A 71,942-nucleotide genomic window follows, 5' to 3' on the forward strand; every position below is an offset into this window, starting at 1 on the left:
AGGACCATTGTCTGTCCTAACTACCTTAATGGTTTTTCCAGTTTGATTTTCAACAAGATTTTTCCAAGTTAAAAACTTTTCAAAGACTTCAGACTTTTATTTCAAAAGGAAACACCACACTTTTCTGGAAAAATCATCAATGACAGACAAAAAATACACAGACCCTAAATGAGTAGAAACAGAGGCTGGACCCCACACATCCATGTGGAGATACTCTAACACACTAGTACTAATATGTTCATTAGTAGGTGTAGGGAAGGAGACTCTATGTTGTTTGCCCAAAACACAAGTATCACAAAAATGGAGACTATTTTGAAACTCATTTTCAGGTAAAAGCTCATTTTTCTTCAAAATATTTAGACCATTTTCACTCATATGACCAAACCTATTATGCCACAACATGGTTTTATCAACCTTGACCACATTAGCAGAATTATCAGCACTGACCACAGACTGAGCAGAACACACATAAAGATTGCACTTTTTAACAGCTCTAAACATGCACATAACACCTTTACAGATCTTCATAACCCTTTGCCCCCACTTACCCTCAAACCCTCAGATTCAAGGCAAGAACAAGAAAACAAGTTATAACTCAGATCAGGCACATATCTCACGTTATTCAAAGTAAACACATAACCATTTTCAAACACACAATACCAATGCCAAGAATTTGACACTTCTTGTCATTTGCCATAGAAACAAAAGCATTTTCCACAGGTTTAAGATTTGAGAAAGCATCTTTGAAATGAGAGATATGAAAGGTGCATCCTGAATCAATTAGCCAATCATTTTGGATAAAGAAGCAATCAGAGGCAGTATTAACAGAAAGCAGATCATGGCTCATAAAACACACCCCATCAGAACCATTATCAGCAACCAGATTGGCAACAAACTAAATTTGGGTGTTATTGTTGTGGCCTTTACCTTTCTTTGGCCTTGTACATTCAGCTTTATAATGGCCAACTTCACCACAATTAAATTATTTTCTTTTAGCTATAAAGTCTTTGCTCTTAGATTTGGATCTGCCTCTTCCTTGCTTCTTACCATTCCCATTAGAGTTCTTCCCATCCCCCCTGGATTTAGATCTTCCTCTAACATTTAGAGCCTTAGTTTGTGAAGACTTAACATCCAGGTTTTCCTTATTTTCCAATTCCTTTGATTTTAAAGAATTGATTATAAGGTCTAGAGGGGCACTATCCCTACCATACTTAATAGCTGCCTTAACATCACTATAAGTATCGGGGATAGTATTCATGAGGGCAATGCTGGTACACTCATCAATAGTTTTGTCCCCAAACCTTTTAATGTCCTCGACAAGCTTTTGAAAACGGTTAATATTATCATCTATGTCTTTGGAAAGGTCCAGTTTGAATTTATAAAGTTTTTCAAGAAGATACATCCTGGAAGACATAGAGGTTTCAGTAAACAGAGTATCCAGCTTTGTCCGCATCTCAGAAGCAGACTCAATATTCCCAACCTTTCTAATCACAGAATCAGAAAGGTTGAGAATAATAGTAGACCTAGCTAACTCATCCATTTCAGCCACTTTCTCAGCAGAATCAGTAGTGGGAATAGTTCCATCTACTGCTTTAAAAACTTTCTGCTGAATTAGAACACACTTCATTTTTTGTTTCCAAATAACAAAATCATTTTTCCCGTTGAAGGGGACAATGCCAACTGGCTGAGACATTTTGAGGAAAATTTTTACACACACAAAAGAACCAACAACACAGAAGGCACAACAAGCAACCCTGCTATCAGAGAGTGGACTTAAAACACAACAGTCAAAGAGTCCACTTAGAACAGATTTGCAGGGATTTTTCATGCAAGAATCACAAAGGCAGCTTACAGCAAGGCACACATACACAGGAGAAAAATCAAAGTGATCCCAGACACAGGAATCAAGTCCAAAATGAGTTTCTCCCTAACTGTCACGTGTACCCCGACAAGAGGATTTCCAGTTCACAATCACCCAATGTATGGGGGCGCAGGGGGTCACTCAAGTCGGTTAAGGCACAAGGTGGATAGATAATTCACTCAAGACACAGAATCTAAGCTCTGGGATACACACTTTGAACACAAGCAGTCACACAGAAAGCAGCAACGAAAGCAAGAAAGGTGTAAACACCAAGAAACATGCAGATAACACAGAGCATAGAAATCTTAAGCCACGCCAATGGCAACTACCAGAAACAACTGCCAACACCTAAAACTAGAAAGCTGTAAAGGTTTTATGGTTTTAGCCAATTTACCAGAGCGAGTACCCTTCGTTAAGGCGTACTCATCTTACCTCAGGGCTTGTACCTGAGGCCGAGCATTACTCTGACGATCCCACCTCCTTAATTTGCGACCCGGCGTGCCCAAGTGATCCCCTCGTGGCTCTGATACTACTGTAGGGATCAGATCACTTGGAATTCACTAATTACCGGGACCTCTTTGTATTAGGTCAACACTGAGATGGCTAATCTCAGTAAGAAACAAGCCAAGTACAAAGATCAACTCAAGATTACAAGTACAGAACCACTTAATCGAAAACCCTAGCTATTCTCAAGTCTTCCACCAGACTTGAGGCTCCAGCTACATCGATTGCCTGCACACTAAGTAGAAGTATTAGTATAACAAAACAAGACTCAAAGGAGTCTAAAACCAAACTAAAGAATACAAAGAAATCAGAGATTTGCGGATATGGCTCAGGTCACAGCAGTGACTACACTAGGCCTTGGACATCCCCAAATCTCAACCGAATGTCACAAAGGAGAAACTGTTGAACGGATTAACCATCAGAGACCAGAAACCCTAGGTCTCACCGACTACCGCAAACCGACCTTCTCACACACGGATCAACACAAATCGCTTGAGTATCTACCTCACAACACTCGAACCCTCAAGAACATCCCCAATCACAACCAGATCCAACACCAAAGTAAGATCTAACCCTAGATCAGGGTAGGATACCGAAGGGGTAACCTAACTCAAAATCTAAACCGAAGGATCTCTTTAAAACCATGAATCATTGGTGGAAACATAAGATCGGAGAAGATGACCGGCAACAACCGTCGGAAAAGATGAGAGAGAGTAGAGAGAAGGCAGAGCGTATCACGAGAGAGAGAGAGTATTGGTTAGAATGAGAGAGAGAGAGAGAAAGGTGAGGAGTACATAACTCAGCAAACAAACACACTCCCCATCCAACGGCTCACATCCATGATCCGCGTGGAGGTGCACACATGGCGGCCATCGGTGAGGCCTGGTAATGGATTAAATGAGACGGGCCACAAACACATTTGGGCCTTATTTAATTCCAGAGGGCTTAAATTAATATTAGCCCAAGCAAATATTAAGTAACAGCCCAACACCAAATATGGAGTCCAATATTCAATAAATGTGAACTTAATGTATTTATAAATGTACAAAATTACTCCATAAGGTTTTTAGATTTTTCTAAAACGATATAATTGTAAAAGAGACAAGTGCGAGAGGTTAGAAGAAATGGTGATGATTGTGGGGTAGAATCGACGACCCCCTCAACCAGTCTCTATTGATTTTCTTTCTACTAAAACCTGCTAATAATAATACTATCATTTTACATATTTATGGATTTTGATACACTATATTTATGGTCATCGCTCCAAATTTAATGTCTCATACATAATTCAAGCTATTTTTAACTTGATAATTTCAAGTGAAAATAATGAAGATATGTAGGTAGCTATGGATAGGGAGAAGTAGGAGTGGTGAATAGGGCATGACATCTCGAAAGCAAAGGTTGGAAGTCTATAGTCTAGAGTATAATTTAAATTGAATAAAGGAGCACTCTCACTTGTGTACTTGTATTAATTGGTACCATCACAACCTTGTCCTACTCAAATGATTTGGAGAGATAAACTAGAATAGAATATCTATCTTGCGAGATCGTGCATTAGATTCATCTCAAACCTAAAATTTAAGTACACCCTCGAAAAAGTTCAGTGAAGAAGTACTTCCTACAAAGGGGAAAACATTGCAATCATCAAACCCAATGCCAACAACTTGTTCACTTTGAGACTTTGATACATTTACTAGCACAAATTAATAACATACTCCCTTTTGAATTGATGAGCCTTTTTGTATATATTTATTGCAAATAATCAACTATAATGATACAAATATGATCAGGTTTCATGAAAACTGTAGTATTCTGAACCGTACTAATTTGCCCCAGCAGTTTTACTTGAAAACCAACTCATTGGTTGATCTTCCATTCCCGTCGAGAGAGAGATTTGGTTATCGAGCGAGGTGATGTAAATCTACAAGGGAAAGGTGAATCTGAAGTTGTCACTGCTTATGGATCAAATCTATATCATGGGAAATTCTTTTTGCAGGATGTCGAGATTCCTTGAGTCGCAGGCTTCGAACATGTCATTCCGCGAGGCACAGCTGAAACGTGTAGTGTGTAAAGTTTATATTCTTCGCGATTAACTAATAGAATTATGTATAAGCTGCTTACCTCAGTGATATTCTCAAATATTGCCAGGCATTATCTGCCTTTGGGTTCATTGCCAGTGCTCGAACATAGTAACGGATAGAGTCCTCATACATACCCTGAGAAGATTATATTGCAAGCAAATCAAGTTTCAAATATTATTCATACTCTGGAAATTCATATAAATGACAACTAGACAAGTTTAAATGGATGTATGCATGTCTGTGTGTGAGAGAGATAGACAGAGAGGTTTTTGTTGGGAAAAGTTTGCATATCGAGGTTGGTAACAAATGCATGAAAATCCAAAAAGGAAGAATGAAGCATTATACTTAATGATTTTGCAGATCAGAACTCATCATCAAATATTATTTTCATACTGTATGATTCTGCTCATCAGAACTTATGATCAAATACATTTATATTGTTTAGAGAAGCATCAGAATTTTCAGTTTCAATTGCTTGTACATCTTATTCAGCTATTGCCGCTAACTGCCATAGACATTAACTCTCCAACCAATATTTCTTTACTGTAAACTACGAGCAATGTAATAAGTGAAGCTTAACCATTACCTGGTTGGCATAACTGATTCCCATGTTTGCCCATGCGCGGACATAATTAGGCTTTAGATTTAGAGCCTGAAAGCCAACAAATATAAAATATTAAAACATCTAATTAAAGAAGCGTTTTGCAGGATTATTTCGCAAGGATAGGAAACGTGAAAGATTATTACAATTGAAAGACATACATACAAGCACTTAAGCTAAATAATTGCTGCAATAAAATATACTCCCTCTGTCCAATTAAAAATAAAACGTTTCCTAAAATGGAAACAACACCATCTCTACTTTTCCCTCTCTCTTCACTCCTTTTCATTAACTCACAAAACAACAGTACATAAAATCTCGTGCCTAAAACCAAATGTTTCCTATTTATTGGGACAAATGGAGTTTTAAATGCTATTTTCAAATTTTATTGATCACTTCCGCCTTAGAGAACTCCATATCATGTGTGATCTTAGTCTAGTGGTAGTGGATGTCAAGCACCGGCTACAATTTTAAGCTTTATCTATATTTACTTCCATATGCTATATTACAGCCACATCCAGGTTATGTATGCCATCAATCACCAAGTTATCGGACATAAACTATCACCTGTTGATAAGCTAGAATTGCATCAGCACTCTGAACACTATTAGCTTGTGTTGCACCAAGTTTATTCCAGAGTGAATAATCTCGTGGTTTGAGTTTCAAAGATGTCTGAAAAGCTTCAATGGCTTTGTCATATTCTCTAGATAAGTTGTACAGCACCCCAAGAACTATATGTACATCAGCATCTTCAGGAGAGAGTTTAGCTGCATCATTAAATAACCTAGCCACCTATACATCCACAAGCAAACCATCAGAATGAATCTTACTCTGAAGATATATAACAAATATAGGCAACTAAGGATGCACCATGAACATGTATCCTAGTTTGTGCACATTCACGTGCATGTTGCAGTCCAGGTAGACACTTACATCAGCATAATACAAATTCTCGGGCTGATCTGGAGGGGCTATGGTGCTATATCTAGGATGATGACGTAGCCAACTATACAGGTACTTTAGTGCAGCTGCCTGCTCCAGCTCTGGATGTTTTATGAACAAAAGTGAAATTCATTAATTCACATTAATTATTGCTAGGGGACACAATATATTTTGGAGGTAAAACATAGTGTGAGCATAAAGTCCTATAGATTCATAAGAAGATAAGATTGCAGAATATGAGAGATCTATAATGACATCTGTGACCACAGTATGGCGATCACAATTAACAATCCCAAACAAACAAAGGAGAAGCTGTGACCTCTATTTTGAACTTCAAAGTTTTAGGTACTAACCATTTGTATGACTCACACCAAGGGCAAGAAGAACTTCCAAATTTGTTGGATCAACCTCATGTGCGCGCATCATGGCTGCAATTGCCTGAAATAAGGTGAATTGTATTAGTGATAATAACTGGAGGAAAACAATGCAATTAGATATTACACTATCAGAGTTTTAGTTATTTGCGGATTTCAGAATAGCTTCCTCATAAATTTTAACTGTTTAATGTAAGGATATTTCTCATCAATTTCACGAATATCTAGTGGTAAAATCATGAAAATATACAAGAAGAATTTCAAGCAGCACAAATTTATGTACAGTCCAGCGAAGGGAAAACAGAGGTAGCAAATCCAATATATCAACCTGCTGATCATCATCATTCTCTGCATGAGCTATACCAAGTAATCTCCAACCCTCAGCATTATCTGGGTTCTTCAGAACCTCAGCCTCCAAAGCAAGAACAGCTTCACTTAAAAGCCCCTTACGGAAAAGTTCCTGCCCTTCCTTCAAAGGATTAGGGCGGCCAACATAAGGATTTAAATCAGAGAACACATATACCCCTCTTGACGCATCTGATTTCTGCTTTAGTGCTGTTTGCTCATTAAGATAACTGCAGGTTGAACCAGATTTATATCCAATAAACTTAATACGCATAACTATAATAGAAATTCTTAGATCAAAGCTGACACAAGTCCCCATACATGACATGCTATTAAAAAAGAAAACAATTACATACAAGGACTTGCTGGCAATGAGATAACACGACATATTGTTCATGGTTGCGAGTATTTTTATTTCCTACTAACGCACAATGACAACCAACAAAGGTAAATCATGCCCTGCAATGCATTCCTGTCCATGGGTGAATTTGATACCACAATTTCCAGACAAAGAATAAGACACAGGCAAAAGTGCAGATTGCAAAAACAAGCACATTTCCAAGTTCATTCAAACATAATTATTCTGTATATATTCAGAGTATAAAGACCTCATACCTATAAAAGAAGTGAGTTGGAAGTCATTTTACAAGTTAGTTTACATGGAGAATTGGTCTAGAAGAATCAAATTAAATCCAACTATAATCTACAAAGAGAGGTTCCTACTTAGGCAAAAACTGATGCATTAAAAGGAAAAATATGTTCACAAGTTCACTTTTGTATTGAGATATAACGGCGATAATCATTGATATATATGTGCGGACAGACCAAGACAAAACAAAGGTAAAATAGTGCACATCAAACAAGCAACAGAAATGAAAATAAAAAATTTAACATCCCCCAAATTGTTTATGGTGGACTTACTCGTCATAAGCATTGGCCCAATTATCACCAGAAGAATCGCCAAGCACTCCATCAGCAACCTGGCGCTCAAATTCATCGGACCAGTCATTGACATTTAGCTTGGAAAATTCATTCGCCCACTCATCTTCTGTTGATCCTTGTTGCCCATGTTCAGTAGCAAACTCATTTGCCCAGCCATGTGGTCCTTGAGAAAGCTGAATGGTAAGAATCGTAAGATCAGAAAAGATTTTAGCTGACTGGAGAATGTCATCCCTTATCAGTACAAGGAAACGAAGCAGGAATGTTCTTAGCATACTAGTAAAACTCCTGAACATATTTGCCTTTTGCCATAAGCATGTGTTCATGGTGTCTTTAGGAAAGTCAGAACTTGCCTGTTCATTAGAAAACTGGTCAGCCCAGGATCTGCCCCCACTGTGCTGCTGTTCATATTCTGCAGCCCAATCTCCAGGTGCAGAAATTCCAGCAGGCTTGAATTGATTGTCCTCAATAGTGATTTCACCACGGCTCATCTTTGACACAAACTGGAGGAACTTCGAATTCTACACGTCCAAATCAGTACAGGAAAGAAAATCAGGAAAAATATGCGATGCAAGAAAACTGAATAATTAAGGACATTCATGTATGCAGATGTATACTGGACTAGACTTGTCATACGTTGAACTTGCAATTGAACCCCTTAAACCACCATAGATTAGTATTCAGTCATATATATTTCTCTTACAAGTTAGATCAGTAACTTGATTGTTGTCATTTCTCATATGGATCTACTTTTATTTTTAAAGGAGTGTATAAAGAAGTATTTACAGCTTGAACATACTAAAGATGGAACGTAACCTGAAACTTTGGATCATTATTTTGAGCAAGCGTATGAGCTAACATGCGAGTCTGCTCCATGGCAGCAAGGTTAGGGACACCAGTAGCTCTCATTTGATCAACTGAAGCAAGTTGCAAGTGCTCCTGAAATTTAGCAAGGAAAATTAAACAAGCATATTCATCAGCATCAATATGAACCCTGCTCTTTTCCAAGAAAAGCAAGTGCAAAGGGAGATACTGTATAAATGGAAACTTTACAAGGATTGTTACTTTCTATATGAAAATAAAGAAATGCAGCAAATCCACCAGATAAGTGGAGGGCAGAGATTCTCTCTCAAAGTCTTAGTAAAGAGTGTCAGAATAAGAAACGGCAGTCACTATAGCCAGTTCGGTACTAACAAAAAGTGGAGTAAGATAAGCTCAAGACTACTAAACGTTTATTGTTCTTCAGAACATACATTATGGTAGTTACACCATCCGGGGACTTTGATTCTGGTTTTACATATAAGTGTTCCTTCAGCGATATAAAATTAAAAACTAAGAATATGTTTCACCAAGTTGAACAGAAAAAACTGATGCATTAGACAGCACACTTGAAACCCTAATTTCATTATTTAGCAAGTGGAAAAATATTTGTCCAGACATGAATGTTGAAACTGGATAGATTGTAACACTCAATCTTCCCATAATTTCCTTTTTTTGAAGCATTACGGCAGAGCCGACTAGTCGCAAATAACCACCAAGTAAAATGCTGAAAATCAGCTTGAACAAATAACATACTGGATGATGGTAATACAAGAAGAGATAATTCCTTACATGCTCAAATTCAGATGCCCAACCATTTGCACCATGTTGTCTTTCAAATGACTGAGCCCACATATTTGGATTGTCATGAGGCACTAGCTGTTGTGAAAATTCAGAAGCCCATCCATCTGCACCACCAGACAAAGGTTTCATATGTTGTGACTCGGTCCAATATTCCTCTAGCTCCGGAAATCTCCCAGGTATTGGGCCTCTGGCCCGGATATCATTATCAATGTCTAAAGATGACAGAAGTGCATTAACCTGAAATGATGGTTAATCCAAAATTATCTGAAAATGCAATGCCAGATACCATCAAAATAGGAGCAATGAACTGTAAGGTTACACAGTCAAAATTTAGGCACTCCTAAAAGAATCATAAGAAAGGTGATCTTATCATGGGCTAAAAATACACATTAGCATATTTTGTAGAAGATTTCCTATGACCGATGCAGAGCATATTTGCTATGTTTAGAAGTAGGATACCAAAATCCCATGTTAATACAATAATTACTTTGTAAGAAGATTCACGTTTATAAAGATTAGAATATTCAAAATGATAGAGAGCAGTACACTTGCACATACTCTCATTTTTATAAAACTACCTGTGTGTGAATAAATTCTTCACTCTTGTCTGCAAAAAGATGGCGAGCCATAATACTGCTACGATCACGTATGCATTGCTTGTCACCTTCAGACAATCCTAAAACAGGAAGTGAAGCTGGACGGAAAGGTATGGTACCATGTCCGCTGTGAAGAAATGAGTGCAAAAAATTGGACAAAACTTTTTGAGGTGGCCCTGCAATCGACAAAATAAAATAGCTGGTTAAGAATACATAAGTCACTTCATAATGCTTTAGTCTGGCAGGCAGTATGAACCCACATGTGAGAGTGACTTAGTTGAAAAGAGAAAAATATCTTAGATCATGCCAAAAACACTCTCCGTTGGGCATCATACATTAAATTCAAAGAGAAACAATGTTTCACTCAACAGTGCAGTTTATGACTGTTAGTAAGCCTTGAATCTACATGGTTTGCCACTAGCCCGCACAACGTTGGTGAACCACGTAAATATGTGTCTCTTTACGTTTCTGTTTGTTTCTATTACTCAATTACCCTATTCCGTCACAACAACGACCCCATTTCTCACCAATATTTCAACCTAAGAGAGAACTTCATATGATGTTTTACCAACTCAACTACAACCATGACACCATGTGAAACTGGAACATTGTTTGCTACCAACTCCATTTTACTGAAACTTTTCAACCTATCAAGACTGAAGTTTCAACATTTCACATGATTATTACACCAACAACTCATATCAGAACACCCAAGTCACCACTCTAGCTATCCCCACAGTTGTGTAATACAACAACTAGAATGGCTTGGTCCAAGTCTAACTGCTGCTCAGAGAAGTCCCAATTAATCACTGATATATCGTATTAGAGAAAAAAAATAGATTGCAATATGCAAACATATCTCATCAAGTCAGTCCGGATTTACCAAAGCCAAATTAAATGGTTGTTTTCCATAATTCAGTTCATTTGCAACAGAAAACGTACAGTCAAAACACCAATTCCACCTTGGGCAGAAGACAGAAGTAACTGAAATGCTCCATGTTTTTGACAGTTCCTGCCCCATTTTTTTACTTAATTCATAACTCCTAACATTACTGGATGTTAAACGATGCATACAAAAGAATTTCGTTAGATCTTTTTTTTTCCTTAGGTTCCTTTGTGGTTGCATATATCTTCCATATTTGATTGGGGGTAACTCATGCATTCTTGAATTTTCACATTTGACTTTCATATATTTTCATCCACTGCATATTCCATTCCAGAGGTCTAATCTGAACTTCTCTAATTGTATGTTGACATTAGTGAAGCGGCTGGATGCATAAGGGAAGCTAGTGTATATGAGGCCCATGTCAGGATGTAACTTGTAAGTGAACAACATGAAGGGCGCATGCTCTCCTTGCATATGTTAGTTAGATAGTGCTTAAAAATTGATTGAATTTGACCAATTGTGTTTGAAGGAATCAGCTTTGTTCATTAAGTAGCATGTAATTTACCCGCATAAAGAAGACGAGTCAAAACAAAACATAACTTGAAGAGAAAAGATTTAATCATAATATGGATAAAAAAAATTACCATCAAAATCTTGTTGAAGCCGAGCATGCTCTAAAGGCAAGTTGGTTGGTCCAGTCCTTCCCTGAAAATGAGGAATCTGAGGCCTCTGAATGTCATCCCAAGCATCTGAAAACCTATTTTGATCCATTGAGTGAAAGCCTCGAAGGAATTCTGAACCCTGAAAATATAGCACATAATGAAATTTATCCAATAGATCCCACCAGCAATCAGTAAGAAAAAAGAAAAAGTAATACCAACCTGCGCATTAGGATGCATATATTCAAGCTCAGACCCCGGAAGCGCAGCATTAAAGGGTTCTCCCATCCCTGCATGCAAATTGCCATCTGATGCAGTAGCTGTTGCAGTTGGTATCTCTTGAAGCCTTTCCTGCTTGATGATAAAGAGAGCTCTTGTGAGCTATTATGCATGAGACATATGTATACGATCTCTAGTGAGCACCCAATATTAGGTAACTCCACATCCATTTTTGTCTGAATCTCCTATCCGTAGCCTACCAAAATATTGTAATAGCTAGAACCTAGGGGTTGACCTAATGCCATTTTTTTATGGATAAGTGAGATCAAGATAATACAATGATCATACTCCCCTCAATCAGTCTAATCTCTCAACAGTTAACAGAGGCAATAAACCTAGTTGTCTCAACCAAATAGCAAGAATCATTACAACGAAAGATAAGTGGTAGGTGAACATATAAAACCCCAAGTACTACAGCCCCAATTTGCACTGTCCGCCCTAATCATAACATAATCTTCTACAATAGCACGTGTCAGCTAACCCACACCGAGCTATGCAGCAATTGCTCGAAAAGAAATGCTCTATTGCTCGATCAATTAATCTTAACCTGAAAATCGTGCTTCCCCTACTTGCGCGATAACATGACAAAAAAACTGCTACCAATCCAATAGAGAGAGGCGTAGTCATGAGCCATAAAATCATTACAAACGGCAAATTGAAGCGAAAAAAAGAATATTATTGATTGGAGAACCTGGGTTTTGGAGGATGAACCAATAAGGGCGTTGGCGAGAGCTCCGAGGGGGTTAGATGAAGAAGAAGACCCCGGCACCGCGCAGGCGGCGCCACCGCTCACCAGGTCTCGCATCGCCATAGTAAGAGAATTCCGGTAAGGCTTCCTACGGCAGCACGGCGCCGCTTATTTTCTTCCCAATTTCAGTAGCTAGCTGTGTGAGAGAGAGAGAGAATCTTACAGCCGGAAATGGAATTATCGAAATAAAAGTTTTAATTTTGAGGCAGAGAAAACGTTTGAGGTGAGGAAGTAAACAGCATAAATAATTCTCAGTTTTTTCAATTCTATATATATTTAATTAGTTATTTAGCGAAGATATAGTTTAGATAATTTATTGGGATGTGGGAACTTATCGTTAGGGCACCCGAAACGCGTCCTGCGGGTGTCTCTTATCTCGTCCCTCCGAGGCGAGACGGACGCGAGACGCCGGTCTCACCGAGACGGCTGGCGCGCCAGCTCGCCACGCGCCCGCGCCACGCGTGACGCCCACTCGCCGGCCCGCGAGTGGGCTTCGTCACGCCGACGTAATAAATCTTTTTTTAAAAAAAATAGAATTTAATAAAATAAATAAATAAATAAAATTAAAAAATGGTAATATGACCGTTCAACTATTATTTTTAAAAAATTTATTTATTTTTCTTTTTTTATTCTATAAATACTCATCTTTCACACACACAAACACACATCTATTCTTCTCAAATCATCTCTCTTTGCTCTCCAATTTTCATCTCAAATTATCTCTTTTATTCTTCTCCCAAATTTAATCCATTCATGGATCCATTTGAGCAAATGCGTTGAATAATGGAAGGATCGCTTGAAGAAGATCGACGTAGGGAGGCGGAGGAAGCTTCGCCGCCCCAACAACGATCCCGAACTTACATCCATCGTAACCGGGAGGAAGCCGCCGCAAGGTTAGTACGGGACTACTTCTGTGATAACCCGGTATGGGGAGAGACCTACTTCCGTCGCCGTTTCCGCATGCGAAAACCGCTATTTCTGCACATCGCAAATACATTGGCAGCCCGGGAAGAGTTCTTCCAAGAAGGGTTCGACGCCGTCGGCCGTCCCAGCCACACGACGCTGCAGAAATGTATTGCAGCAATCTGTCAGCTTGCTACTGGACAAACGGCGGATTTGTTCGACGAATACCTCCACATTGGAGAAAGCACTAGGAGAATGTGCTTGATGAACTTCTGCAAAGGCGTCCGGGCAGCCTTCACCGACAAATTTCTCCGAAAGCCAAGCACGGTAGATTGTCAGTTTCTGCTCCACCTTCACGAAGAAGTGCACGGATTACCCGGGATTCTTGGCAGCGTCGATTGCATGCATTGGCAATGGAAGAATTGTCATGTGGCGTGGAGGGGGTCATACACGAGCGGCCACAAAGGCACCCACCCCACCGTTATACTCGAGGTTGTTACCGACTACCGGCTATGGATTTGGCATGCGTACTTCGGAGTCCCCGGATCAAACAACGACGTCAACGTGCTCAACCAATCCGACCTCTTCGCTGAAGTTTTGGATGGTAAAGCGTCGGCCATCAACTTCATCGCTAACAACCGGCGGTATAAAATGGGGTACTATCTTTCCGAGGACATCTACCCGAAGTGGCCAACCTTCGTGAAGACGTTCAACAGGCCGGTGAATGAAAAACAGGCTCTTTTTGCGCAGAAGCAAGAGGCTGCTCGCAAGGATGTGGAGAGGGCGTTCGGGGTTCTCCAAGCGCGCTTCAACATTATCAAAGCCCTGACTCGTACATGGTTTATGGAGAATATGGTCGACATCATGTATACGTGCATAATCTTGCACAACATGATTGTCGCCGACGAAGGCCCTGAGGCTGGAAATTGGTTCGACCCTGAACCCCCGGAAGCTCTACCGCAAGTAGTTCGTCTCGCAGTGGAGTGCATCCTTCTATGCAAGATCGGTTGTCTATTCGGGCAAGGACACGTAATTCTACCGCTCACGCCCAACTCCAAGATGATCTAATGGAGCACATTTGGGCAAAATTTGGCAACCGGTAGACGCACATGATCTTTCTTCTGCTTCTTTGAGCTTTGAGATTTTGAATTTAGAGAGAGTGAGCGGAAGAAATTAAATTATGTATTTTTCATTTCTTTAGAATTTTCAATTATGTTTTTTTTTTTTAGAATTTTAAGTTGTAATTTTATTTTATTTAATGAAGTGTGTTTTTATTAATTGAATTTGTTGGAAATAAAAATAAAAAATGAAATTGAATGAATAGTTAAGGGATGAGATGGTTAAGAGACGGATAAAAGATGAAGGGTTGCAGGTGATGTCTCTTAGTTAAGAGATGGAGTGAAAAGTACAGTGAGGCCCATGAATAGTTAAGAAATGAGACGGTTAAGAGACGGATAAGAGACAGCGTTGCGGATGACCTAACGTCATTTCTTTTTTGGTTTATTGAGTAAGAATATTATAGGATACCGACCTATGGCTCAACCTTCATGGATCAGTGGATGAGATCAAGCATCCTTTCTCCTTTTTTTCCTAATATATTATTTCAAATTTAAAATTAAAATACATTCGTACTTTTTATATGATAAAATGACAATAATTACTAAAAATAATGGCATACCCTAACTTGATAATATGTCATTCAAATGAGATTATATAAAATTATTCTCCCTCCGTTTTTTAAAAATAGCAACTATTTCCATTTTGGACCGTTCCTTAAAAATAGAAACTTTAGAATCTTTCTATTTTAGGATATAGACCCCACAATCCACTAACTCTACTTTCACTACTTTTTCTCTTCATCTCTTTACTTTATAAATATTTTTATTTTTTTAATACAGATGGAGTAATTACAGAAAACAAAAGTAATAGTACTCTGTTAGTAAAAAATAAAATGGATTGGGAGTTTGTGGGATAGAGAAATTAGACCACTAGATTCATCGATGTCAACCCAACAATATTTCCCGTCACTCCTTTAAGTTGGACTCAGTTCGATTTCATCATAATTGAAATATTTTTCACTCCAAACTTCATTCTTTGTCAAATTTTCCGTTGCCGTGTCCTACAAGATCAATTTTACACCAAAACAAGCCTTTAAAAACATTCCAAAGACACTGTAAATTCGATTCACATAAATAAGTTACCATCAATGTTGACTTGAATGAGAAATTGAGGAAGCTTTAAACAAGGCTCAAGATAAACGGAAAGTAAAATGGTATTATTTCAGAGGAATTTACAGATACACACACTACAGATCTTGAATGGAATCTGAGATGGAAAGATTAGAAAAATGAAGAAGAAAGGGATTTTTATAAAGGTATTTAAATAGTCGTGTAACAAACCAATGACTAGTCTTTAGTCTTTACAATGGACGGTCACGATTAAAAGATCTTAACTAAAAGATCCAACGGCTGCTAAATCTCTGCAGCTCAAAACAGTGAACTCCAATCCATATTTCTTCTCTCATTTCCTTCAATCACCTATCTCCAGTTTATGCATAATTTGGTAGCTCAATCTTTACAATCTCCACCTTGAGCTGCTCAATTTGCATCTCCCAATCTACACAAACCAACGAGCCTCGTGCAAAGCTCAAACTTCTCCTTTGATAGAGGCTTGGTCATCATAACAGTCGGATTCTTAAAAGTATCAATCTTGAAAATCCTTAATTTTTCCCTTCTCAATCTCATCTCTAATGAAATGAAGCCGCACATCAATGTGCTTGCTTCTTTCATGAAATAATTGGTGTTTCGCCAAGCTTATCGCACTGCTACTATCACAACCTATGGCAATGGATTTCTGTTCCACTCCAAAATCAGAAGCAATACCTCTTAACCAAAAACTCTCTCTGACTGCAGCTGTCATCGACATGTATTCAGTTTCAGTCGTGGATAGAGCCACCACACTCTGCAAACTGGACTTCCAGTACACAGCTCCACCATATAAAGTGAAGACATAACCTGGCTGAGATCTTCTATTGTCTATATTCCCAGCATAGTCACTATCACAATACCCCACTAGGGGATCACCAACATAATCTTCACAACCTCTGAACAGTATCCCATAGTCACCAGCTCCTCTCAAATATCGAAGACTCCACTTCAGTGCCAGCCAATGTTGTCTGCCATGGATCTACTTGTTACATTGATGGCCTGAGCTACATCAGGTCTTGTACTAATCATAGCATACATTATGCTACCTACAATATTAGCATAGGGGATAGTCTGCATCTCCTGTCTTTCCCTCTCATTGCTTAGCTTCTATTGTACAGATAACCTGAAGCGTTGTGCCAATGGAGTTCCAGTTGCTTTAACATCACCCATCTTGTATTTCTCAACCAATTTGTTGATGTAGTCAGCCTGGTTTAACCATATTTCCTTCTTCTCTCTGTTTCTGACTATGCTCATCCCAAGAATTCTGCCAGCAGCACCTAAATCTTTCATATCAAATGCTGAATTCAGATAATCTTTTACCCTTTGAACCTCCTTCTTGCAGGCCCCTGCCACTAGCATATCATCTACATAAAGGAGTAGATAGGCCACATGAGCTCCACATCTTCCTTGATGTAGATACATTCATCAAATTTTGATCTTTTGAAGCCATATTTCAGAATGTGGCTGTCAAACTTTTATACCATTGCCTGCTGACCTGCTTGAGACCATACAAGCTTTTCTTTAATAAGCAAACCTTATTTTCCTCTCCTGGCTTCACAAATCCTCGAGGTTGATGCATATAAATCGTTTCTTCCAAATCTCCATGTAGAAAAGTCGTTTTTACATCTAATTGCTCCAATTCCCAGTCAAGCTTAGCTACTACAGCCAATAAGACTCTGATTGAAGTGTGCTTGACTACAGGAGAAAAGACTTCAGTATAATCCACACATTCTTCTTGTGTGAACCCTCTTGCCACCAATCTTGCCTTGAGTCTGACTTTCTCGTTATCTGCAGACTCAATCTTCTTCCTGAAGATCCATTTGCAACTGACAATCTTTCTTCCCTCAACCTTATCCACAAGAACCTATGTTCCATTCTTGATGAGAGAATCCATCTCGTCAATCATTGCTATCAACCACTTGTCCATTTCCTTGCAGTTTACTGCTGCATTATATGACTCAGGTTCAAAGAAGGCCACTTGCTCACCTACACAGAAAGCAAAATAGAGCATATCTGAATCAAGATATCTGTATGAGCGTCTCACATCTTTCCTCCTTACCCTATCTCTGGCCAGTTGGTAAGTTCTAAGATCTTCCTACTCTTCTGCTTTACCAGTCTGATTATAATCAGAACTCTGCTCTTCTTCATCTGACTCACTACCATCCTTGTTCACAACCACAGGTTCATGCTCCACCTCCAAACTAGAAGTAGACTTATCTCTCCTAACAATATCATTCTGAGCTTGCTCCACCGATTTGAATGGCATGATTGTTTCAGAGAAAATCACATCTCTGCTGACAACAATCTTTTGGTTTCCAAGTTCAATACACCAGAGTCTATACCCCTTCACCCATGGCTGATAACCTAGCATCACACATCTCACAGCCCTAGCATCCAATTTACTCAGTTTCTGATGTACAACAGCTTTACATCCAAAAACTTTCAGCGGGGAGTAGTCACCATATTCACCATACCACATGTAGTCAGGAGTATCACCATCTATGCTCGAAGATGGGCACATGTTGATTAGTTTTACTGCAGTGGCAGCAGCCTCTACCCAGAATCTTTTCTCCATCCCAGATGCTAGCAGCATAGACCTCACTATCTCCATGATAGTCCTATTTGCCCTCTCTGCAATACCGTTCTGTTAAGGGTTCATAGGAACTGTTCTATGCCTCTTTATACCTCTTTCTTGGCAGAAAAGTTCAAACTCCTTAGACAAGAACTCAAGCCCGTTGTTTATTCTTAGACATTTCAAGACAAAACCTCTCTCATTCTCCATCATCTTGCATCAATCTCCGAACTTCCCAAAACCTTCAGATTTCTCTTTTAACACATATAACCAGATTTTTCTAGAGTAATCATCTATGATGGTCATGTAGTATCTCCCCCCACCCACTAAATTTACTGGACAGGCCCCATAAGTCACTATGTGCATAATCCAAAGGAGCCCGAGAAGTGTGTTTACCTCTAATATATGGAAGTTTCTTTGCCTTGGCCAATATGCAATCATCATTGGCTTGATCACTCTTATCATCAATTCCAGATATCACTCCTTTCTTGATCAGTTGTAATATGCTGCCATTTGCAGGATGTCCTAACCTCAAGTGCCAGAGACTGACTGGATCTGACTTCACAATGTTGATATCTCTATTTTTTATTACAGAAGCATCAAGATAGTAGAGATTTCCCTTTCTTTTTCCCTGCAAAACCACATCAGTCCCCTTTTGAATGGTCCTTTTCCCCCACAAGATCCAAAACTGCATCCCTTACTCTCAAGATAGCCAAGTGATATCAAGTTCCTTCTAACTTCTGGGATATATCTTACATTGCTCAAGATCTTCATTGATCCATCACTTAGCCTCAATTTTACATTTCCAACTCCCTGTATAGTGCAAATCTGATTATTCCCTAGCACAACAGATTCAGCAGCTTCTGACAGTGATTCGAACCAATGAAGCTTTGGGCACATGTTGAAACTACACCCGGAATCAAGAATCCAAGAGCTTTCTTCTTCCTCCTCATTCTCTTGAATGCAATCAGAATTGGCCTTACCATGAGCTGCTTCCTTCGCTTGTTTCTTCTTCCAAGCATAACAGTCACGCTTCAAATGCCCGGGTTTCTTGCACCAATGACAAGATCGGGTCTCCTTTTGTTCCTTAGAAACTGCCTTGGGTGTATCACTATCCTTCTTGTAGTTCTTCTTGCCCTTAAACTTCTTTATGTTCAGGCTCTCTGATACCTGTTCTTGACCACGACCACCTCCCTTGTGCAGCTCTTTCGCACTCAAAGCCGATTGCACTTCCATCATTGTGATGGTTCCTTCCCTTCCACACATAATCGCATCACGTAGCTGGTCGTATGATCTCGGCAGAACATTGAGCAATAATATCGCCTTATCTTCATCACCAATCGTCACATCGATGTTTTCAAGGTCATCAACGACCTTATTAAAATCTTCCAACTGTTCAATTATAGCTTTCTCCTCAATAAACTTATAGGAATATAAGTGTTGTTTCATGAATAGCCTATTGGCAAGTGATTTAGTTAGGTACAGACCTTCCAATTTCTTCAAGATTCCGGATGCCGTTGTCTCCTTCGACACTTCTCTTAACACTTTGTCGCCGAGACATAGCACAACCGCACTGTGAGCTTTAGCCAGGATTTCCTCTTTCTTGGCAGTCGCCTTCTCATCAAGAACTTCTTTTTCCTCTGATTCATCATTCTCGACAACCAGAGCATCGGACAACCCTTGTTGAATTAACATTGCTCGCATCTTCATGCGCCACAACGCAAAATCATTCTTCCCGGTGAACTTCTCTGCCTCGAACCTTGATGCCATCGATCGCAACCCTAATTTCTCTTCAACGGTAGTAAATCTCCACTTCCCACAGACGACGCCACTGGTTTGCTTGAACGAGAAATTGAGGAAGCTTTAAATAAGACTCAAGATAAACGGAAAGTAAAATGGTATTATTTCAGAGGAATTTACAGATACACACACTACAGATCTTGAATGGAATCTGAGATGGAAAGATTATAAAAGTGAAGAAGAAAGGGATTTTACAAAGGTATTTAAACAGTCGTGTAACAAACCAATGACTAGTCTTTACAATGGACGGCCATGATTAAAAGATCTTAACTAAAAGATCCAACGGCTGCTGAATCTCTGCAGCTCAAAATAGTGAACTCCAATCCATATTTCTTCTCTCATTTCCTTCAATCACCTATCTCCAGTTTATGCATAATTTGGCGGCTCAATCTTACAATCAATATATTAAGATAAAACACGCAGTATCTTTAAATCACACGTGACACAATACACATTAATATCTAGTACAGAGTTGTCGTACATCAAGAATACTGAGTAGAACTGTAGAAGAATGACCATCGAGGCTCCGAAAAAGATTTGGAAGAGCTTATGAGTTTGATTCAAATAAAGAAGAATTCCACTATTTCATTCACTAGTCAAGAAAATGGTTGGAAATTGTTACAAACCAAACACGAGAACTCATTTAAAAGATTAGCCTGGTATGAGAAAAAACTCATTTAGTCTTTAAACTTCCCACCGGTTGTTCTTGCAGCCGATGTGGGACATTGAGTCCGTAAGGATTACACTACTAACTTCCTCTACCTACTCCTTGGCCATTTTGTTACAATTGTTGCAGTTCCAGTCGTCGGTCCTCTTTCTCCGATCATTAATGACCACCATCTTCCTCTAGTCATTGTTTTCCATGTATAAATACCTAACTGTGAAAGGTGAAGGGGATTTGAAGTATATAAGCAATGACATCTTTTGAGGGATTAATTGCAATTTATGGACTCAATTTTTTACATTAATACTAACAATCATTACTCTCTCCATCTCATAAAAATAGAGATTTTAGAATGACACGGGTTTTAATGCAAAATTGATAAAGTAAGAGAGAGGTAGAAAGAAAAAGTGATTGGAGTATTGTTAATGAAAAATGAGACCCCACATCATAAGAGAGAAAAACATGCCAAAAATGGAAAGTGGCTATTTTTGTGGGACGGCCCAAAAGGAAAAAAAGAAAATTATTTTTATGGGACAAAAGAGTATATTATTATTGAAATACTATCAACTTAACAATTTAGTTTTATCTTGTGCCATATAAAAAATTTCAATGTTAAAACTTTTGTTTTAATTGGCTCGCTCATAATATTATCGCGTCATAAGTTTATTCTTTCAATTGATATTCGTTTGACCAAAATCATTCTATTTTCTTTTTGTTTTTTGTTATTTACACAAATTGCACTTATAAACATGTAATTATAGAAGAAAATGTGATATCTAACAATGATCTACTCTATAGCTAAAAAGGGTGTTTGCTCTTGCTTCTAATAAAACATGGAAACTTGCGTTTTTGGTGTAAATCTCGTAGATTTGTTCGAACTTATGGTGTTGGTTGCTTATTATGTGATATCCTTTTCGGTCTTCTGAACTCTATTTGATTTTTGTTGGTCAAATTTCGATCCACTCGCATACAACTAAATTGATTGAACTTTAATTCCTAAAACCGTCTTCTTCAATGAATATTTTCAATAACTCTTGAGCATAAATCTTTTGAATCAATTTATACAAAATATATATATTTTTATTTATAAGCTCGAACTCCTCTAATCAGTGCAAGGTTAACTTTGACTAAATCTAGAATTGTCGATCCATGGGCTAGATCACATAACATAATACTTCAGAATGGCATATTATTTTGCTCTAGAATAAATTGAGTAATATTCATTTCTCTCTAGAATAGCTGTTCAAATTATTTAGAAATAATTAATAGATAAAAAATTGAAGTCAGATAGAAAAGACGTAGAAGTCACCAAATGACCTATAATATAATACAATGATTATGGGTGTCATTAGCATTCACATCTTAGCACACAACTCAAATCCAGAGGTACCCCTACCAAGTAATACGAACCGAGGTTCACATACGCGACAATACCTTTCCAGACGCAACACCTAAATCCCGAAAAAATTATTTTATTACCGACTGAGACTTTTAAAAAAATTATTGTTTAGCAGGGCTCACCTATGAGAACAGGCTGAACGCTGTTCAAAAGTATATAAACAGCAACAAGAGGTGAGAGACGTGCAAACGCTTTAGCCACTTGCTCACGCCTTAGTCCACCCAGTGATGATGAGACTCCAAGAACGCCAAGACAAAACACACAAGTCGTATGACATATACACAAACAGTTTCTATGTTGTGTTATGATAAAAGGAGGCTAACCAGATCATCACACCAGACGACACTACAAGCTTGACCGTCGGTCTAAGATCTCTGAACGCTAAGGCCGTGAAGCCTCTCCACGTCTGTATGCATCCTCCGGACACCATATACAAAAGTTGGCCTAAATTCATGATCAAGAAAGCCAAACAAGTGGATGACATGACGCCAGAAACGCCAAACTCCAATTTCACAACTAGAAGCCACGAGAGGAGCACGTGCGTGAGCAAGGAGACAATTGCATAGCATGACAAGACGAAGTTCTTGCTCTGAGACTGCAGATAGGCATTGCAGCCGTACATTGCACCATACAAGAAGACGACAGCGATGAACCAGGGAGCGACATCCCCTGCCATGTCCGCAATGTTGTGGTCCTGTCCTAATGCTTTCAGAACCGGAGCAGCAAACACAAACAGGGGTATGACCAGAACACAAACAACGAGCAAGATGATGTACGATTGCTGAAGATAAATTCCAAGCTTCTCGTATTGTTTGGCGCTGTATGCTTGCCCACATAGAGTCCCCACCCCACCAACCATGCCTAGCTGCATATTTGTAACCAAAAAAATATCTTTATTTTGCTAGAAACTAAATCAACCAGGGCTCAGTACCTGAATGCCAAGGACAAATCAGAAGAGCACAGTGAAGACGAGGGCGTAAGCAGCAAGGTGTGTGGAGCCAATGTGGCCCATAAAAGACTGGCTGACTACATGTACACCAAATGTTGAAAATGGTGTTAGTATAGCTGGACCAGCTACAATCAAGACCTTTTTTTATCTCACTCCATATTTTCTTCTTCAAAGATGACTTGGCTTCGTCTCTGGCTAAATCCAGCAGACTTTCCTTCATGCTTCCTTCCATTCTATAGTGATCAAGCTCTTGCACCTACCCTTCTGCAATTTATACATGTATTGTCCATTAGTTTTATGAGTTTTAACATAATCATATGTGATTAGTGATTACACAAACTAATCAACACACAAAAGGGAGCGTGAGCATTTTCTTGAAGAATTGATACAATTTCTATTCTATACTATCAAACAGACGTACACACACACTTAGTCACTTACGTAACAACCAAGACGAGTTGCAACAATCTTTCAGACAAGAAACATTAAATCATGCTTTCACTAAAGAGAAGGGATAACTGAAGATGAAGAAATCAGTAAAATGAAATGGAGTCAAAGAACTCACCTGTAATATCTTGTTTTATATTTTGAGAGAACCTTGTTTTTTATTCTCATAGTATTATTCTTTGTGGTGTTTATTAGTACAAACTTTATATGTAGAGTGTCTGAGAATAGTGCGGTTGGTAATGAAAACACAATTATCTATGCATATATAAAGTGGAGTGACTATGTGACCTACAATTTCTCTCACATTTTGTTTCGTTTCTTTGATTTTTGTGACAAAAGGAATCTGCTTAATTTTTTATTCTATGAACTGTTATTTAATTATAGACCCAGTTAAAGGGTTACGTTAGACTAACTTTTTAAAATTAATAATGATAATCGACAATTATATCAATAATTTATGTTATAGATGTCAACACGAACATATTTGTATGTCAACTAAATGTAGTTGACATACGTATGCTTTCTATTGACACCAACACTTACATGTTAATAGAAGACATACTCATTTAGTTGACGTACAAATATCTTCATGTTGACATCTATAACATAAATTATTAACATAGTTGTTAGTTATTGATGCGAAGCATATTTCCTATACTTTCCCCCCGTAGACTAAACATTTCTATGTTAATTGTAATTCACCAAGTCGTGTTTTGAGTGTAGTTTTGGGTGTTGGAAGCTGTAAATGCGTCAGAAGAGCAGGCAGAAGAAACACCCGGCCGGGTGAAATGTTCGATGCATGAGGAGTCCAGAAAGTTCGCCCGGTCGGGCGTTCTGACATCACAAAAACGCCCGGTCGGGCGTTTGTTTTTTTAACTGCAAAATTGCAGTTTCATGCGGCAGTTCCTTTTTTTTCCAAGAAGAGAGAGGGACGAAAGGAAAAGAAAAAAGGAAAGAAAGGTGTCAGAGGGTTCTGGGAAAAAGGGGAGAGCAAGTGAGAGGACAAAAAGGTGTTGGAGAGAGAGATTGATTTGGTGGAGTAATTTTGGAAGCTAGTGATTGAAAAGTGACGTTGCTATTGAAGAGAACTTGACAGAATATTCAAGTCATACATTATCTTGGATTTGGTTTCATGGTTTTAATGGCTGACTCTCAATTTATTATTTTCGCTACTTTTGAAATGTTTGGCTAAAAATCTTAGTGTTGCTCCAAACATGTAATCGGATAATTTGTTTGTATGATTTATTCTATGTTCTTCTTTATCTTATGATCGTCGTTATCACAATTTTATTGTTTAAATCTATTACTTTTGGTGCATCATTTGTAGTAGATACTTATTCTTATTCAAATGTCTCTTTAACTTTGAATAAGATGGATCATTGTGATAATGAATTATCAAATAGATTTGTTTAAATGATAATTTGATAATGGATTTCTTGTGCTTATAATAATTGATCTTTGAGTCTCGCGCTTCCGTAGGATCCATAGATTAATGAAAATTAGTTTATAGAATATGTGTTCAACTATTCTTAAGCTATTGTATGTCGAGCATGTTCAGTGCTAGCATCGAGAATTGATTTCATAGTCCCGTAATTCATAAGATAGAATTGGACATTAGATTAAATCACTGTTTTATCCGTGAATGTTTGGAGTAACAATTTCTTCTCTTCATTCGTCTCGCTCATTTAATCTCTTGTAATTGTTTTTGCATAATCTAGAAATCAAAATCTTCAAATCAAAATACCCTCTTTTATGTGTTTTCTTTATATTGGAGTTAATTGATCTTTACCTTCCCTGTGGATCGACATCTAAAATAACTACATACGAAGCTGTAATCTTGCAGTGAAGTTGTAATATTTGGGTTAATTAATTGAACTTGAGTGCTATATTATCTTTTGTAATAAACCTAAAAATTACACATCAAGTTATCAATTTAAAAAAAATTATCAATTGATAATAATGTCCCCTAAGTCGTAATCACTATCACTGGTTTTATACTATATATATTGACGTAGTAACAAATTAACAACAAAAAAAATTCATCACGTGCTTGATTCACGCATTAAGTATATGGTTGGGAAATGGGTTCTAAATAATCTATTTAAACTTTAAGCAATTCATTTGTCAGGTTTAGTTTATATTTTAAACTTATCATCTATTTTCTCCGTTTATCATTAAAAGTGTTATTTATTGGCAACAGATTTAAAAAATATTAAGAAAAATAAGTGAAAAAAAGTTAGTGGATTATAAGTCTCACTTGTATATATTAATTTAAATGAAATGTGGGTGAAATAAGTTAGTCGAAACTCTATTATCATTTATAGTAAAAATAAACTGAAACTCCTATTCACGGATGAATTAAGATAGAAAAATGGAGCTGATATTCACAAACAGAGAAAGTAGTGCATCTAATTTTATCGATTTGACTTGCCTAAACTTCCATACAACGACTAGATTATGGCGTGAATGTTGAGGGATGAGAGTAATGTTGAGTAAAAAATTCCTTAAATCTAAAATACTTATATTATTCATGTATTTACCTCTATTATCTAAGTCTATCTTGCATGTAAAAACATTTAAATTTTAAATACTTAGATCTTTCTTGGTATGATGGAATACGGTTACAGATCTAGTATTCAAGAACAAAGAGGGTGGAATATATATTACTCCACTAGCTTAGTTTAAGGCGAATATGATTACTTTTTTTCCGATCATCGGGGCGACGTCAGAGCAAACAGAGAGGGGTGGACATGAGAATTTTATGTCCAAATAAGGGGAAATTAGTCGCAAGGAGGGGGCAGTCGCCCCCTAGATCGGCCAGTGATGAAATATAATAAGGAGGGAATTAAGTGAGCATGAAAATGGAATGATAATTTCATTCTTATGGATTAGTATTTGGTAAGGGCAAGGAATACAAAAGGATGAAATTGCTATACTTTGATTGATTCATTTTCTATATTTGGTAACTACAAATAGTAGAGAGATGGAATTGAATATGAATAATTAATTATTTTAGAATTTAATATTAGTTACTAGTGTAATTATTTCCGTCAAAATTATTTTTCAAACAAAAGTTTATAATATATCATGCACGCTACTTTAACTCGACATAATACAAAACTATGTGTGTAATTTTATTTCAAAAAATTTAAAATGTTAGATTATAAAATCTAAAAATTATAATATTGAAATGATATTGAATTGAAATAAAATATAATACTATAACATGTTAGTATAATTTTTTTTAAATCTATAAAAAAAAAGAGAATGGAATGAAATGATCATTCCTTGGGTAAATCGAATGAATGGATATTCTCAAGGGGAATGAAGCGGTGATTCCTAAAATAATTTACTATCCAACAAAAGAGTGGAATGAAAGTAGGAATATCATTTCATAATTTCATTTCCTTGATTCCATTCCATTTCATTTCATTCTATCATATCAAGAATGAGCTTAGTATAGCTGTAATACCCGAAAATTTGTGGAATTTTATTCTTTTAATTAAGGATGAAATTTTTATGTTTGTGTGTTTAAAATATGGTGTGGAAAATATTATTTGTGTTTATTTGGGTGTTGTGGATGTGGTATTTTCTACCTAGGCAAATTAAAATGGAATTAAGTAATTAAGCTATGAATAAAAACTCCTAATTAACAAATTAAATCCCTCCCTCCCCAATTCTCTCTTCTTTTTCGAAAAAAAAAACCTCCCCCATCACCCCATGATTCTCTCAACCGCCCCCACTCCCTCATAACCGATTTCCCTCCCCCTCTTTTCCATTCGTTCTCTCTTCTCGGTCTCTCTCTCTCTCTCTCTCGCTCTCTAGCTCTCATCTCTCTCGAAGTGTGCTCTCACGGTAAGCTCTCGCCCCTCTCTCTCTCGGTTTACCTTTCCCCATTCATCCCCTTCTCATCATCATCTTGGCTTCTTCAAGGTGTTATGCTCGTACGTTGTAAATCGGTGTAGGGAAAGCTTCGAATTTACGTTTGAACTATCGAAGAAAGGTAACCAAACCCTAACCCTTGTTTAATTCGAAAACTCATGCATATAGGACGTTTTGGATGGTTTAGATGCTGAATAGGGTTTGTGGCTATGTGATATGGTTGAGCATGTTTTTGGTAGTAACTGGCAGTGGGTTCCGACCCCTTTTTATCTAAGCAAACGATCTCCGTTGGGTACGAATTTTGAACTGTATAAAGGTTAATGTGGCTTCTGTGTGGTGTGTAATTTTCAGCCTCTTTGGATGTCGTATGAATTTATTATGATTTTTGCAAGTAAACTGCGCAGTTTCACGAGTTGTATGTTTTTGGGAGATGTTTTCATGTGCAATTGGCGTGATTCTGAGTGCTATGTTTTTGTGATGAATGTGGGTGTGTTTGACCAAGAGATGGCTCGGGAAAATCAGTGTTTGGTTCGAGGGTTTTGCGTGGGTTGGCCGAGAGTTTTAGGGGCCGGCCTAGGGCAGTGTTGTGGGGGGGTTTTGAAGGGATGATCCCAGGTGTCTGGGTGTGTTTTGGGACGGAGAATGTGTGGTGTGAATGTTGTATAGGGTTTGAGAATCGGAAGTTGGAGGAAAGTGAGTGTGCACGGGACGAGCCAGGCGGCCGAGGTGCCGAGCCAGCGGCCGAGGTGCCGAGCAGGCGGCCGAGGTGCCGAGCAGGCGGCCGAGATGCCGAGCCAGTGACCGAGGGGCCGAGCAGGCTGCCGAGGTGCCGAGCCAGCGGCCGAGGTGCCGAGCAGGCGGCCGAGGTGCCGAGCAGGCGGCCGAGGTGCCGAGCCAGCGGCCGAGGTGCTGAACAGGTGGCCGAGGTGCCGAGCCAGCGGCCGAGACACCGAGCCATGTCGAGACGCCGAACCTTTTTCCGAGTTTTTCCGAACCTTTTCCGAGCCAAGTGAGCCGTTTGCACAGTAAGGGTATGCCAGGACTTGGAGTGCTGTGTTCGTGTGTCGTGTGCGCGTTTTGGGTACGTCGTTTGCGTGCGGGGTGTGTTTCGAACGTGTGACTTTGTGTGTTTGTTTTGTAATATGTTGTTAAGTGTATGTACGTGTAACGTGCTAGATGTTGAAGTCGTCCACGTAGGAATCATGCATTGTCGTTTAAAGTCTCGTCTCTTCTGACTCTAATCATGATACAATTTATCTTTCAAAAGGGTGATCGTTTACGAGGAAAGTGTGGTTGAAGAAGGGAATTATTTTAAAAGCTAAGCAATCGAGGTGGGCTTTTCTACCCTACTTTTACGTGGGTTGTTTTTAATACGGACTCTGTTCCGGAATTGTTTATGGAGGTGAACTGTTTGTCTTGCCAAATGTTTTGATTTGAAACCTATCTGAAGTGGTTTACCACATATGTTTAATCGAATTCGGGTCTGTTGGGCTGCGAACCCTCAGGCTAGTGTACACGAGACTGGGTGCCATCTGAGAGCAAGTTGGCCGGTCTAGATGACCTGGGGTGTGGCCACGCCCCTTGTCACCGTTTGAATCAGATAGTGTATGATTGAGGGAATAAGGGTGGCAATATCGGAAAATGACTGCGCAGTCGAATTTATGAAATATATTTTGGTGTACTGGGGTTATTTTCATTACACTCAAAACCCCAATGTTACACTGTTATGGCATGACAAACTATGATTTTGGCGTGTGTCCACTGAGTGCAATAAGTACTCAGCCCTGCATGTTGTTTTCTTAATGTGCAGGTTGAGCGGCGATGGGGAGGACGGATGTTGAGCAGTTAAAGTCAAAATGCGTTTCACTTTGTTTTGGATAATGTCGTGTCGTCATACCCGGCATTATCTGTCTCTTGATCTTTTTCCGCTGCTTGTAATCCGAAACAATGTTTTCATTTAAACTCTGGTTACTTAAACTTTTGAAATGTCGCTACAGTACCTTGTTTTAAAATGAATTTCCTTTTATTAAATGTCTTTGGGTCAAATATTCTTGTTTTTCCCCTTTCTTCCCCGCTTCTTTACTCCTCCCCTAGTCGCGGTCCACCGTACTTCCTATCCTTAGGAAATGCGGGCGTGACAATAGCTCATAGGAGGAGCAGTGTAGTTAGTTCCGGAGGAGCAAAGTTGCAAGAAGCAAGGCCTTAATATTTTTCACATTTTATTATTATTTTTTCTTTGTTATTGTGAGATAGCTTAAGGCCCAATAAGACAATAATTATTATGATGGCCAAGTCGGCCTACAATTGAATCCTGATACCCGAACCAAATGCCACAGCCTGGTGCTCCAAAATTAGGGATGTCAATATAACTCGGACCCGATGGACTAGCCTGAATAGCCCGATAAAAATATAGGGTTATGGTTGCAATTTTGTAGCCCGAATTTGAAATCGGGCTATTCGGGTTGACCCGGTCGGGTTGTCGGGTTGGCCGGGCTGACCCGGTCAGGCTGTGGGTTGGCCCATCGGGTTGCTATTTAAAAAAAATTAATATTAATATTTAGGGATTTAACTTCATTTAGGGTTTCTTATCTTATATTGATGCGCAACCTTTTCTCTCAAATTGAAGATCAGGTAACTTACTCCTCTTATCTCTCTACTCCTCAATCCTCATACTTGAATTATCATATTTGGAAATTCTTACCTGATTTGTTTTCTAATTATCAAGGCCATTGTGGTTCTTGTTGTGCTTTCGAGTTAAGGTGAAAAACGATACTGAGTTTTTCCTTTCCTTTACTTATTCTTCGTAACTATTCTTTAGATACAATGGTACATTTGAATTATATTGAAATCATGTCTGATAACACTTTTGATCTAATCATACAAGTAATAAAGTATTTAAGGCTCTCCCTCTTATTTTCTTCTTTGTTGTGATGAAATTCATTGAAAGAACAAAGACTGTTTTAGCAAGAATATAGCATGTCAAAGAAATTTAATTAGACTAATTGCATTTATTAACCGATTATATTTTGTGTTGTATTTTTAATACTTGTTATACTTAACCGGGAATCTTTATATAGCTTGATTCCATTGCATCAGCTGAAACTTACCTTATTATAAATTTTGATAACGTTAGTATGGTCCATGGTTATTCTATTTATTAACATTAGACCTCCCATTTCTGTTTCTTTTGTTGTATTTCAGTCAAACAGTGTGACATTTAACTTGACGCCAGAACTCATTCATCAGGTATGCTTTCTTCTCTCACATTTGAGCATTCTTATTTCCACACCTCGAAGTTGAAGACTGTTCTATTAATATATAGATTTCTTTTTCTACTTTTTATGTTGCAGTTGATCGATATGGAAGATTCATCTCCAAGTTTTGTTGAGGGAATTCAGGAAAGTGATGAAGATGTACAGATTCTAGATGATTCTAAAATTAAGAAAAGGAAAACATCTGACGTTTGGAATCACTTTACGGAGGCAAAAGAGCCAAATAAGGATGGAAAGTTTACCGTCACGTGCAATCACTATGATCAAGTATACACATATGAAGGTATAAAACACGGAACTTCTACTTTTAGTCGTCATTTGAAGGTGTGTAAGAAAAAACCAATGTTTGGAAATTTGAATGTTATGTTCTGTGATCACGAGGGAAAGTTAAATGCTATGTCTAAAGTAATAGACCCGGAAATTTGTCGGGAGATGATGACTAAGATAACGGTTGCACATGATCTTCCATTGAATTGGGTTGAATTTGAACACGTGAGAGCTTATCACGCTTATTTGAACTCTGATGTAAAATTCATCTCGAGAAATACTCATGCCGCTGATGTGATAAACTTGTATAATTCTGAAAAGGAGAAACTAAGGATTAGACTGAATAATCTTTCTGGGATGTTATGCTTAACTTCGGATGTTTAGACTGCATGCACTATTTCAGGTTATATTTGTTTGACTGTGCATTATGTGGACGATAGATGGAAATTAAATAGCAAAATACTTGCCTTTTGTTCTATGCCTCCTTCGCATGGTGGACCCGAATTAGCTCAAAAGATTTTTGATATATTGGTAGATTGGAAGATAGAGAAGAAAGTTTTTTCTTTAACTTTGGATAATGCGTCTGCCAATAATACTATGGTTCAAATTTTGAAGACCAGACTTCAAATACCAAACTCATTATTGTGCAAGGGTGAATATTTTCATGTTAGATGTTGTGCACATATCTTGAACCTTATTGTTCAAGAAGGGTTAAAAGTTGCTTGTGATGCTATAGAAAAGATTAGAGGTAGTGTTAAATATGTAAAAGCATCTGAAGGCAGATTGATGAAGTTTAAGGAATGTGCTCAAAAATTTGGTATTGAATTCACTTCTTCACTTTGCTTGGATGTACCTACTCGTTGGAATTCCACATATTTGATGCTTTGTAGTGGAATATGTTGCGATTTGAAGAATTGAATTATACGCAATGCCCGACAGAGGAAGAGTGGGTAAGAGGAGAAGTGATGTGTAGATTCTTAAAGCCATTTTATAATATCACTACTTTGATTTCTGGTTCATCATACCCTACTTCCAATCTCTATTTTATGGAAATCTAGAAGATTGCATCTTTATTGAATAAAATGTCTGAATATCAAGATGCAGTGGTCAAGTCTATGGCTCTTAAGATGAAACTGAAATTTGATAAATATTGGAAAGAGTATAGTGAAATACTCTCTATAGGAGCAGTGCTTGATCCGAGAATGAAGTTCAAAGTTTTGGATTATTTTTATTCAAGAATTGATCATCTTACAAGCAAGGATAAAATTTTGAAGCTGAAGATAAAATTGTATGCTTTATATGATGAGTATAAGAAAATGGGTGTTGGGGTATCTTTATTTAAAGTTCCTCAAGCTAGTGGTGGAAGTTCTAGTTGTCAAGTTAGAGAACTTGAATTCATGGGTGAAGAAGTAAGGGGAGGAGAAATTAATCAAGCATTGTTGAATTGGGAGGAAGACGACTTTGCTGTAAGTTTTTTTTCAAATATTTCATGTACTTTTGTAAGTTAATTTTTATTCAAATATTTCATGCATTTATAGTTGTGCTTATTTTATTTATGACTTTGACTATTTTCTAATATTAATATTGTAGATATATAAGAATCAAGCAAGTGCAACTTCTGAAGCAAAGTCACCGTTGGATGTTTATTTGGAGGAAGGTCAGGTGGCTGAAAATGGTGAGCTTGATTTACTCAAGAATTGGAAAGATAATGCATCCCGCTTTGGAGAACTTTCTACAATGGCATGTGATGTGCTAAGCATTCCTATAACAACGGTAGCATCAGAATCTTCATTTAGTATTGGAGCGCATGTTTTGAATAAATACAGAAATAGCTTCCTTCCTGAAAAAGTGCAAGCTCTTATTTGTGGTTGCGTGGATATTCCAATGGTAGGTTTTTTTTATCTTAAATTATCAAAAACTATATAATATCTTTTTTTTAATAGATGATGAAGACTATGAGCTCGATGCCAATGATCCAATTGATGCTTCAAACGTTATTGATGTGGAAGAGCGTCATTCAAATGCTTAGATTTTATTTTAATTGTACTTCGTTGTTTCTCTTAAACATGTAATGGGCTAAACCTTGGTGATATTTGACTACTTATCATACTTTAACATCTTTAGTTTTAAGTTTGAACATAAATTGACATGAAACTAATTTATATGTAGCTCACTTAGTGTTTTTGACTATGCGAGCTTTTTGAAAACACTTTGGCCCGAATAACCCTACGGGTTAGCCAGAAACCCAAAGGGTTAGGGTTAGGGTTAGGGTTAGGGTTAGGGTTAAATTTTTACAACCCGAAAAAATCATAATCCGAATAGCTCGTACCCGAATGACCCGACAACCCGAACGGGTTGGCCCGATTGACATCCCTATCCAAAATGCATGGTTAACGAATAGGGTTATAAATTTCCAAAATTAGTCTTGAATAGAAAAATACTATCTTGGAAATAATATTAGTAGTAAGTATAAAGCTGACAGTGGAATACTTTTATCTCCAATTAAGTGATGATTGGGGTATTAGTATATGAAAAACAATTTTGTTTTGTCATCTTTTTGAATTATGTACTACTACAAGTCTATATCACGCTTCTAATAGAATTGGATTATCACATAAGATTAAATTTGACTACGTTACTTTTCACGGTCGAAAATATAAATCATAAGAAATTTAATCAATAATTAGAGTTCATAATTTTCACAATTTATTTTATATTTATAAAATATACGTATGAGATTTTGGCCAAAATTTAGGGTAATACTCAATTCGTCCCACAAAAGATGTCACATTTGTATGACAGATTTTAGGAGGTTTTTGTTTTGTGTGTTAAATGGAAAGAGAAAATATATTTTTTTATATTCATGTGAGAGAGATTTTTTCTTTAAAATAGAAATATGATATTTTTTATGGGACAAACTAAAAAGGAAAGTGTGACATCTCTTATGGGACGGAACTACGCTTGTGAAAAAAGTAAAAACAGAAACAAAGAAAATAAAATAAAACGAAGTCTGTAAAATCCTTCTTCAAAGTTGAAATTAGCAGCGTAGGTTTCCGATTTCAATCAATCAAACCAAAGGAAAAGGGGAGAAGGAGAAGATGGCGTCGTCGTCGAGCAGCGGGCTTACCTTCAAACTCCACCCTCTCGTCATTGTCAACATCTCGGATCACTTCACTCGAGTCAAGTCCCAATCTCATCCCCGCCGCGTAGTCGGTTGCGTCATCGGCGTCCAGCGCGGCCGCACCGTCGAGATCTTCAACAGTTTCGAGCTTCTCTACGACGATTCCACCCACTCGCTCGACCGCGCTTTTCTCGAGAAAAAGCAAGAACTCTGTGCGTATTATCCCTTTCCTAATTACATTCCTATTTTTGAGATTTTAGTGTGCTAGTTTCGGCAGTGCTTACTGATTAGGGCTTTTTTTGGGGTGTGGGGATTAGAAATTACTGATACCTGATATGCTGAACAGATAAGAAGGTTTTTCCTCAGTTCTATATACTTGGATGGTATTCAACGGGGAGTGATGCTCACGAAACCGATATGATTATTCACAAATCTGTAAGCTCTTAAATTTTACTCTACATGTCTATTATGATTGAGCAATTTTCTAGTAATTGATATCATGACCTATGTTTTCAGATCACTTTCTAACCCTAGTATGTGAAAAATATTAAAATTACATGGGATCAGAATGTATCATCTGAAGTGCTATAGGTTTTTTTTCATAAATTTTTCAGTAGCTTTCCCGGTGATACTCACAATTGCGGTGAAACACTGTTTCGATCTTATATTTTATTGATCTCCATACCTGCTGTGTATATCTTCAGACTTTCAGAGTGAGACTGATAGTATTCTGAACATAGATGCAATCAGTTGTATTAGAATAAATATGAGTTAATTGTCTAAGCTGGCATACCTTACATTTTATACTTTTATTGCACAAGTAAAATTCTGTATATTACCTGATTAGTGAGAATCATTTGTTCCCCACAGTTAATGGATATCAATGAGAATCCAGTTTATGTTCTTCTAAATCCTTCAATCAATCCTGCCCAGAAGGATCTGCCGGTTACTATCTATGAAAGTGGTACGCATTTATCATCTGCTGTCACCATTTTGATTGGGCTTGATGTTATAATTTATCTATATATATTCAGTGCTTGGTGATGAGGAAGAATTCCTCTTATGTGTTTGTCGAATTCTGTTTCTGAGGAGTAGCCTGCGGTGTAGATTTACAATGGTACATGACATACGTTAACCACATTGTTCTTGTATAGAGGCCTTTGACTCTTTGTTCAGAAGTCGCCAGTTGCTGGGGATTTCTTATTTACTCTACAAGAAGCAAGCAGAGCACCTGCTTATTTATTTATTTATTTTATATTTTCTATTTTCACATTGCCGTAGAGAGAGGAACTCAGAACATATTGATTGATATTTGATATAAAGTAAAGTTGTGTATTAGGTAAGGGTTACACATATGACCAATATCTAATTCTTTAGGCTTGTGATCTTGTATGGACTTTAAGACTGCCATTTAAATCTAGCCTTATTAGAGTGTTAAAGTGAGCTAATTGACTGCAATCTGCCTACATGTGGATGATATATTCTAGCGCGAATTTAGATAACTTCTACCCTTAGCTGTTTTCATTTCAGTATTAACTGTTTAGGACATTGGCACATTGCCTCATATAGGCAACTAAAAGATTGCTAATATGTTGGAGGTAAATTTGCTGCAATAGAATAGGCCCCTTGAATGTACATCAAGAACTATATGTTAGACCATTGATTTTTAGTTTAACTCCTTATTTACTCATGAGCTTAATTTCTGTTTTTTACTGTTTTTGTTCATGATCATTACCATTCCAGAGTTACATGTCATTGATGGCAACCCCCAGCTTATTTTTGTTCAATCAAGCTACACCATTGAGGTATGTTTTGTTTTTATAAATTGAATACTGAGAAAATTTTAGCTGTGTACTGCAACTTCTTTTTTCTCTTTTACTAGACAGTGGAAGCAGAAAGAATATCTGTTGATCATGTTGCCCACCTTAAACCATCTGACGGGGGTTCTGCTGCAACTCAGTGTGAGCCTTTCACTATCACATGAATTAAATCCTCATGTTATATCATTGTTTTTCTTATCAAGGATGCATAGGATTTCAGCCTCTTTACCTTTAATATTGGCAGTGGCTGCTCATCTTACTGGTATACACAGTGCCATCAAAATGCTAAATAGTAGAGTCAGAGTGCTTCATCACTATCTTCTAGCCATGCAGAAGGGTATGTCTGTTTATTTTCTGAAATTTCAATTTTCTAAATGGAGAAGTCATCTCATTTTCTGTTTTCGTTGGTTGAGTGAAACAACTAGGTTTACTTGTTTGAAAGATGTCTGTAGCATGATTTTTTATCTGGAAATTGTATGTATTGTTGTTTGGAGTATGGAGAAAGTCCGATAGATTGTTAAGTGCTCCATATTTAATCTTTATGTTCAATTTACTGCTGCTTGCAGGTGAGATTCCCTTGGAGAATTCATTGCTGAGGCAAGTTTCTAGTCTCTTGAGAAGGTTGCCAGCTATTGAATCTGAAAAATTTCAAGATGACTTCTTGATGGTGAGTGCATCATGTAGTGTTTGGTTATGTTTTGAATATTCTTTTTAGTACTATTCACTTTAAATATGATAGTAGGTCTTTTTTTTGTTTTTTTGAATATACCTGTCAAAGCTGCATGTTGTCCTCTAATGACTTGCATGATGCTTATCTCATACAAATTCAAACTGTGGAGAGTATAGGAAAAGAAGGATTTCAAACCTCTCGAGCTCACCTTTTTTTAATTTATGTTTTGAAAAAAGATCTTTCCTTAATTAACGAGGGGTAAGTCCGAACTCTCCCCATGAGAGTTGGCTCTTTGGCTTGTATTGATACTGTTATATATAAATTTGTTTACTTAATTCATTTTCTTCTGCTCGATACTTTCATAATGACTTAATATTGTTATTTCCAGGAATACAACGACACATTATTGATCACATATCTTGCCATGTTTACCAATTGCTCAAGGTATTTCTTTTATATATTTGTCCTGCTATTATCTTTCTGAATAATACTTTTAGTCGTGTATGTACTTTTGAAGCAGGATACATTATAGGATTTGACATTGTTAGGATTAGTATAGATTTGGTTAATCCTTACTTAATGGTCGTATCAAGTGGATTGTGTCTTAGCCTTGTGTGGCTGATTCTGTGTTATGCTATTAGGAGAGATGTTTGGAGTCACCTGGAATCCTGGATTGGTTTAATGCATTATGATTTATGAATGTGTTAAAAGCTTCTACCATGACCTCGATGCTTGAACTTATAGTTCATTCACCACTTAGTAGTTTAACTGCAGTTGTTGTCTACCTGATGTATCATTTCCTGGAAACTCAAGCATCTGTCTTGTGGCATATGTAGAAATTTGAACCAACTAGAATTTGTTTCTAACTGTAAATAGAGAACTTTGATGTCAGCTCTGATCATTGTCTGTAAACTTCTTATGCAGTACAATGAATGAATTGGTGGACAAATTCAACACTGCTTACGACAGGCATAGCCGAAGGGGTGGCCGGACTGGTTTTATCTAAACGTTTATTCTTTTTCGTTGCCATTGTTATTAATTTGACCGCTGAAGAATGCAGACTACATTATCTAGGAATCTATCACAAATATAAATGAACCCAGAGGTGATGAACATTTGAATAGTTTGTCTGTGTTCATGCATTTTTGTTTTCCAGACATGCATATGTAGATTGGCATTTTCATTTTTGTTTATACTCAGATCAGGTAGTGAATTGGCATTAAATCTATGAATGCACCTCGTTATATTTAATTAAATAGTACTATGTAGCAGCTCATTTCCCATGAACAGCAGTATGTTGAATCATCAAGAGGTTATTTCAATCTGAGTATATGTTTTAGTGAATACTGAATCACAGTGTTTAAAAAATACTGTAAATTTTGAGAATTGCAATCGAACACAACGATGATAATTAATGAATGTATATAATTGTGCTCGAGTATATTTTAACTTTATTATGTAATCATATGAGGTTGAAATGGACTATGAAATTTATATCATAATTATAGCTTCTCCGTCGATCGTGTAAGATGATTGGAATTAATGGTTTTGCTGTTTAGATTGGTAAAGAGAAAAAAAAAATTTACCTTCCAATATAATTATTTTATAAGTCGTGATGGAACAAAAGCATCCAGCTCTTTCTATTTTTATTACTAATAAACAGTGGGTAACCTCCTAAACTACTTAACGAATAGTATAAGAAATATCTAACCTATCTTGAAGAAACCATTCTTTTTTTTTTTATGTTGTTAAATTAGTTTTTCATTAGCATGCATGATTAATATAATTTCTAAATTTTAAAATTACTTTTTGTTAAGCTCCTAAGCTTGCAAATAATTACTCACTTTGTCAAAAAAAATAGTCCTATGGATGGACGACACGAGTTTTATAAAAAATAGATAAAGTACGAGAAAAAGTGCATAAAGTATAAGAGAGAAATAGAATAAGTAGATAAAATAGTGTTAATAATTTGAGAGAAACTTTTTATTGTTTGATGAAATTATTTTTTGTGGATAAATGAAAAGATGAGACTATTTTTTATGAACGGATATATTTTATTATTGATGTTCAACTTAGTCTTTGTGGTTTATGGACTCTTTTTTTTTCTTTTTTCTTCTCATTTTATGCTTAAATGAACGGAACATTAAAGGTTGTGTCATAGTGGAATCAAACTCGAGTCCTGCTTCAAACATTCAATACTCTATTACCATGCCAACATATATATGCACACTCCATATGTTTGTTAGAAATATAAACTCTTTCCTTTATAGTCTGTTTTTTAAACATAGAAATTTTCTATTTTAGTAAACTTCTTTCTCTCTAACGAGTTGAGACCCATTTTTCACTAACATACTTTTTCTTTTTTTATCTCTCTCTTACTTTACCAATTTTGTATTTAAACTCGTGTCATTTCAAAATTTCATATTTTTAAAACATGAAGAGAGTATATAGGACTCCCTTCATCCACAAAAAATAGTCGCATTTGTAGATAGCACGGGTTTTAATGAAAAATTGGTAAAGTAAGAGAGAATGAGAGAAAGTAGGTAAGTAAGAGAGATATGAAAAAAAGTAAGTAATGTATGGAAGAGAGAAGAAAAAGTGGGTAAAGTATGAGAGAAAACTTTACATTTTTAGAAATAAGACTATTTTCTGTGGACATCCCAAAATGACAAAATGAAACTATTTTTTATACATGGAGGGAGTATAAAAGTTTATTTTTTATTATAAATAGTGGTAGGGCCCCAAATTCCACAAACTAATTTCACTCTAATTTAATTTAAAATTAATATACATAAATGAGATATATATAATATTGACTTTTTTCTAGCCCTTGTTAACATTTTTTAAATTTTGAGTAGTAAACAAATGAAACTACAATTCGCAGATAAAGGGAGTAATGTGATTTGTCTTTCTCTTTGACAAGAATGGGTAGCTTACTTCACTAAATATGTACTACTCTCTCCGTCCGTAAATAGGAGTCCCGTTTTTCTATTTTAGTCCGTCCGCGAATAGGAGTTCTGGTTTACTTTTATCATAAACATTCTACTAACTCATCTCACTCATATTTTATTTAAAACTAATTTATACTAGTGAGATTCATATTCCACTAACTTTATTCCACCCACTTTTCTTAACATTTCTTAAAATTCGTGTCACTAAAGAATGACACTTCTAATTACGGACGGAGGGATTACTATTTATTATAACTATGGGGAACTGTGAATGCTAAAATTTACATTTTGATTGAAGGGAAAATGTGCATCGATTAATGGGTGATTAATTTATTGTTTCCACACATATATGTGTGACCATTATTCTTTGGTTGAATATAGCATCCACATCATATCATATAATCATACAACTATTACTTTCAAATTTTCAAATCGCAGTGTAATTTTCTAGGGTTTAGTTAAGCTGTCATCGATGTCTTGTAAACCAATGATTAGGATTTGAACAAGTGATGAGTTTTTGAAACTTTATGGTAAAAATTGGACGGTAAAGATTTTAAATTGGTAGCAGTAAAAGTCATTAGGAAAGGTCTAAATTTATTATCGTAATACGAATCTTCAAAGTGGAAGTTATGGCCTATGGCCTATTGCAAAGGGAGGTTAATCATGTTTACATTTATTGATACACGAGATAACGTTGATATAAAGTTTAATTCACATCAACAATATAATCTTTCTTTCTTTCTTTTCTTTTTGCATCTCCACATAAACAGTAATTTGCCATAATTAGACCCGCTCCAATATTAAATAAATAATTTTGATGGTACCTCTGCTTTCATAATTCCATGTTATATACCCAAGGGAATAAAAAGACCTTTAACTCAATTGAGGTGACACTACTACTATTATTTGATTGAAAATAATTAATATTTCGATAATTAAATTTAATGTGCGTGTGTGTGTGTAGCAATTTATAGTCATAGTATATTGTAAGGGAAAATTAATTAAATGAGGAAGTGAATGAATCAATTTTTGGTGCTACAGTGAATTGTCACCCGATTAATCTCGAGTTTCCTTTTCCCCAAATTCTAAGATGAATCAAAGTAAGTTGGACTAAATGACTCGTCAAATCAGTGATGAATGATGATATATTTTTCATTAGCTTAGGTAATAATTCGGTCGGTAGCAATTGTCAAAAGTTTAGAAAAATTAAAGGACGAGGGTCCCAAAATCACGATTTAGTTGGTTGGTCCAAACAAAGAAAGATTTACTTCAAGATTTGAGTAATTAAGAACATCCATAATGGGGCGGACGACAGCGCGCCCAATGAGATTTGAGTAATTAAGAGCATTCATAATGGGGCGGACGATAGCGCGCCCGATGGATGCGCGGACGACGGACGATGCGTCGTCCGCGCCCTAAGCTTAGTCCGCGGACGAAGCGCGGACGATAGGGCATCGTCCGCGCCATCGTCCGCCCACTGTGGGCGACACGGACGAAGCAATGCGTTTTAGTTTTTTTTTTTAAATTCAAAAATTTTGTTTATATAAATAAACCATCCTTAGATTTCATTTGTAACTTTTCGATTCACTTTTCAACTCTAAAATTACGCTATAAAATGGATTTCGGTGGATACTCATGTCCTGGTAGCCCGATATTTGGAGATGGCGCACGGTGGCCGGGTACACAACTTGACGAATATCGGTCGTTTGACGACAACACGCAGTACGACCCCGACTTCAGTACGGATTCGTACGGTCTCTCTGACATGGAGTCGTCTCCAACTCGCCTTGCTGCCCCTTCCCGTCGCACCGCCGCCGCCCCCCTCCGCCGACGAGCCCTCGGTCGCCGCCCCCTCTACCGCCGCCGCCCCCGCCAGAAAGAAGCGGACCAAGCACCGCGAGTACAAGTTGCCACATCCGGCAACGAATGAAGAGTACGTCCCCGGCCGTACGAACTACCAGCCGGATGAAACCCACGTCTTGGCGAGGTGTTGGGTGGATATATCGGATGACCTAATATTCGCGAACAACCAAAAGCAGCTCGCGTATTTATATATTTGAAAACATTTAAATTAATTAACAAAACAATAGTAAAACCTATAGGGCGCCTTACTGCAGGTGGAAGAGCAGGAGGATAAAATGATGCGTGGCGGTATATAGGGCGGGCTTTAGGGTGCCCACTGTGGATGCCCTAAACATTATAAAAACAATTCCCTTCCCACCTATTTATTATACGTCAAAATCTTTTTTCTACACGTAAGCATCCATTATCCAAACATGTTCTTTTATTAGGAAGGGGAATGGAATGAATTTTAAATCTTTGAGAATGAGACCCTTTTGATTGATTTTTTAAAATTAGAAAAATGATTTTCCAAGATTTTAATTCATTAATTAGTTGTTCTGAGGTATCAAGGCTGAAATATTTTAAATTCCCACTTTATTAAGTTATAAAAATGGCTACTTTTATAGATTTATGTACTAAATTACTAATTGACTATATTACTCTAATGTCGCGATCATATACACAAAAAACACTTGCACATTCTAATATTTTTTACGTGCATGCGTTTTGTACTTTTGCATAAAAAAATTAATCATTTTCAACTAGAATAAAAAAGGGGATTCTTCTATAATACATTTAATACACTAAATGACACAGTGAATGACGAAACCCAAGCAACAATGTCACACGAAATAATTCCGATTATCATATTCAATTTTGTTTCAGTCACGGGAGAGAAAATCGTCTAGTATATTTGTGTCAAGTGAGTTGGTGTTAGGAAATAGAAACTTGGTACAATTAATAAATGATGTATTTTGTTGTGTTTCGAATCCTTGCTACTCCCTTCATCTCTAAAGAGTATGCACTATTTCCTTTTTCGTCCGTCTTGAACGAGTATGAACTTTCAATTTTGGAAATTTTCTTCTCTTTAATGAGGTGGGACTCATTCTCCATTAACAATACTTCAAAAACTTTCTCTATCTCTCTCTCTTACTTTACCAATAATCCATTAAAACTCTAAGAGTTTATACTCTTTGTTTATTTATGGATAAGAGTAAATACGATACTCCGTACTCTTACCACTTTAAGCAATTTGTCAGACCTAAGTATGCTACTCTACTATAGAGGGTAATGCAACAATACGAAAAATCAAAAATCAATAAAGATTTAAGACTATAATTTATTGATTTATTTTACTTATAGATTACTTTATTGATTTATTTTACTTATAGATTAGAATATAACTCTGGAGTTGTGATCTTGCACCAATTTTAAAGACCGAACTAGAGATCAAATTAGGATCATTAGATCTAGTTTTTTTTATGAGATTCGCTGATGTGTAAATTATTTCGATCTTCATTATAAGCTCATTTTACTTCATTCTAGCAAGTTTATTACTTCATTCTGGTATGTAATACCATGTAACTATAGTATGTTTTTACTTACTTCTAGTAGGTTTTGAAATGATTCAACACATCCTTTATTCGAATTCATTGAACTGAGTTTTTACTTTATTCACTTTTAAAAATACAATTCATTCCAGTAGGTTTATTACTTCATTCAAAAACATTATTACTTCATTGGACAAAATATTTACTTCATTACAGTAGGACTTCAAATGTTTCTACGCATACTTCATTCAAATAGTTTATTACATTATTCAATGTGCTTATTACACCATTCAATTAGGCTATCATTCCATTTTGTTGCCAGCACCGTGGCGCGATGATAGACATTGCAGAGAGAAAAACGGTACTCAACGGCAAAACCGAATGAAGTAATAATCCTATTGCAATGAAGTAAAAACCTACCGGAATGAAGTAATATATTCTGGAATGAAGTTAAATCTTCCTAATATTTTATGAATCATTTGCCCTAAGTTGAGGTAAAATAGGCTCGTGATGAAGGCGAAAATAATTTATATATCAACGCATCTCATCCATAAAAAACTAGATCAAAAAACCCTAATTTGATTTAGTTCTGTGGTTCGGCAATAAGGAGTGAATTTGCATATAATGAGACTCTATAACTCCGAGACGATATAATTGAATAATAAATAAAAAAGTACTTAATACTTCAATTCAATATAATAGTAAAGTCGTATTTAGTACTCCCTCCGTCTCAACTAAGTTGAGTCGTATTCCTTTTTGGTACGTCCCAACAAAGTTGAGTCATTTCCTTTTTTGACAAAAAATAAAACATTTAATCACTCTTACTTATTTCATCATCTACTTTACTCTGTCTTTATCTCTCTTACTTTTTTATCTTTCCTATTTTATTTTACTTTCATTTAATCTATTCAACACAATTTCTTAATCTATGTACCCAAAAGTTTTGTTTAGTTGGGACGGAGGGAGTAATATAATAAAATCAAATAGTCAAGAACAACTAAATAATCAACCTCAAAAACATACTTGAGACTATCTCAAGTCTATATACGCAATACAAACAATCCAACATAAAATTTATCTCTGACTGAAGCAAAATCGAAGCCCTACAAATCAGAAATTCGAAATTTCTTACCGATCGAAAATAGTGTCTTTGAAATCCCCATATGAGAGCAATATCAAGAGGCAACGATTGGTGGCTCCAACTATCCCGAAAAGCTCTATTCAAGCAGCGTGAAAGTAGTAGAAGGTGGACATGATTTAACAAGTGATTTATAAGTTTTAATATACAATTGTTAAAAGAAAAAAATAATTAGCTTGTTATTATTAGTGAATAATAAAGCCTGATGAAGTATTTGATTTAGGATTTATTAATTAAACAAATTTCAAATATTTTTTATTTTTAATAAAAATAAGATACACGTATCGTATTTTTATAATGTCAAAAATATCATCTTATAGTTTAGTTTCAATAATCTAGCCTAGTGAACACAGAACATCTCAACCTTTTAATATTTAATCTTATTTACCAAACAATTATATTATTAATTTAAACGATCACTTTTTTATCTCAATTTATATTAGAGATTAGTTTCATTTTCAGTTTGTATATACGCTAACAAAATTCAACACAAGTCGTCCATTTAAACGATCATTTTTCTTCATCGTGATTCAAACGCTATCCAAAAATAAGGAAGTTTCAAAATAAGCAGCTGTCCATTTCAAGTCACGGCAAATAAATTTTAATGCAATTTACGTATAGAATAGAATAGACACGTAGTAGTAAGGTCAAATAGATAAGGGCCCACTTCCACTCGTGTGGTGTGGGCCCACTTTCCTCATATTGCTAAACCAGGTTTTGTGGGGGATACGGTCCTAACCCTAACACCTCATTTTTGGATTATTTTATGACTAATCAAATAACACTACTTAATTAATAAATATCCTTCTAATTAAATCTCACCTTCCCACTGTTATTTGCATGCCTCTTACCACTGAAAAAGACATTAGGAGTGTCGTTAATTGATTGCAAATAATCATAAAATAAATTAATTACTACATGAATAAAGTTTGGAGCAATTTAGTCAGGGGCAGAGCCAGGATTTTGTAGGGAAGGGGGCAAATTTACCTATGAAGAAAACTTAAGAATTTAAGGAGGGGTATTTAATGAAAAAATAAAAGAAATAAATTTTATAATTGGCAATATATATACGGAGTAGAAAATTTGAGGTGGGGCAAATGCCGCTCACATGGGCTTACTAGATCCGCCCCTGGATTTAGTTTATTGGAAATCTTTGTCAAAATGCATAAGGGCGACTTATTGATAATGGCAATTCTACCTAAATAGCAACTATTTTTGTTTGCATTCATTTGAAATACAATCAGAAGCATTGAAATATAATCAAGTGGAATAAATGGACATAATAGTAGTTGTTCTAGCCGACCAATAAGTAGGTAAGATTTCATGTGTAATTGGCTGAATTATTTCTTCATTTCTTATATCCCTTTTTTTATTTTTTAGTAAGAAAAGGTGTATATATATCATGTTTACTGTTTACAATGTCAACAATCAATTAAAAAATAATCAGTATGACAATAATGTATGCTTATAATTAGCTATATACTGTACATATAACTTTTTACTCCCTAAAAACTACTACTCCTTGAATTAATCATTACTGTATAATACATTTATATTATATATATATATACATATAGGATTGTGATCAAGATAGAACCATTCTTAAACGTAGAACAAATGTCAAACGGAGGTCGTTAGATCTTTTAATCCAATGGTGTTGATTTGCACAACAACTTCCCATTACAACAAAAACTATTATTAATGGGTGAATGCAGATAAGTGAAAAAATAAAGCATGCATGGACTCTTCTTCGTTTCATTCATTCTTCCATCAACATGTGAGTTTTTTCACTTGTGGAGTCCGGAATGTCGTGAAAACATAGTGTAATATGTATGATTTTTAATCTTGACCGTCATTTTTTCCTCATCCAATGAATAAAATATGTAGAGTTCTAGGTTCTACACTTAAGAATGGTTCTATCTTTAACGCAACCCCATATATATATATATATATATATATATATATATATATATACACGTACAGGTATATATGTGCAGGTATATATGTGCAATATGCGTTAATATGAATGCCTTTTATGGACTACTATATCAATGATATGACATAAAGATTAATTATTTATATTGATTTATAGGAGGAGAGGGCATTCTAGTACTGCAGTTTTTTTTATTTATTAGATTCGAGTCTTGCTATCACTTTTTATTGCATTAAAAATTTAAAATATATCTAAATTGAATGAAATTTTCACCATGCTAAAATCAAGCAATGCAACCAATTCTTGTTTTTTCTTGAAGGAGTTTGAAAATAGAACGAGGGGCCCATTTGCAATTTCCTTTTTCTTGTTGATTGAAATAGTGGGTCGCTTTTCTTAAAGGAAAAAAAAAACTCCTACAAAATAAAATAAAGAACGGTGCAAAAATCAGCAAGTTTTCATTGCGTGGATTCCGCTTCTCCCTTTTCTTCTTTAAAATACTCTCTATTTTTAAAATTTACTAATTTCTAATTACAAACTGATAATTCCATCTCACCAACAAATGCAGAAACTGACATTTCTTTTTCTTATACACAAATATATATACATTTTTTGTTTCCATCTAACCAAAAATCACTATTTCTGTTTTTGATGAGAATCTATTAAAAGTGAAAGGTATAAAGAATACGATTCACTCGTGCGGTGTGCTGCTGTGGAAAGAATACAGACAAAATGTGCCCCATCTCAACTACATCTATCCATATATATATATGCATACAAAATATTTATGCATATCTAGAGAGAGAAGAGAGAGAAAATTAAATTATACTAGTACTATTTAATAAATTTACAACATCAAACCCTAAGTCCCGCGCCCCGTGCCTAATGTCACATAAGATTATAAATTTATAATGCAACCACTTTCCAAGAATTCTACCTTAAAATAAATAAATAAATTTTGTCTTACCCATTATAGGAGTATAATATTATGTGGAGAAAAAACTGTAGAATTCCCAAAACTTTGATTTAATTATAGTGTGTTTACAGGGTGGCAGACTCGAGATTTATTACTCCAACGACCACTTTGAATTGTTAATTAATTATGGATTAATTAATTTCCCTATTAGTTTTTCTCAAATTTGATGGATTATTTGCTATATTAAATGTATAGGATCTTGCTTAAATTCTTCTCCAAAGATCACGCACGCATGCTTGTATTGACCCCTTTTTCAATCTAAAATGTTTAATAAGAAATTTGAAATGGTGTTATTTTTCTAGATAATTCTGAATTAAAGTTTGACTTATCGACTTATTCATGGACTTAAATTATACGTTTTGTTTTACCAACTTTATGCCCTTGAAGATAAGATTTTGTAATTTTGTGATAATTTAATAAGTTAATACTAACATATCCATATTATTATCATTATTATTAGTCCTACACTGCACAATGCCAGGAAAATAGGTTCATCAGTACTTTAATAGACCAAATAATTTGCATAAACTACATTTATGCAAACTCAAACCATTCTTTTATGGAGTAAATAAAACATGGAGTACTATTTATTACTACTACTTAAATTTACTCAATCTATAGTCCAATTTGAATAGATTGCATCATTGTATGTGCCTAGTGATAACTAAATTGAGAGGGTTCTTTTGAAAACCATAGTAAGTACTATTAATTAAATTCATTGTATCTTTATGGTGATGATAAATGAATTCAGAGGATTGTTTAAAAAATAAATACTTACTATTAAACCTTTTACCATAATCCAAAAAAAATCAAGTTAATAGCAGAGACTGAACAACAACGGTCCCTCTCCTTGGTTAAAATTTAGTATGATAGAATGAGAATGTGAAAGATCATCCATGTTCACAATAAAAATATTTTGTTTTCTCCATTTTAAGCTGTTCACCAAATTAATCTTTGTCTATTTAAAATAGTTTTCTACTACTCCATAATAAGGCAGATCTCATTCTCAACCAATAACTATCTCTTTATTCTCTTTATATCAAAATTGTAATTATTCAATATTAAGTGTATTTTTTGTGGCGGAGATATTATCATTTATAAAAAAAATAAAGAAACGTGCAACGTAACTAAAAGTAAACATTCAGATTTACGATCGAATTTTTATCTAATCTGAACAATCAAAAAATCTCAAATTTTGTGAAAAATGAATCAAATCCGATTTGAATTGTTTGAAAAATCCAAAATCCGAACTATAAAATCCAATCCAAAACGAAAAATTCAAAATTACTTAAAAATAATGTAAAAACAAAAAAAATCAAAAATCCCAAAATTACCAAAAACCCTAAAAATTTGTAATAGATATATATCTATATAATTATATAAAATTAAATTTAGATTTCAGATTATTTAAAAATTTACTATATCCAATCAGAACATTCTAAAAAATCTAATATAATCCAAACCAAAAATTTAAAAAATCAAAATTTGAAAATTTGATATAATTCGAATTAGATTTTCAGATTGAAGACATTTAATCACCCAGGTATAGTAAAGAAAATCAAAGAAAAAGACAGAAATAGAGGAGTCTGTTAAAGTGGAAATACAGTCAGCAATTAAATTACAAGGTGACGAAGACGTAGATTCCCCGTAACCCTTTCCCCTTCGCTTCCCCTCTCGGAGAGAATCAAATCCCAAGTTTGACCCCACCCCATTTAGAGAAGAACACAAAAAGCCTCTTAAAATCTCCCTCTTCCTCTCCCTCTCCCTCTCCCTCTTATTTGATACACTGTTTGTTTATTCCATCTGGAGAAATGAAGACCCAAGATGCATTTTTTTACAATATTACTAACAATTTGTCTCTGATTTCCGACCACTCTGAACATCGTACCCAATAGCCAAGAAATTGTCTCTGATTTCTCAAATCATCTCTCTCTATTTGGATATAGCCTCCCTCTTCATTCTTCAAACGACTCTGGAAAATCAACAAACACCTACTCTGCTCTGCTCTGCTCTGCTTACCAAAAGGTTTGATTTTGGCTTTTCTTGTTTTCTTCCTTATAATCACGACATACCTATTTTTACTCAGTTTTTCCATTCAATTTTGTTTATGCAGATGTGAATACAATTAATATACTCCACCAGAGAAATAAATATATGATGATGAACAGACTATCTCCATCTGCTTTTCTCGTGATTCTATTGATGGAATTCTGCCTCATTGGATTAAATGCTGCTTCAAACAACAATGGCGGCGGCGGCGAGGCTGCCGTTTTGCTATCCTTCAAGCGCTCGTCAATCCAAACTGATCCGAAACGCTTCTTGGATAACTGGTCGCCGTCGTCTTCCACCCCCTGCGATTGGAGAGGCGTCTCCTGCTCCGACGACGGCAGAGTCTACCGCCTCGACTTCACCAATGCGGGCTTAACCGGCCGCCTACGCATCTCCGACCTCGCGCCGCTCCCCGCCCTCACCACGCTTCTCTTCACCGGAAATTCATTCGACGGAAATCTATCCTCTGTCGCCGGAGATTCATGCAGATTTGAATCGATTGACCTCTCGGCAAACAGATTCACCGATTTAGGGCTAATGACTCAGTTGCTTTCCAGTTGCGGAAATTTGAATCTGCTGAATTTCTCGAGGAATAAGCTCATTGGAAAGCTGGAGAGCACTTTTCCGGCGAGTAAAACCCTCGAGGTTTTGGATCTCTCCGGCAACCGATTGGATGGGGAATTGCCGGCTGCGTTGTTCAAAAACTCGCCGTCGTTGAAAATCCTTGATTTGTCAAGCAATAACTTCACCGGCAATCTCTTCAATTTGGATTTTAGGTCAATTTTGAATCTCACTGTGCTCAATCTCTCTCGCAACAGCTTCTCCGCCCCCGGTTTTCCGGCGACCCTACCTTACTGCCAGGGCCTCCAAACTCTGGATTTAAGCCACAATTTTATCAAGCTGAGGATTCCAGGAGATTTGCTTGCGAAGATGATGAATTTGAAGCAGCTTGTTCTAGCCAACAATGGCTTCTTCGGTGAGATTCCGCTACAATTGGGGGAAATTTGCAGGTCGTTGCAGGTTCTAGATCTTTCTAATAATCAGTTAACCGGAGAGCTTCCTTCAACCTTCATCAATTGTAATGAGCTCGAAACTCTCAAGCTCAGCAGCAATCAGCTCTCGGGCGGATTTCTCGATACTGTGGTGAGCTCCATCACAAGCCTCAAATATCTATCCGTGGCGTTCAACAACATCTCCGGCGAAGTGCCGCCGTCGCTCACCAACTGCACTCGGCTTCTGGCTCTAGACCTCAGTTCCAATAATTTCACCGGAAATGTGCCTTCGGTGCTCTGCTCCGGCAATTCCGTTCTCGAAAAACTGTTGCTGGCAAACAATTATCTTTCCGGCGGAGTGCCGCCTGAGCTCGGGCGGTGTAAAAATTTAAAAAGCATTGATCTCAGCTTCAACGAATTGCGCGGCTCGATTCCACCGGAGATTTGGACGCTGCCGGAGATATCGGATATAGTAATGTGGGCGAACAATCTGAGCGGTCAAATCCCGGAAGGCATTTGCATCAACGGTGGTAATCTCCAGACTCTGATACTCAACAACAATTTCATATCCGGAGCTCTGCCACAGTCCATTGTCAACTGCACCAATCTAATTTGGGTGTCATTGTCAAGCAACCGCCTCTCCGGCGAAATCCCTAAAGAAATAGGCAACTTAGTCAACCTCGCAATCCTCCAGCTGGGGAACAACTCCCTCACCGGAGCAATTCCGCCGCGAATTGGTGACTGCAGGAGCCTCATATGGCTCGATCTCAACAGCAACGATCTCCAGGGGCCTCTGCCCCCGGAGCTCGCTTCCCAGACTGGCCTCATAGTCCCTGGAGTCGTCTCCGGGAAGCAGTTCGCGTTCGTCCGTAACGAAGGGGGAACGCAATGTCGTGGCGCGGGTGGTTTAGTCGAGTTCGAAGGGATTCGTCCTGATAGGCTGGCGAATTTTCCGATGGTGCACGCGTGTCCTTCGACGAGGATTTATTCCGGAATGACGGTTTACACATTCGCCGGCAGTGGCAGCATGATCTACCTTGATCTGTCATACAATCAGCTCTCTGGTGCAATTCCTTCAAGCTTAGGCTCCATGGTTTATCTTCAGGTTTTGAATTTGGGGCATAATGATTTAAGTGGTGAGATACCATCTAGTTTTGGAGGTTTAAAGAGTGCTGGTGTTCTTGATCTCTCTCATAACAATCTTCAAGGATTCATCCCTGGATCATTAGGTGGTTTGTCATTCCTCAGTGATCTTGATGTTTCAAACAACAATTTATCTGGTTTGATTCCTTCTGGGGGGCAGCTTACCACATTTCCAGCAGCAAGATATGAGAACAACTCTGCCCTCTGTGGGGTTCCCTTGCCGCCTTGTGGATCGACGAGCGGGGGCCGTGGTCCCCACTCATCGTCGAGGGAGAATAGCCGGAGCATGGCTGTCGGGATGGTGATCGGGATCATGGCCTCGGTCACGTGTATAATGCTGCTTCTCTACGCGCTGTACAGAGCGAAACGGAGCCAGATGAAGGACGAGAAGCGGGATAAATACATCGACAGCCTCCCGACCTCTGGCAGCAGCAGCTGGAAACTCTCCAGCGTTCCTGAGCCGCTGAGCATCAACGTGGCCACGTTCGAGAAGCCCCTGAAGAAGCTGACGTTCGCGCATCTCCTTGAGGCCACGAACGGATTCAGCTCCGAGAGTTTGATCGGATCGGGCGGGTTTGGGGATGTGTACAAAGCGCAGCTTAGGGACGGAAGCGTTGTGGCGATCAAGAAACTGATCCATGTTACCGGGCAGGGCGACCGGGAGTTCATGGCGGAGATGGAGACGATAGGGAAAATCAAGCACAGGAATCTGGTGCCATTGCTTGGTTATTGTAGGGTTGGGGAGGAGAGGCTGTTAGTGTATGAATACATGAAATGGGGGAGTTTGGAGGCTGTGGTTCATGACAAGGACAAGATCGGCGGGGCTAGTCTCGACTGGGCCGCGCGTAAAAAGATCGCGGTGGGGTCCGCCCGAGGGCTGGCGTTCCTCCACCACAGCTGCATCCCGCACATCATCCACCGCGACATGAAGTCGAGCAACGTCCTACTAGACGAGAAGCTCGAGGCGAGGGTGTCGGATTTTGGGATGGCGAGGCTGGTGAACGCGCTTGACACACATTTGAGTGTGAGCACGCTGGCGGGGACGCCCGGGTACGTGCCCCCGGAGTACTACCAGAGCTTCAGGTGCACGACGAAGGGGGACGTGTACAGCTACGGGGTGGTGCTGCTGGAGCTGCTGTCGGGGAAGAGGCCGATCGACAGGGTGGAGTTCGGGGAGGACAACAACCTGGTGGGATGGGCGAAGCAGAAGCACAAGGAGAGGAGGAGCGACGAGATATTGGATCCGCAGCTGGTGACGAGCCTGTCGGGGGACGCGGAGCTCTACCATTACCTGCAGGTGGCGTTCGAGTGCCTGGACGACAAGCCGAACCGGAGGCCGACGATGATACAGGTGATGGCTAAGTTTAAGGAGCTGCAGCCGGATTCGGAGACGGACACTCTTGATGAGATGTCGTTTAAGGATTCGGTTATTCATGAATCTCCTTAGCTCTATAAACTCACTGTATATATCTTGCATTCAATCTTTCATTGCTTCTTTTTTAGGAGTACCATTTTGTTTGTGTCCTGTGCCAAATTTTGTCCATTGTATTTCTGTGACAGTTTTGTTAGAATTCAATCCTTTGTATGGAAGTCCATATAAAGTGATCCCATAAAAGTATTTTAGAAATATGTTTCATGCAAAAGTTATAATTTGAAGTTTTATACTATAAATAGGTGTATTTTTCACTAAAGAAAATGAATTACGATGAAAGAAACTATAGACCATTGGGCCAAGAGCTATTTGGACTGAAAATCAATTTGTTTGGACATTTTGAAATATAGAAGCCTGTATATAAAAAAAAAAAAGCAAAGCGACGCCAGGTCTCTGTAATTACGCAATTTGACTGCAAGTTAAAGTTAAAGACCACCTGAGAGTGGTGCTTTAGGCGAGCCAGACCTGAACTGTGGCTGCTGGGGCGAGTGCACGGTAATCGGGCATGTGTGAGTACGCTATGAGACTCACATTCACTTGACTTGAAGTTTCATGAAAAGGAATTTTGATTAATGTCACCTATTTTATTGAAAAACCACCAATAATGTGTGGTCTCCATGTACCTTTATCTGGCATCCCATTGATTGCGGAAAATTAGGAAAGATTAATGTTATTTATTTTTCTAAGCTTTTTTTTCACATGAAGTATAACCATATGCTATATCCTGCAAAATTTATTATTTATTCACAACTCATTGAACCCAATCACAATGAGGTTTATTAAGACTATGCAAATTGATGATAACTTCCGAATCTTAGAGCATCTCCATCCGTGCTCTTGCCAACAAGCACGGATGTGGGCCCGAACCCACTTTTACTCTCTGCTCTTAGGCAAGAGCACAACACCCACATCCGTGTTCTTCCGTAAGGACAAGCTCAAGGGCCCCACCATTCTATTATTCAATTTAAATAAAAACATTTCCATAAAATTAAAATGCATTAAAAATATCCGGAATAGTATTACAAATTCCAAAAAAATTAAAAATTACATAATTAAAATCCTAAAAATTAAAAAGTACATAATTAAAATCCTAAAAATTAAAAATTACATAATTAAATTCATAAAATTAAAAAAAACCACTACTCGTGGCTGAATTTCGCTCAAATGTGTTTGATTAGGTCTTCTTATAGCTCAATGTGGGCTCGGGTATCGCGCATTGTGTTCCTTGTTTCGATCCTCTCACCCACCATCATATGCACACCTCGGCGTGGGGTAGACCTCGCGGTCGAGCTTCCGGCTTCATCCTCATCGTAAAAGCTAGCCGCCATCGGTCCGTCGTCAGCTATAAGCATGTTGTACAAGATAATACACGTGTACATGATGTCAACGATATTTTTCACGTACCACAGCCGAGATGGGGTCTTCACAATGTTGAATCGGGCTTGAAGGACCCCAAAGGCTCTTTCGACGTCTTTCCGAGCGGACTCTTGACGCTGCGCAAAAAGAACCAGTCTCGGGTCTTGCTGGTTGCTGAGCGTCTTCACGAAAGTCGACCACCTTGGGTAGATACCATCGGCGAGATAGTAACCCATGTGGTATGTATTTCCGTTGACGGTGAAGTCGATCGCCGGTGCTACACCATTCAAAACATCATCGAACAGTGGTGAAGAATAGAGCACGTTCAAGCCGTTGTTGGATCCGACAATACCAAAATATGCATGCCAAATCCATAGGCGGTAGTCGGCAACCGCTTCAAGGATAAGTGTTGGGCCGTCGCCTTTGTGGCCGCTTAAGGGTTGCCCCCTCCAAGCAGCCGGACAATTCTTCCACCTCCAATGCATGTAGTCAATACTGCCAAGCATACCGGGAAAACCATGGACTGTTTCGTGAAGACGAAGCAACCGTTGGCAATCATCGGTGGTGGGTGCCCGAAGGAATTCATCCCCGAAAGCTGAACGAACGCCCTCGCTAAAATTTTTAAGGCAAATGATTCCAGTGGACTCACCGACATGCAAATACTCGTCGAAGAGGTCAGTCGTTTGCCCAGTAGCAAGTTGTCGGATGGCACACGTACACTTCTCCAACGCCGATAGACTTTGCCAACCGGCTGTGTCTGTACTTATTTGAAAGTATTCAACACGGGCGGACAATGTGTTGACAATACGCATAAACAAGCGTTTTGACATGCGAAAACGGCGCCGAAAGTAATCTTCCGGAAACCGCGGCTGGTCGGAAAAATAGTCGGCAATGAGCCTTTCGTTGGCTCCCTTCCGGTCACGATGGATGTAGCGGCGAGTTGATCTAGTTGGTCGAGGAGGAGGGGCGGGGGTATTCGCGGTGACATAGGCTTCATAGGCGGCATGATATTGTTCATAGTATTCTTGTTCTTCGCGCTCCGCTTCCGCAATGAGATTGGTGAAATCCATTTGAGAGGGTTTGAGTGAGAGAGGAAGATGTAGATAAGTTGTATGAAAAAATATGAATGAGAGATGATTTGATGTGAAAAATGGATGATAAATGTGTGTATTTATAGATGATTTTGAGAATAAAAAAATAAAAAAAACAAACAAATTACAGAAATACGGCCTTATTTTTGGGAATCTGAAAATATTTTTTTTAATTTTTGGTATTATTTTCGATTTTAAAAAATGAATTTCCAACGGAAATGCCGTTGGCCAATCAGAACGCGCCATGTCAGCTGCTCGCTGGCACGGACGTGCTCGATATATCGGCGAGCATGCGGTCCCGCGCCGCTGGCACGAACGGACGGACGGGTGTCCACTGACGGTTGCGGATGCTCTTAGATTTTCGTATTTATCATATATACGAGGCGTGCACACTTACAACTCTGACGTGTGTACATGTTGAAGGGTATAATAATATTAAATTTAATCTGTTATAAGATATAGTAGTAGTACATGTCTCACGCATAATAATTTGAAAATAAAATATATAATACCGACAAAAACCAGAGGATAAGCATATGATCCAACATGTTCCGTGATATAATACCGCCTTTGATTGCTTAACGTTGATTAAGGTCTTAATTACTCTTTTGATTCCTCAAATCAACTTTTAGTCTCAGTGCTTTGTGAATATATAACTATGTTTGACTCGGTCTTCTAATTTTTCTTTTAAATGCAAGTATTTCTTCATACTTTTAGACGAGTTTTTAAAGATCATTTCCAATTATTTAGCATAAACTATCAATTTTAGTGAATAATCGTATTATATTAAAAATGTATCTATATAGTCTATGGTTTATTAAATAAAATTCATCAGTCCACTAATTAAGTGAGGCAAAGTAGTTTAAGTAAGATTCTTAATTAAGCGAAGCAAATTAATTAATTCTATTTGTCAAACACATTACACATACAAATAATTTAGTGCAATTCATTTAGTCAATGTTTAATTTATGTAGTGGAACACCAAATCCAATTTTGCTCAACCACAATTTAATGGCGTGACTAAGATTTGGCCAATTACACCAATTTATGGCCTATGTATCTCAATTATTAAACCCCCACGCCAATTAAATTTAAATAAGTCCAATTATTATAATTAAATCATATGCGAATTATTAGCGTCTAACTGACTTCTCAAACCCAATTATTAAGCAAGTTCATTACCAAGGCCCATTTTTACCTATCAAATAAATAAATATTACTACTCCACTTCTAAGTGAGACAATCACGATATCCATTTTTCATGACACGTGTTTTTTGGTATAGTTATTTAGTGTATTAAAGTATGAAGAAAAATATGATTCGAGTTTTGTATAAGAATGAGAGAAAGTGTAAATTTTATTCTAATTAAATATATAAAGATAATATTTTGATTTTTACAAATTAAAAAAAGAAATGAACATATTAAGTGAGCCGGAGGAAGAACTTTTTAAAGTCCTAACATAGATACAATTTCACCATTGCTTTTTTTTTAGCAAGTTTTCAATCTTCACGTCTCTTTTTCCATGCACTTTAAAAATACTTATAGCATTGATTTTAAATATATTGGAATCGTAGTCCGGTCAACGTAATTGGATCGGGTAGTAGAAGTGACGGATTATTTAATTTTAAAATAATTAAATAATTTATAATCGATCTACGCTACGAGTAGATGATTGTGGTATATTCATTTTCTCTAACCCGATTCCCGGTGAGTGAGAAATAATATATTAAAATATGTCACCATATATGGAGATATGAAATTAATTAATTAATTTATTTATTTATCTATTTTGGACACGTAGACAAAACAATGTGGCAAATGAGCATACGGAGAAAGCTTCGTAGAATGCGTGCACATTGATCGTGTCACACCTCAACCCCTCTGACGTATACTCCTTTAATAAATAAATCCCTTATTATAAAAGCAATTAATACACGTGCCTAATTCATAGAACACCCATATAATATAAGTTCAAACCAACACTTATCCGATACATATTTTAAAATATCCTGTAAAGTAGTGGAACCCTCTCACCACTCTATATACTATACATTTATCTACATGCAAAATGATGATGAGGAGGAGAAGGTTACCAATATGCGTCAGCCGCCGAACCAGATAACACGTGGAGTTCCTATGACCCATGTCAGTCAAAACTTTACTGCTATCTTATTCCTGAAAAATTTAGTGGTTTATATTAGCCACAACTCAGTATATATAAATTTCCACCTTTAGTCTCACATGATACAAACTTCAAGCATATTCTTTTATCAATACATATAATCAGAAACAATATATAACATAATTTAAAAACAAACCAGTTCATATTCATATGCCACTCTATTCAGTTTATTATTCTGTAACAATCAAGCCTGGTATCTGCCCGGGATTCCTCTATGACCCGAATGTCTCTCTGTAATTGGACTCATAGGTCCCTCTGTATTTGACCCGAAGGTCCCAATATGATCCACTGTGATTTCAGATCCAGGGCAAAACCGTCACAGATCCTCTTTAATCCAATGATTCACATAATCGGAATCATAAACATATCATTTGCACCAATAACATATCCATGTCATATTCCATTAAATTATCTAATATATCTAAACAAACATGTCCATTTCAGCAATCAAATATTCATATCATATTCGACCATCAAAATCAAATAATTCATAATCATATCAATTTCACACCATATAATCCAATAATTCACTCCAATTCAACATATAACAATCAACCACATAACACATGTAAAACTAAAAGTGTGATTTATACACACCTTATCACGACAAGTAATCTAACCGAGCATCTGTTCCTGCTTCCCGGCCTACAACACTCGATCCTATACAAATAAATACATTTAGATTTATACAACTGTTTACAAATACGTTTAACTAACCTCTACGTGTAATCAAATATACACTATTATATATATAATATAGATGAAATAATACCTATGATTAAAAACCTCAAAAGAGCTTAAATAATTCTCCCGTACTTGTGGTGGTGAGCGTTCTCTTCCTACTTTTTTTTATGTTCTTTCCCCCTATTTTCTCAATAATAATCTCTTATGTGTCGAAAAGAAGTCGGCTTAGCCCTTAGTCACCCTTTTTTGTTTTTAAGCAAACACATAAGCATAAAGGTCATGCAATTCCTTTCCTACTTACACGTGTAGTACCTATTTTCCTTGCACAAGACTAATTATTTCTCTATATATGTGTTGTGTCCCATGCACAACACCTACGTGTCTCATGCACACCCACTCCCATAATATTACACATACTATTAAACATACACACGCATTATTATTACACATACTAATTTATAACTATAATTAGTTGTGCATGGCTATACGTAGCCATATACACACATTCATATTGTACACATACTTATTTATATATATTATATACTACTACTTTAATTCAATGATTTAATATACTAAACAAATTTATATTATACATAATATATTCATTATTTATTTTGAAATACGGAATAAAATATGCAATGACGCAAAATGATGTACGTTTCGGGTTATGGATGTCACAGATCGGGTCGTCCAGATACATCTCTGGAATGAACAACTACGTGAGAGGTGTCTAGATACATCCGTCCAGGTTCATGCTCCATGGTTGACGTTTGTAACGTCCGTAACGGCTTATAACCCCCGGCGGTTACAATCAAACCATCATGACACACATAATGGGTGTTGACTCCATCAATTCAAATGAGTGGACTTGGCCTATAAATAGGCATGCATACTCTTGCATTCTCAACACCATTCACAAGCATACAAAGCATAAGCTCTCTCCCTATCTTGCATTGTTCCTCTGTCGAAGCTCTGCCCTCACCTTCATCTAGTTCGTCGGAGCTATGTTGATTGCGGTGCTGCTTTATCAGAGACGTAAGCCGTTTTATCTTTGGGGATGACACGCCAATCTGAGAGCACTACCGGGGCGTATCTCGTCTTGCGGAAAGAGGCCTCCTCGACTCGGCTTATTTCCACTATTTTACGGTTTATTGTTTCGAATTTTTCTTTGTAATTTCATTTTAGTTTACTTTTCTTTATTCCTTCTTTTGGATTGTATTACGCCCGGCTAGTGTTTATCTCTTGTAATCCAGAAAACCAACAAAATATAATTTTGAAAAGATTTTGTGTTTGTGAATGTGAGCATATAAAACATATGCATTTGCATTGTTTTAAAGTTTAAACATAAAAAATTGCATATTTTTTTGACGAATCTACACTGCAAAATGTGTTTTGGCTTTTTTGGGCACGAGTGGGTATGATGATATATATATTTTATGAAATAATAAAGTAATTCATACAAATAATAAGAAGTAAATGTTTGAAAAAATTTCATATACATTCCATTTTATTATTCTACGACCAATCAAGCGTAGGAAAATATTACTGTGGTAGACTAGCAACCCTGTAACATAGTAGTACTATGTAAAGTTGATTACACTATTCATTAGGTGTTCTATGCCTACCAATAACATTATAATTGCATAGTTGAATATAAATTTGTTGATAAGATGGAGTGAATCATAACATCTTATGACACATTATTTTCTTTAACATTTTAGTTATCAAGTTATCAGACATCGTGATAGTTAATTTCTTGATTTGATAATCGAAAAATATTACCTTAAAATTGTGAAGTTCCAATTCTGCCGAAAATGTGTTTCATGTCTAACTTGTCTTATCTAATTCACTAATTGTAAATTATTAGGAAATAAACGCACAAATGATCACAAATACAAATGAAATAAACATATGAATTAATTATGACATAGTTCTATACGATGTGTATTTATGTAGAGTATACAATCAAAAAATTTCACTAACTTTTCGAATACAACTTACAATAAGAGAGGACAACTATATATACACAATATAATCAAGTTCTAATCCTAATAAAAATAGGAACCACATTGGGCCTCAAATATATGTACAAAAGTCCATCACTATAATTTACAATAGTCTACTCTTAATTATGAGCATATAGTCGTCTACTTTTGTATAATGATGAAATTTCAAATATTTTCCATAGACAAACGTCATTTCCAAATCTTCTATTGGAAAACAGGAAAAGTTGTTCATACATCACTTGATCCATCAATTACGACAAGTATTATTAGCTTGCAAAACATCATTGCATCTACCCACTTTATCCTTAATTAATCGTCATCTATCTTGGAAATTCCATATCTTGGCGCTGATTCTTGATTATATAGTTGTAATACACACAAATTTTGGATCAATTTTCAACTCTGCATGAAACTTTGAGAATAAAAATGGATTAATGTAGTAATTAGGAGCAAAAACTAATGATCCAAAATAAAAATGAACTGTGTTTTGATTTTTTTTTTTTATTTCCGACGGTAGATAAATGGATCCATCTAAGTGATGAATTTTGTTTTGATGAGATACTGATTTTGGTGAAACTAGGAATTAAAATTATTTACTTTATATGACCTTTTTTTAAAAAAAATTAAGCTTTTGTATTTTATTTACGAATATAATTGTTTTATTCTAGAATTTGGAGCGTTACATACTGAGTGTATTTTGTACTTGGTCCTCATGTGTTTTGTACCCACTGTGCCCCAACAAAATCATTTACCTACTTTGATAGACATGATAGTATTTAGATTCCTTTTCAACCATACTCCAACAAAATGGACTCCATCCTATTGAAATTGGATATGGATCCTCTTTTGTGCAAAATAACTTGGATATGGATCCTCTGCTGTGCAATTTTGCACCGGAGCTGCTGTTTCTAATACACAAATAAAATAATATATATTTATTTAATTTATTTTAATTGATTTTTTTATTCTTATGTGAGCAACAACTATACAAAGTGGTGGATCCAATGTATAACAAGGGGTACAACTGTACCCCCAAATATTTCCTATTTAATTATATATATAGACATTTTTCATACTAACACCGAATTGGTGCAGTGGTATCCGACCTCTAATGTTAGGTGAGCCATCTGGGATTGATTCCCAGAAGCTGCTGTTCTATATTAATATTTTTTTATACACTTATTTTGCTCTTTTTAATTATTTTTAGATCTTTCCCTATTTATTGTATAATTGTTACTGTATAGCAAAATATTAAACTAATTCATACATAACAAATATTTTATGGTAGTTATTATATTTCTCTCTGCTCAAATATTTTGTGTTCTTTCAAAGAAATTCATTTATTTTATGTAATTTTTACATTTATATTTATATACGATATTCACAACTAATAAATATATAAGACATTTACAACTCACAAACTATTGGTATAAAATATTTAAAATTAGTAGTAGAAGAAAACTTATTGATTTTAAACTTTAAAGCCCAATGTCTCTATTGTTAAATATCGTACACCCGAATCAAAATTTCTAGATCCGCCATTGGCTATGCAAAATTGCACAGCAAAGGATCCAGCCCCACCGAACTTATAAAAACTGGATGAGAATAAAATTCTTCACAAAATCCCTAGAATTTAAAGGGAGCATTACAAAAATAATTATCATGTGACGAAACGTAACTCAGTTATGAAGAAGATACTTTCCCTCTAACCAATTGTTTATGACGATGAAATGTAAGTTAGCATGCAAGATAGCTTTTGCTCAAACTAATAGATCGAAGGTTCGAGTCACCACAAGACAATTAAGATTTTGTTACACTAGTATTAATAAACTAATAGAAGATACTTGGGTATAAAGAAACACTAATGGGACATTAATTGGTTAATGGATACAATATACAATGCACAATGTAATACATCGACGGGCGTATATGGACCAATATAGTTACTCAATATCTAAAAGGGGAACAATTCGATGATACAGTAAAATTGCATCACCAATAAAAGGAAGAAAAAAAGAAAAGGAAAAAGCGAACACATTGGGCTCCGAAAGTAAATAATGTCACATAAAATAGTAGCAGTTCAATACAAAATTGAGAATGCTTAATTAATCACTTGAATATGATAATACGAAACTGAAAACAATAAATTCAATAAAGTTGAATCTGAGTTGTGAATGACAATAAAATCTAATCCTTTATTCATTTATGCATCAAAGTCATCTCCAGATTTCTTCAAATATCTTTTAATAATTTTCTTCTAAAAACTAGTATCAACCAAATAACCAAATGTTTGTAAGATTCTGTAATTCAAATGGACTCATATTCATACGTAGCTTTAATTCACAATGAGAGAATCATTTGTCTTTTCTTTTTCTTCATATGGTTGGACAAGAACTTGGAGACACTATACAGAATACTCACATTTCTTTATTTTTTTTGCCTTTTTAAATTTTTTCAAGATTCTGGAGAGTGTCAAGCACATTCGTACATACAATCATAATTTATTAATTTAGTTTCAATATCGAATAATTTTTGTATATTTTATTTATTATATAGATTTTAAGAAAATAGTAGTAGTACTTTGGATGCCTAATACTAGCCTTTAATTTCAACAACGGCCCTTGAATAATAGTGTGATAATAACAATAATAATAATGTATGTACACATCAAAATATTAACAAAATTTTATTTATCATATAGCCGTTGACCATCAAAAACTGCCTGATATTTATTTGGAATCAATGCCATTTCCTTTTTTCCATAAGTGCATTTTATAAACCATAAGGCCATCCACAATGGGCCGCCCTAAAGCCGCCATGTCAGCATTTTATCCTCCTACCCTTCCACCTGCAGTGGGACGCCCTAAGCATTTTCTTTTATTTGAATATTTAAATAACTACAAAAATTGGGAAAAACCTTCATTTCATTTATAAAATTAATCATCTTAATAACTCGAATAAGCAAATTCTCGTTTCACCGAAATCTACTTTTTAATCATAATTTTAGTTATTCATTTTCCCAATCATACTAATTAAATATAACCTTATTGCGAATAAATTCGTGTAAATCTAAAACTATTTAGGAGCCTACTTTAACGAAGCTAACAAATAATTAGTAAGGCACTAAGCATTTTTAATAATTAGTTTTCAAAATATCTCAACTAGTGCTTGTAGTCCAATGGTTAGGATACTACCCTTCCAAGCAATAGACCTGGGTTCGACTCTCGGTCTGCGCCATCGTCCGCGTTGCCCACAGTGGGCGGACGATGGTGCGGACAATGCCCTATCGTCCGCGCTTCATCCGCGGACTAAGCTTAGGCGCGGACGATGCATCGTCCGTTGTTCGCGTACCCACAGTGGCGGACGATAGCGCGCCCGATGCATTGGGGCCCATTGTGGATGCTCTAAAGTCAGTTTTTGAATTTATATTAGCAAAACCAACCTGAAACTTTGAATTTAACCTTGAATTCATGAAATTAATCTAACAGTAATATAGTATAGATGAGGAATAGAATAATAGATGCTTCACAAATTGATTAAAATTATTCATAACAGTCACATGCATCATATATATGGAGATATTATAAGTTGAAATTGGGTTATACTATAAGTTTTCAAAAATAGGAATATATAGTTTCCATTTAAAATTAAACAATTTTGTAAATTTGACCCATGCTAAAAAACAATTAGTATAACATATAAGAAATTAATTGTTGTCACTAAATACTCCATAAAAGCCTTGACTAAAATGCAAGTTATTACACATGAACATAGTTACCGAATGTACATAAAAAATAATGATTTCCGATCAATGAGAAAATTGGATATAAAAAATTATAGTACTTCAATTTTTAATAACATTGTACTTTTAAATTTATACATAATTCACATGATATAACGTATGCATTGCACCTATTAGAGAACAAACCAAAAATCAATGATAAAGACTATACTATTTGATATCGATTGCCATCTATGAAGCAAAATCATATAAATTCAATCTTTTATAACATTTTAAAGCATACACTGAATTTGAATCATGCATAGATTAAATCTAGTACTAGTAGTTTTTTAAATCCATAATTTTTTATTCCATGATTCAATAAATAATAACTTGGCCGCTAAAATTCATGCAATCTATAGCTAAAATAGAGGCTCATCGCAATATTCGACGATCAAATTTCCATATATTTTTCAATGTCGTTACACTATACGATTTCATCTCGATCTTAACTAGTGAAATAGAAACTATACACAAATTTATAGTACACACATGAGCAAATTGGCCGTTACAAATCCCCCACACCCAAGTTTTTTTTTTTTTTTTACGTTACCAAGAATTAAATTCACTGCAATTATATTGCTTTACCAATTATTGAGCTACCCAATTATTAACCTCCCTTTTCATTACCTTCACCAGTCAAACTCCACATGGCGCCATCTCATTGGCTGGTCAACCGTCTGAAATCCCAATTTTGGCCCTTTAAGGGGAAATCCTATAATTTTAAACTAAACCGGTATTTAATTACAATTTTGGGAAATCAAATGAAAAATATTTGAATCAGTGCTGATTATTGTCAGTAAGTGAGAGGTTTCTTATGTACTGATACTATTTTCTTTCCAAAAACATCCAAAAATCATAACTCCCCCAAAACAACCCCACCTCTTTCCCATTTTATTTTGCAAAGAAAATCTTTTCGTCTCATCAGCAATTACATTTCTTGCTTACTGCTTAGCCATTTCCTAGAGAGAGAGAGAGGGGGGGAGCGGATGTGCAAGAATCTAGAGAGAGAGTGAAATTGACAGGAAGGTGGGCTTTTGTTTCTCGTGTTTGCTAATTTGTTTGGAAACGGGGGAGAAACAGAATAAAGATTTGTCTTGTATTTTAATTTTCCGCAAATTCTGATTACTAATCTAACAAGGGTCAGAAACAGAGTTTGATTTCTTTAATTTTTGACTGCTCCATGTTTCTCTGCACCTACTGAAAAACACTTCATCATTTACTAATCATTGAATCCGATTTTGTTTTTGGTATTTTCCTTTTTCCCCTTCTGTTTTTTCCATTTTTGTGATTATGGGGAATTTATTGTCTGGGCCATTGTTCTAAATTTGAGCTGCATCCCACCTTTTCCTGTACCTGATGATGGTCCATGCACAGGAAAAGTCTCGATTTTGCTGAATTTTTTTGTCTGTTTTTATGTAGTTTTCCTCTTTTTATGGGTGCAGTTATGCTTATTCTGTTAGATCTTGTGTGATTTAAAAAACTGAGGATTTTTGGTCTCTTGAAATTTGGCTTCCGATGTTTGTGAAAATTGGGGGTTTAATTGTAGGTCTCCTTTGAATTGAGCTTGGTTTGGAAATGTCTATAGACTTACTCTTAAGCTTTGATTGATTTCTTGGATTGATTAGTTCTAAAAAGTGGTGCTGATTTCTTTATTTTCGACACTCTTAGCCCTTTGTCAAGATTGTGCTCTGACACACACATATAATTCTTGATATGTTTCTGGAGTTTTGTGCTTTTGTATTGTGATCTATTAGGTTCGGATTCGAGATGAATAAAGCCCGAGAAAAGGGTTGTTTTGTCTCTGTTTCTTTTGTTGGGTTATTGAGAATTGGGTTCTGTTCACAAAAGTTGATCTTGACTGCTGTTTAGGAAGTTACTTTTTCTGTGTTAACAAAATGAATGTGAATGAAAAATCTTAATGCTTGAAGGAATCTGATTTGCTTATGCTGCCTATTCTATATGCCTACTGAAAATTTCTGCTTTTTGTCTTCTGTATCCAGCTTTGAGCGTGAGGTGTCGTATTGAGTGGATAATATTTAGCACAATCTCAAGATTCCCATGGGTGGATTTGATGATCATGTCGCTATTATGGGTGATTGGATGCCCCCGAGCCCTAATACGGGTGCTTTTCTCTTATCAATGATGAATGATGATGTTGGAGCACGGCTGCCTGTGGAATCTGCTGGTGGAAATAGAAGTGAGCCTGAACAACAAGTTACCTCCAGAAATGGTGATCGAAATGTTCAGAGTGAAGCTAGTTTCGGAGATGATGAAAGCAACAGGGGCAATGCAGTGAGTGAACCAAAGTTGAGTTCCCGAGGAGGTCTTAAGGAGAGGATTGCAGCTAGAGCTGGTTTCAATGCTCCAAGGCTGAATACTGAGAGCATCAGACCTTCAGACCTTTCTAAGAAACCAGAAGTTCGGTCTCCTTATTTGACGATTCCTCCTGGTCTTAGTCCAACAACTCTGCTTGATTCTCCAGTTTTCCTCTCTAATTCATTGGTAAGCTCTGCACTATAAAACTTGTGTGTTCCTTTTAGTAGGAATAGCTCTATCAGGATTCTCTTCTCTAACTGCTGCAAATAAATAGACATATATATGCGAACAACCTAGTTATGTACATGTTCACGTTGTTGTACTGTCATACATTCTGGAATATGATGATTTATTGCAGGCTGTATTGTACTATATATCTCATGAACAAATGTGCCTGACATTTTTCGGTGCACATGACTTATCTTTGAGAGAAGAATGGTCTTTCCATTGCTTCTTTTTCCTCTATTATCGTATAGTTTCTCACATTCCAACAGTTTATTATACGTATTGAGATGAGAAAGAGTAGGACTAATAGAGTTTGTGAACAAGACAATTGGTTTGCAAATGTTTGCATCTTGCAAATTGTTTCCATGTGTGTGTGCTATTTGTTGCAGCACTAGTGCAAGTAACCCTCGTACTTTGTTTCTCAGTTGATGTGAATGCTAATGGGCTTTGTTACTTTGCAGGTTCTGCCATCTCCTACAACTGGAAAATTTTCTTTTGCCCCGAGTGGAGACTATCGCGAGTCAGGACTGATGATAGGTGATTCTGATAAGGGGAAGGAGAATAATTTTGAGGACACCAATGCCTCATCGTTTGCATTCAAACCCATGACTGAATCCGCTTCATTCCCATACTTAAATGCAACAAATAAAGTAAGTGATTGCTAGCTCTTCTTGATCTCCCTTGTGTATGCACGTTTCCTTTGTTTTTCTCCGCTCCATTGCTACGTGTAAGCGATTTTTTATTGTGTAGTAAGTTTATGATGGCGAGTTTTGCATTTCAGTCCTTTTCTCATTCACTGACCAAAAATTTTCATATATGGCTTTGCTGTGCAGACTTTTCCTAATGCTGGGTTTACTGTTCATTCGAACATGTCTCAACCGCGTCAAAATGTAGAACCGACCAAATCGTACTTGGCAAACAACAGCACCTTGTTTCAGGAGGCAAGTTTCGGTGGATCAGATTTGGGTAACAATGGTAGCAGCACTCTGCTGCAGACACACAACTCTGCTGGTGCTGTGGAGCATTCTCCGCCTTTTGATGAACAAAACGATGATGGAGATCAAAGAAGCAGCGGAGATCCCAATGGTGGTGGCAGCACGGCTGATGATGGTTATAACTGGCGAAAATATGGGCAGAAACATGTGAAAGGAAGTGAGTATCCTCGGAGTTATTACAAATGCACGCACCAAAGTTGTCCCGTGAAGAAAAAGGTTGAACGGTCCCAAGAAGGTCACATCACTGAGATAACCTACAAGGGCGCTCATAACCACCCGAAGCCTCCTCCCAACCGCAGATCAGCTCTTGGATCCTCAAATGGGCTCGGTGATATTCAGCTCGACTCTGACCAACCTGGAACCGGTGATCAAATCTGGTCGGGAGTACAAAATGGAAACGCTGCAGGAGGCTGGAAACCGGACAATCTTGACGGATCTCCTTCAGCATTGCCGGGCCAAGAATACAACAATGGAGCTAGAAATGGAACCACGTACGAGACAGTGGATGGTGTTGATGGATCTTCTACTTTCTCAAATGAAGAAGAGGATGATCGTGCAACGCATGGCAGCGTGTCATTAGGTTACGATGGCGAAGGAGACGAGTCAGAATCAAAGAGAAGGTTTTTTTTTGTTTTCTCGTGTAATTTGTTTACTGAGGCGGGAGTACAACACGATGCTTATCTTTGCCTTGTTTGGTATTGCAGGAGAATCGAAACTTATGCCCCAGAGATGAGTGGGGCTTCTAGACCGATCAGGGAGCCGAGGGTAGTAGTCCAGACAACCAGTGAAGTGGACATCCTCGATGATGGATACCGCTGGCGCAAATATGGACAGAAAGTCGTGAAAGGAAATCCGAACCCAAGGTTAATTAATCTTCCTGCTCATCACCTCATCTATCATCGAGAGACCATCACTAAGTTATCTGATGCAGGAGCTACTACAAGTGCACGAGTGCAGGCTGCAACGTGAGGAAACACGTGGAGCGGGCTTCCCACGACCTGAAGTCTGTGATAACAACGTACGAGGGCAAGCACAACCACGATGTACCAGCAGCGCGCAACAGTGGAGGTGGTCAGAACACGCGCCCAACTCAACAAGCTCACGCTGCTCCAGGTAATAACCTGCATAGGCCCGAACCCTCCCACCTCCGTGGCAGCTCAACCTGGTTTGAGAGGCCACCGTTAGGCTCGTTTGGGCCGGGGCCAGGCTTTGGATACAGAATGGATCAGGCTGGTCTCGGTATCATGGGGGCTAACCAAGGCAAGCTGCCGGTGCATCATCCGTATTTAGGGCATCAAAACCGGGGCGTGAACGAGATGGGATATATGATGCCGAAGCCGGAGCCCGGGACGGATGCAGCAGGTTTGAACACATCCAACAATGCATCATCAGTTTACCAGCAGCTTATGAGCAGACTGCCGCTCGGACCACCGATATAAGTAAATGTTCAAAGAAGAGATGTGGAAACATTCAAACATATATATATATATAATATATAACTCTCTTTTATATGTGATTTTGAACTGGGATTACTCATTATAAACCATTCTTTATTTCTTTCTGGTGTTAGAATCAATGGGAATTATAGAGCATTTGTTTTTGGGATTGCTCAATATGTTAGATATTGTTGAGAGGCCATGGCTGTGTTCAGTTTTTTGAGCAAAAAACAGATTTTATCTGAATCTTTATTATATTTATGTTGATCTCGCCAAATGTATCTAGGCTTATTAATTTCAGCTTTTACAATTAAATCCCTTGATTTATATGTGAAATTGTTAAGCAAATTTTTAAATAACATGTTATAAAATGATTATATTATGTTTATTTTCGCTTTATATAAAAAACTTAACAATATAGTACTACTCCATTTGCATGTGATTCGACATTATTAAATAATAAAAATAAGTGAACTACATCTAAAATCTAAATATAAGTATATATTAGAGCCAGATAGTATAAAAGTCGAATACTCCATTGTAGAGTTTGACGAGTGTACACAAAAATATTATCACATTTATGAAATATAAAATTGATTCGATATTAATTTTGTGAAATACTAAATGGAAAAACTTAGTAAAATATAGATCTTATTTTTATAACAAAATACTCCATAATATTATTTACTAAAAATAAAATATAAAACTCCAGTACATTATAGTCAATAATGTAAACTTGACTATAAAATATAAATTGAAGAACAATCTATCTCAATTAAATCATATTTGTAGTTTGTACTGCATAATATTTAATTAGAAATTGATGAATTTAGCTGAGTTTAATTAGAGAATATGTTCAGTACATCTGAATACAAATTTTTTTAATGATGTAATTTGAGATGCAATTCTGCTAAACAAGACCGATTGTTTTAATATATGGTCCTCGTCTATTCAAATTATTGTTTGGATAAAATAAAAATTACATGAAAAAGCGATAAATAAACAAACATGAAAAATGAAAGTGAAAAGCAAAAAAGTAAAGGCGAATGAGAAGCACACCTACCAATTTCACAATCCATGGATAAAAAATTGCAAGCATCTCTCGTCAAACTGAAATCGATTCTTGGACCGTGCCTGAAACTGCCAGAAATGGCTTAAAATTGCCAGATTTTACCCACAGATTTCTGCTTATAACACACGCGCAACTTAGCTGGATAATGAATTTTGTTTCCTGTTGATGTAGTTGAACAGATCTTTTCCCCAATTGAAATTGATGTGACGATGAGATTGAGAATTAGATCTGATCTGAAAGACTGAAATCCCCCTAAATTTCAGCTCTGGAACTTCACTCAATTTTCGCAAGGTAAACCCTCGACGCCGAGCTGAATATGAAATTTTTTGAATTCAGAATTAGTCAGATCTACAAACTGATCTATATGAACGAACGCCTCTACTCTTAAAGCAAAAGTCTGAATTCTAGGGTTTTGTAAGAAACCTCAGAAATGATTGAAGACCTGTTTACGAAAAAGATCTGATCGAATTGAGTGACTGGATTAGTTATTTATTTCAAATATTCATTAGTTCATCTCATTCTTTCTGTGTGTGTGTGTGTTTGAGCTAGAGAATAGAGAGTCAATGATGAGATGCATTCCACTGCTGATTGTAATCATATGTTGTAGGAGTATAATATATTGTGTGATTGGAAATGGAATTTGAATTTTCATTTACAAATATTTGAACTCAGCTTAAGTTATGGAATTCTGTGAAATGCAGGTTGGAGAATTTGCAGTTTCTGATCCAGCTGTATATACGAATATCGTGTAAGATATGCATGCGAAGCATCGAAATGGACCTGGGAATGGGCACAGGTCAAATACTATGGGGATGGGGGGTGCGGCTGCTGCCTCACGAATTCCCCCTGAAGGTTCAATGAGAGGTTATCGGATGCACAATTCTGAGTACAGGAACTATAATCGTGGTGGTTACGGAAATGGGGGTTACTCGAAGCAGTATCAGCCACCTCTGCCCCCTCAAAGGGAGACTGACGTTTTCATGGAAGCTGGAAGGATGGCCGCTGAGTATTTGGTTTCTAAAGGCATGCTGCCACCAAATGCACTTTCAGGGAAGTGGCAGGGTGATGGCTTGAAAAACCAGGTTGTAAACTTTCAGGGATATAGGTCTAATGAAGCAGAAAAAATACATACTTCTGTGGATGGCCGTGCATCAGCTCATTCCCGTTTAGGAAATGCTGCTATGGATGTAGCTCCTGGTAGGAGAAAGTATTCTGATGAATATAATTCAATGGGTTCTAGAAGTTCTGTTCGAGGAATAGAACGCGGAAGGAAAAGAAGTGAATCTTTCAAAAATTATGGGTCGGAGGTTAGTAGAGAATTGGGAAAAAGTGGATCATTGGCGGAGAAGATTAGAACTTACCACGTTGCAGAGGCAGATAGTGATACTTCTGTTGGACATTACAGTGAGCAGCCTTTGGGTAAAGATGGTAATAGTGAGATGCATGGGTCATCTCCTGGTGAAATAGCTCAAGGAATTGAAAGTGAAACTCAAACAGTTTCTGGATTGGAGAAACGTAACATAGTGGAAGATGCAGATGTGAGTACTAGTGTTTTGAGTAATGGGAAGTGTCTAGCATCAGATGCAAACACCGAAGCCACAAAAAAGTCTGATGATGAGTCGGAATTGGTTAAAGCTGTAAATAATGACAATGAAACGCAGCAAAATGATGAGAAAAAGGAGGTTTCATCTTTTGGAATAGAGGATACTTTGGTAAGTGAGGACCATGTTGATTTAGTAAAGCAGTGCAAATTTGCAAATGTACCCACTAAAGCTCGTTCATCATTGACAATGAAGGGTCTGATGAAGACTGATCTGAAACCCATTAAAGAAGAAGAGAGCATTTCCAAGAGAGAACATGTGGAGGATACTGGAGTGCATCGTATAGATGTTGGCGTTGGGAATTCGGTAGGTAATCCTGCTACCCATCAAAATCATGAGCTTAAAAGTCTTCAATCAGATGATCCCACTTCAGAAAAAGAGATGAACATTATATACTCAACAAGGTCAGCACCGAGCTTAAGGTCTGAGTCTTTTGCTGAACGATCTTTATATAAAGAGCAACGACCAGATGAGGGAATGTCAGGCTTCGGAAGGTCAAAGTCCATGCTAATGGAACGAGGTGAAAAACGAGCAATAGATTGTGATGGTAAGGAGGATTTTAAAAAACTCAGACAATGGGTTCCTCTGCAGGATGCTCAATCTAATATCTCCGCTCCAATTTCTAGCTCAACAGAAAACAGGCCACTGTCACAAGAACCAAGAACTTCACATGGTTCTCATCCGGCTCCGTGTCCTGATCAGAGTAGTTTGGATATTTCACTACTTTCCAAAGATAATACTGATTCGTCTGAGTTCATGCAAGAAAAGCAGCTGTTTCC

At 36.9% G+C, this 71,942-nt stretch overlaps 6 protein-coding genes and 1 long non-coding RNA gene across 10 annotated transcripts in view; 5 read left to right on the forward strand and 2 right to left on the reverse strand.

Annotated features, from left to right (window-relative positions):
- Positions 1–3,886: 3,886 nt before the first annotated feature.
- On the reverse strand, positions 3,887–12,656 carry LOC121759677 (peroxisome biogenesis protein 5-like). Its single transcript, XM_042155343.1, has 15 exons — positions 12,382–12,656; positions 11,634–11,762; positions 11,397–11,553; positions 9,849–10,042; positions 9,259–9,507; positions 8,464–8,586; positions 8,001–8,168; positions 7,630–7,823; positions 6,692–6,938; positions 6,343–6,427; positions 5,981–6,090; positions 5,615–5,839; positions 5,033–5,098; positions 4,487–4,581; positions 3,887–4,416 (listed from the first exon to the last, which is right to left on the reverse strand). The coding sequence occupies exons 1-15, from the start codon at positions 12,499–12,501 to the stop codon at positions 4,335–4,337; spliced, it is 2,244 nt and encodes a 747-aa protein (XP_042011277.1). The 5' UTR covers positions 12,502–12,656; the 3' UTR covers positions 3,887–4,334.
- Positions 12,657–21,939: 9,283 nt separating this feature from the next.
- On the reverse strand, positions 21,940–23,600 carry LOC121758437 (protein DETOXIFICATION 22-like). 2 transcript variants are annotated; one of them, XM_042153836.1, is made up of 3 exons: positions 23,498–23,600; positions 22,915–23,196; positions 21,940–22,848 (listed from the first exon to the last, which is right to left on the reverse strand). In XM_042153836.1, the coding sequence occupies exons 2-3, from the start codon at positions 23,162–23,164 to the stop codon at positions 22,349–22,351; spliced, it is 750 nt and encodes a 249-aa protein (XP_042009770.1). In that variant the 5' UTR covers positions 23,165–23,196; positions 23,498–23,600; the 3' UTR covers positions 21,940–22,348. The 2 variants fall into 2 exon arrangements, with proteins under 2 accessions (XP_042009770.1, XP_042009771.1); XM_042153837.1 differs by having other exon boundaries at positions 21,940–23,196.
- Positions 23,601–28,537: 4,937 nt separating this feature from the next.
- On the forward strand, positions 28,538–29,257 carry LOC121758567. Its single transcript, XR_006041510.1, has 2 exons — positions 28,538–28,592; positions 29,072–29,257. It is a non-coding gene; the product is annotated as an uncharacterized LOC121758567 (long non-coding RNA).
- A 4,561-nt stretch (positions 29,258–33,818) lies between these two features.
- On the forward strand, positions 33,819–37,667 carry LOC121759521 (COP9 signalosome complex subunit 6a-like). Its single transcript, XM_042155135.1, has 9 exons — positions 33,819–34,133; positions 34,268–34,356; positions 34,792–34,885; positions 35,665–35,726; positions 35,804–35,882; positions 35,986–36,078; positions 36,308–36,408; positions 36,800–36,855; positions 37,336–37,667. Exons 1-9 carry the CDS (start codon positions 33,899–33,901, stop codon positions 37,415–37,417), a joined length of 891 nt encoding a protein of 296 aa, XP_042011069.1. The 5' UTR covers positions 33,819–33,898; the 3' UTR covers positions 37,418–37,667.
- Positions 37,668–48,473: 10,806 nt separating this feature from the next.
- Positions 48,474–52,625, forward strand: LOC121759499 (receptor-like protein kinase BRI1-like 3). Its single transcript, XM_042155101.1, has 2 exons — positions 48,474–48,823; positions 48,912–52,625. Exon 2 carries the CDS (start codon positions 48,953–48,955, stop codon positions 52,427–52,429), a length of 3,477 nt encoding a protein of 1,158 aa, XP_042011035.1. The 5' UTR covers positions 48,474–48,823; positions 48,912–48,952; the 3' UTR covers positions 52,430–52,625.
- An 11,717-nt stretch (positions 52,626–64,342) lies between these two features.
- Positions 64,343–68,654, forward strand: LOC121759037 (probable WRKY transcription factor 2). 2 transcript variants are annotated; one of them, XM_042154526.1, is made up of 6 exons: positions 64,343–64,544; positions 65,519–66,020; positions 66,521–66,709; positions 66,893–67,674; positions 67,759–67,917; positions 67,986–68,654. In XM_042154526.1, the coding sequence occupies exons 2-6, from the start codon at positions 65,577–65,579 to the stop codon at positions 68,491–68,493; spliced, it is 2,082 nt and encodes a 693-aa protein (XP_042010460.1). In that variant the 5' UTR covers positions 64,343–64,544; positions 65,519–65,576; the 3' UTR covers positions 68,494–68,654. The 2 variants fall into 2 exon arrangements, with proteins under 2 accessions (XP_042010460.1, XP_042010461.1); XM_042154527.1 differs by lacking the exon at positions 64,343–64,544 and adding an exon at positions 64,609–64,765.
- Positions 68,655–69,504: 850 nt separating this feature from the next.
- The window catches only part of LOC121758980 (uncharacterized protein At4g26450-like), a 4,604-nt gene continuing 2,166 nt past the window's right edge, over positions 69,505–71,942 (forward strand). Inside the window, exons 1-3 of one of the 2 annotated variants that reach the window (XM_042154459.1) lie at positions 69,505–69,853; positions 70,264–71,274; positions 71,359–71,942. The exon at positions 71,359–71,942 is cut by the window's right edge and continues 267 nt beyond it. In XM_042154459.1, coding sequence (XP_042010393.1) covers positions 70,318–71,274; positions 71,359–71,942 — 1,541 coding nt within the window. In that variant the 5' untranslated portion in view covers positions 69,505–69,853; positions 70,264–70,317. Of the gene's footprint in view, positions 69,854–70,263 lie in introns of both variants that reach the window. The other variant, XM_042154458.1, reaches the window with a different exon arrangement.

This window comes from Salvia splendens, chromosome 12 (assembly GCF_004379255.2).
Source record: "Salvia splendens isolate huo1 chromosome 12, SspV2, whole genome shotgun sequence".
NCBI lineage: Eukaryota > Viridiplantae > Streptophyta > Magnoliopsida > Lamiales > Lamiaceae > Salvia > Salvia splendens.

Coding starts and splice junctions, on each gene's coding strand:
- LOC121759677 (XM_042155343.1), bottom strand. CDS start 12,501: ATGGCGATGCGAGACCTGGTGAGCGGTGGCGCCGCCTGCGCGGTGCCG. Junction 11,554..11,633: donor ATATGCATCCTAATGCGCAG/GTTGGTATTACT, acceptor CTATATTTTCAG/GGTTCAGAATTCCTTCGAGG. Junction 5,099..5,614: donor CAATTCTAGCTTATCAACAG/GTGATAGTTTAT, acceptor GTTGGCTTTCAG/GCTCTAAATCTAAAGCCTAA.
- LOC121758437 (XM_042153836.1), bottom strand. CDS start 23,164: ATGGAAGGAAGCATGAAGGAAAGTCTGCTGGATTTAGCCAGAGACGAA. Junction 22,849..22,914: donor GATTTGTCCTTGGCATTCAG/GTACTGAGCCCT, acceptor ACAAATATGCAG/CTAGGCATGGTTGGTGGGGT.
- LOC121759521 (XM_042155135.1), top strand. CDS start 33,899: ATGGCGTCGTCGTCGAGCAGCGGGCTTACCTTCAAACTCCACCCTCTC. Junction 34,886..35,664: donor GGTTACTATCTATGAAAGTG/GTACGCATTTAT, acceptor TTACCATTCCAG/AGTTACATGTCATTGATGGC. Junction 36,409..36,799: donor TTCAAGATGACTTCTTGATG/GTGAGTGCATCA, acceptor TGTTATTTCCAG/GAATACAACGACACATTATT.
- LOC121759499 (XM_042155101.1), top strand. CDS start 48,953: ATGATGATGAACAGACTATCTCCATCTGCTTTTCTCGTGATTCTATTG.
- LOC121759037 (XM_042154526.1), top strand. CDS start 65,577: ATGGGTGGATTTGATGATCATGTCGCTATTATGGGTGATTGGATGCCC. Junction 66,021..66,520: donor TTTTCCTCTCTAATTCATTG/GTAAGCTCTGCA, acceptor GTTACTTTGCAG/GTTCTGCCATCTCCTACAAC. Junction 67,918..67,985: donor AAAGGAAATCCGAACCCAAG/GTTAATTAATCT, acceptor TATCTGATGCAG/GAGCTACTACAAGTGCACGA.